The sequence below is a fragment of the Triticum urartu genome, chromosome 3A (genome assembly GCF_056163025.1).
Source record: "Triticum urartu cultivar PI428250 chromosome 3A, HENAU_Tu73, whole genome shotgun sequence".
NCBI lineage: Eukaryota > Viridiplantae > Streptophyta > Magnoliopsida > Poales > Poaceae > Triticum > Triticum urartu.
The window spans coordinates 635283558-635355646 of NC_141875.1; the positions used below are offsets into that span (position 1 = coordinate 635283558).

At 45.8% G+C, this 72089-nt stretch overlaps 2 protein-coding genes, 2 long non-coding RNA genes and 3 pseudogenes across 4 annotated transcripts; 2 read left to right on the top strand and 5 right to left on the bottom strand.

The window, feature by feature from the left end:
- Positions 1 to 682: 682 nt before the first annotated feature.
- Positions 683 to 9259, bottom strand: LOC147980963 (uncharacterized; annotated as a pseudogene).
- A 1143-nt stretch (positions 9260 to 10402) lies between these two features.
- Positions 10403 to 11053, bottom strand: LOC125547090 (putative E3 ubiquitin-protein ligase ATL45). Its single transcript, XM_048711107.2, has one exon. The coding sequence runs from the start codon at positions 11051 to 11053 to the stop codon at positions 10403 to 10405; it is 651 nt and encodes a 216-aa protein (XP_048567064.2).
- Positions 11054 to 15900: 4847 nt separating this feature from the next.
- LOC147980964 (uncharacterized) lies at positions 15901 to 20225 on the bottom strand. The gene is made up of 3 exons (XR_015599852.1): positions 19873 to 20225; positions 17970 to 19389; positions 15901 to 16603 (listed from the first exon to the last, which is right to left on the bottom strand). It is a non-coding gene; the product is annotated as an uncharacterized LOC147980964 (long non-coding RNA).
- Positions 20226 to 32996: 12771 nt separating this feature from the next.
- LOC147980965 (uncharacterized) lies at positions 32997 to 35132 on the top strand (annotated as a pseudogene).
- Positions 35133 to 36514: 1382 nt separating this feature from the next.
- LOC147980966 (uncharacterized) lies at positions 36515 to 37242 on the bottom strand (annotated as a pseudogene).
- A 4308-nt stretch (positions 37243 to 41550) lies between these two features.
- On the bottom strand, positions 41551 to 46371 carry LOC147980967 (uncharacterized). The gene is made up of 3 exons (XR_015599854.1): positions 45992 to 46371; positions 44089 to 45508; positions 41551 to 42740 (listed from the first exon to the last, which is right to left on the bottom strand). It is a non-coding gene; the product is annotated as an uncharacterized LOC147980967 (long non-coding RNA).
- Positions 46372 to 47554: 1183 nt separating this feature from the next.
- Positions 47555 to 48721, top strand: LOC147980968 (uncharacterized). The gene has a single exon (XM_087515816.1). The coding sequence runs from the start codon at positions 47555 to 47557 to the stop codon at positions 48719 to 48721; it is 1167 nt and encodes a 388-aa protein (XP_087371942.1).
- Positions 48722 to 72089: the final 23368 nt, after the last annotated feature.

Sequence of the window (72089 nt, forward strand, 5' to 3'; positions counted from 1 at the left end):
TTCTCTTATGCCAGCCGGTTGTGCCTTCTTTTGGCTAGTTTTGTTATTGGCCTTTTTGCTCCTTGTGAGCTTTTCTTTATTTTCGTTGGAGACTTGAAGACCTTGTTGAACCTTTTTGCTTATGTTGGCCAAGGGGTCCTTTTGGACAAAAAATCGAAGGTGGAAGGCGGCGAGAAGGGCGGCGAGGAGAACGAGATTGACGTCGAGGAGTGGTGGATCGTCTTCCCCGACGACGGCACCCGCCCGGACCCAGCTCTTACCGAGGGTGGCCTGACGAGGAAGGATTGGCTCGACCTCCACTTCAGTCGTTGAATTTGTGTAGTTTTTAGTGTAGATTAGTTTAGGTTTACATTTATGTTGAATGTTCGGTTGTCAAGACTATTTATGTTGAACTTATGTTTAAATGCATGCAAATTTCATTGAAATTAGATTAAATTTATGCAAATTTATTGTGTTACTCCGGTAGGTTTAAGGGATTGGCTAGAATCGACCAAAATTTAGTGGAGTTTAAATACTCCACTAAAGTTTACTCGGCTGGATACTCCGCTATCTTTTAGAGATTGATCGGAAATGCCTTTACATGCTTGTGACCAGAGAAGCCTCACTCGCATGCAGTAGTACATTCACGTCTTTGAGTTCTCTTCGCTCAGTTTAGATCTCATCACCAGCGTCACTCATACGTTCATACCATTTGCATTTCGGCCGGTAACGGTGCGAAGACGACGCACCGGCACACCGGCCACCGGGCACGTCGAGTGCTCATGCAGCCACTGGTCGATGCACTGCTGGTTTTTTTTCGAAAAGGGGGTCTCTTCGGCCTCTGCATCAAAACGATGCATACGGCCATCTTATTAATAAAAAAAGGCAAAAGTGCCAACAAGGTTCCACAATCTCCAGGTAAACAAAAGGATAAAAAGAAATGCAGCTCACACAGAGCTACAGACGGCTAGATATACAAACTAGCCCAAAAAAAGAAGTCACAACTGGCTGGCTAACAATAGATAGGGAAACTAATTGCCTATTCTATTACATGACCGCCATCCAAACCGGTTGAAGATATCCCGAGCGACCATCTCCCAACGGATAGATCCAGTAACCAAATGCTCCCTGGCCTCCATCGGAGTGAGTAGCGACCACGAACGGATCAGTGTCGTAGCTCGGAAAATAACCTGCATTAAATGAATCCGTGATGTTCTGTTAAAAACCAAATCATTTCTGCAATTCCAGATAGTCCATAACAAAGCGCAAACTCCAACCCGAATATGTCTCGCGAGAACAGGCCCAACCCCATTAAGACATGTCCCAAATAAAGCATTGACAGAAGTCGGTGGAGTAAGATTAAAAGCAATATGGATCGTCCGCCAAAGAACTCTAGCCAACGGGCAATCAAAGAATAAATGCTTAATCGTCTCATCCCGATCACAGAAACTACACCTAGTAGGTCCTGTCCAATTGCGTTTAATCAAGTTATCCTTTGTTAAAATAACTTGTTTATGGACAAACCACATAAACACTTTTATTTTTAAAGGCACCTTGACAGCCCAAACAAACTTGGAAGTTGGAATAGCAGTTGAATTAATAACATCAATATACATTGATTTAACTGTAAATACTTCAGAACTAGTCAACTTCCAACGCAATATATCGGGTCGGTGAGAAAGTTGAACCTCCATCAGTCTCCTAACTAGATGAATCCATTCTTCCCAACGATTGCCCGCTAGCGACCGTCGAAACTGAATATTAAGGGGGATAGATTGGAATACCGTTGCCACGAACACCTCACGTCGTTGAGCAATCCGATATAGAGACGGATATTGAATGGCTAAAGGTGATTCACCAAGCCAAGTATCCTCCCAGAAACGAGTACTTGTACCGTTTCCAATAACAAATCTCGTCCTACTGAACATAGATTGTTTGACTTTCATTAGTCCTTTCCAGAAAGGCGAGTCAGTCGGCCTGACTGCGACCTGGGACAATGTTTTTGTTTGGAGGTACTTGTTGCGGAGAATCTGCGCCCACATGGCCTCAGTCCCAGAAGACAGTTTCCACAACCACTTACTAAGAAGACATCTGTTCTTGACTTCAAGATTTTCAATACCAAGACCCCCTTGGTCTTTCGGTCTACAGATGATGTCCCATTTAGCAAGCCGATATTTTCTTTTAAGTTCATCACCCTGCCAAAAGAAGCGCGATTGATAGAAGTCCATTCGTTTCCTAACACCAACTGGGACCTCAAAGAACGATAAGAGAAACATAGGCATACTCGTGAGAACCGAATTAATCAATATCAGCCGGCCTCCGTATGACATGAGCTTACCCTTCCAACAACTCAGTTTTTTCTCAAATCGATCCTCTATGCACTTCCATTCTCTGTTTGTTAGCCTACGATGGTGAATCGGGATACCAAGGTAAGAGAAGGGTAAACTCCCCAACTCGCACCCAAACAACTGCCTATAAGACTCCTGGTCGTCTTTGGCTCTACCAAAGCAGAACAATTCGCTCTTATGGAAGTTGATCTTTAACCCTGTCAGTTGTTCAAACAGACATAACACAAGCTTCATATTTCTCGCCTTGGCCAAATCATGCTCCATAAAGATGATTGTATCATCGGCGTACTGAAGGATGGAAACACCTCCCTCCACAAGATGAGGAACCAACCCACCCACTTGACCATTTTCCTTAGCCCGGCTTATCAAAATTGCTAACATATCCACCACAATGTTAAACAGGATAGGGGACATCGGATCTCCTTGTCTTAGACCTTTATGTGTCTGGAAATAATGACCTATGTCGTCATTCACTTTAATTCCCACACTCCCTTTTTGCGTGAATGATTCGACCTGTCGACGCCAGGCTTCATCAAAGCCTTTCATACGCAATGCCTGTTGGAGGAATGGCCACTTAACCTTATCGTACGCTTTTTCGAAATCCACCTTAAAAATTACTCCATCTAATTTTTTGGAATGGATTTCATGGAGCGTTTCATGAAGGACAACCACCCCTTCAAGGATGTTCCTGTCCGGCATGAAAGCAGTTTGGGATTGCTGCACCACAGATTGCGCAATCTGTGTGAGCCTATTAGTTCCGATCTTGGTGAAGATTTTGAAACTAACATTGAGGAGGCAGATCGGCCTGAACTGCTCGATCCTCGCAGCATCCGTTTTCTTCGGAAGCAATGTGATAGTTCCAAAATTCAAGTGAAATAATTGAAGCTGTCCAGAGAATAGATCATGAAACATAGGTAGTAAATCCCCCTTAATAATGTGCCATCACTTTTTATAGAAATCAGCCAGGAACCCATCCGGACCGGGAGCCTTATTGTTTTTCATTTGTGCAATAGCATCGAACACCTCCTTTTCTGAGAACGGGGCAATCAGAATATTATTATCAGCAACAGTCAATTGAGGCACGTCCTCAACCCTGGACTCATCGAGGGACACACAATTGGCCTCCGGCGGTCCAAATAACTGTCTATAGAATTCGGTGATATAGGTTTTGATATTATCCTGCCCTAAAATAGTACCCTCATCCTGCTCTAGCTGAAAGATCCGTTTCTTTCTGTGTTTACCATTAGCAATGAGGTGGAAAAATGGAGTATTCGCGTCCCCTTGGACTACTTGGCGGGTCTTGGCACGCAAAGCCCACTTCAATTCTTCTTCGCGGAGAAGTTCTTTCAGCCTCTTCTCCGCCTCATTTTTAACTTGGAGCTCGGTGGGCAACAACAACGCGGATTCAGCTTTTACGTCCAAAGCCTGTACAAGAGAGAGGAGCCTATCCTTCTCAATCTTATACACCCCACTTAGATGCTTGGCCCAACCCCGTAAGAAACTTCTCAAATGCCTAATTTTATTCTGCCAGCGCTCGACCGCCGTCCTTCCTCTAACACCCTTAGCCCACTCCCTGGCTATGATGTCTAAGAATCCCTCGCGTTCGAACCAGGCCATCTCAAAAGAGAAGGTGTTTTTGTTTCCTATATGGTTCGGCTCCCCTGAGTCCACGAACAAAGGTGTGTGATCGGAGATGCCCCACGTGAGAGCTTGCACCGTAACAAGAGGGAACTTCCGTTCCCACTCCACGCTGGCGAGAACCCGATCCAGCTTCTCATATGTCGGGTTTGGCATAGCATTAGCCCAGGTAAACTGCCTACCAGTGAGCTCTATCTCCCTTAGATCTAAGCTTTCAATGATAGTATTGAACATAAACGACCACCTGCCATCGAAGTTATCATTGTTTTTCTCCTCTCTCCTTCGAATGATGTTGAAATCACCCCCGACCAAAATCGGAAGCTGTTCGGACCCACATATCCGAACCAGATCCGCCAGAAACTCCGGTTTAAGCTCGGGTTGGGCAGCACCATAGACCGCTACCAAAGCCCAGTTGAACCCATCAACTTTAGACCTAACTCGAAATTTTACCGCGAAGTCACCCATTACTACACTCCGGACTTCCATGGAATCACACCTCACACCTAGTAAGATGCCCCCCGATCTACCTCGTGGCGGGAGGCAATGCCAATCGAACTCAAGACCACCCACAAGAGAGGAAAGAAACTGAGGCGTAAAATTGTCTCGACCGGTTTCCGATAGAGCAATGAAATCTAACCGATGTTCCAGAGAAGCCTCAGCAAGAAACCTTCTTTTAGCCAAGTCCTTCAGACCTCTGCTATTCCAAAAGATTCCTTTCATAGTTCATCATGGAATTTTTTAGCAGTCTGAATCCTAGCACTCCTACGAACTGCAGAATCGGGATAAATCTTTCGCTTCCACTTACACTTTGGCTTAGTGGGCTCCGTCACCTGGTCCTCATAACCAGATTGAGCGGAGCCGACATCTGCATCATCTAAGGGCGCATCATCGCCCTCAGACTCCTGATTAGAAGGTGCTAGATCCGCACAAAGATTATTTAGCACTGTAACCCCTAACGCATCAATTTCATCATCATTCATGGGTTTGACCGCAGCAAGATTACGAATAGTCTCTAAGGCCCGCTCCGCCTCTAGATCTAACATATCATTCACTGATTCGGAGATTTCAATATCAGTATCGCCTAGTGAAACTCCTAATTGGTTTGCATTATGAATAATGTCCTCCGGAGCAAAATGCAACAAAGAATTAGATATATTAACGGACATACCAGTAGTGATCGCAGCATCGTGAAGCTTGGCTGCCCTCATAGCGCACCGCTGCTGCATATCGTCCACCTCCGGAAGATCCAGAACGCGAGCACTCATCCGTCTCCCCGTCGAGACCGGGTCTGGGATACCGCCGAAGGTAACAACCTCCTCTCGAGAAGGAGGAAGCTACGGGCTCCCAATGCCCTCGGACAAGTGCCCGGCGGGTAGGACAAGGGGCGGGACAACTGGGGCCACCTGCCCAGTCCCTCCTCCTGCCCCGCCCACCGGCACAGAGCGTATCGTCGAAGGCGCCGAGAAAGCGGTCCTCCTGACCGCAGACGAGGAAGGGATATCTAGGGCCGCCTGCCCCAGCCCCACCTTCCCCAGCGTCACGGGATCTGCGGGTGCCTCAGCCAGGACGTGAGGAGGAGGAGCCGAAGCCACCTGCCTCGGGCTCCCACTCCTAGCGCTGGCGGGCCCCGACGTAGCCGGCGTCATCGGCGTCGGTATAGGTAGAGACGAGAGCAAGGCCACCTACCCTGACCCCAGTCCCCCAAGGCTCACCTCGGTCGAAGATGACAATGCCGGAGACACATCCATCGGTGAGGCTCGGGAAATAAGATCGACCTCCGGCTGTACAGCCCGAACTGTAGTCCCCTCAAAGTCCAAAGAGGGAAGCGTGTGCTCATACACATCATCAGAGTCTACCCTATCGCTCCACATCTTGGGAGGCGCAGAGGCAGGTGCAAAGGACCCAAAACGCAGTGTCGTCGTAGGCACCGAAGGAGACGGTGTCGGCTCAACTCCGGTCCCCTCCCCCGGCAACTGAGCATCTGGGCGAGACCCTGTCGACCCCTCTCGAGCAGACTCGTCTGGCGCCCCCCTGGCTCCTGCACCACCCTCACTCTCGTGCATATCAACATCATCCCCAGCAACCTCATCAGCAAACATCTCAACGTCCTCAAACTATATATCGAGCGGGAATACCTCTCCCCTATATGTCCAGTGGACCACATCAGGCACAAAATCAACATTGAGGACACTCACCAACATCCGAGCCACTCCATGAGCCCGAGTGAAATCCATATCCACTCTCTCCGTCTTTCCAACCATGATACCCATACTGGCTACAACTCGAACGTCCTGCAGAGGCTTAGATGGGGCTCCAGAAAAGCGCAACCAGATCTGCATAAGCGGCTTTCCTTTAGGCTCCACCTTCGTCCACTCGTGAAACTCCAAAATACACTTAGTACCAGGAACTCTACACAAGCCGAAACTCAGTAGTCTCTGTAGATCCTCCACAGAGGGGAAATCCACCTTAAATACATTAGCTTCGAGGCGGATCAGCTCCCACTGAAAATCCCCCGGTGCCAACTCCTGAAGCCTCCGGATAATCTGAACCTCAGTCACGTCTCCCTGAGTCGCTTTTACAATCCCGGTGGTCAAGCACTGTGTGTCCGCGGGAATCTCCCTCGCAGCCGGGGACTCGAAGAACAATAACTCTGCACAGTATAGCCCATACATATTCAGAGCTGGAGCCTGGTCACGCACTAACGGGCACTCTCTCGAATCATGTGCGAGCTTGCCACACGAGTCACACAGCTCTGCAACGCACTCTGCAATAAAGTGGCCCTTCTCACCACACCGGTAACACAGCATCCTTTCCTTCTTGCGCGCCCACTTGGCCGCCCTCTCGGAATCAGACCTGTCTGACACTTCACTTACAGCCCCAGGCACCGAAGCATCAACATTTGCCAGGGCCGTTACCACCTCCATCGCCTGAGGAGGAAGATCTGTAGACTGACTAGAATCTGTCTCAACCGTAGTAGCCACCTGGTCAACAGCAGGCGGAGGCGGAGGCTGTCGACGAAACCTCCCACGGCCACCACCCCGACCACCCCGATGTCCACGGTATCCGCCTCTCTGGCGGTGGTCCGGACCGGATGCCCCCTCAACAAAGCCACCAGGAGGTCCAAGGAATGGTCTCTCTGCAGACCCGTCACTCTACCATGTATAGCCTCGGCCTCCACCGGTCGACGAGGAACCACGGTGCTGTCCGTCTCCATATGCATCCACACCATCATCACCCCACTGACCACGGGGCGAATCAAAGGACTCTCGAACTGTCGATTCTTTCGCATGCTACGGAGGCCCCGACCGATACTGAGCCGGCCTCGCGGCATAGTGCGGCGGCGGAGCAGCCCGGGGCGGAGCACCACCCGGGACCGGCACCACCGATCGAGGGCCAGACCTGCCGCCACGACCCATGGTAGAAGCCCCCGGCTGCTGTGGCCCCGGAGGCCGCGGCAATGTGAAGCCCCCTCTGCCCGCGTGAGAGCCCGGCGGCCTGGCAGGCGTTGGTCCCGCGGGTAGAAGACCGGCCGGTCCTCCACTTCCAGTAGGTACCACCGGCGGCCCGGCCGTCACAGGCACAGGCGGCCGCATCCCGTGGTTAGCGCCAGTCCGTCCTGTAGGGGTGGGAACGCCACGCCCGGCGCCTGGAACAACAGTCCCAGCACCGGCTGCGCCACGCCCTGCACCAGGGGCCCCTCGGCCGACACTCCTAAGCGGCGGCTGCGGCCCGACTGCCCCAGCCCTGCCCTCAACCGCATGGGGCTTCGCTGCCGGCGGTACACCCGAGCCTCGACCAGTCATCACGCGCAGCGGGGGAATCCGGCGAGCGCGGCCAGAACCGCACGGTAGTAGGAAAGGCGTCCCGCGCCGACGAACCCTAGGCGCAGACGTAGAACCACACGCGTACGACGAGTCGATCACGTCCGTGCATGCAGCGCTAGCATCAATGCCCATGGCTCCCTGTATGGACTGGGCCTCATACCCAGCCATATCTGGCCCACCTAGCAAGGCGTCAGCGTTTGGTGAAACAGGCCCAAATCGGCCCAGTAGTTCGTTCAAGCGCTCGCTGCGAGCCTCCCGGATCCCGCTCGGCGTCCATGACTTTCCCGCAGCCACCGTCGCCGGCAGTGATCCAGCTCTCGACCGGCGAGATGCCCTACTCTTCTCGACCACCGTCCACGAATTCGGATGAATTAAATCGAAAAACATGAGGTTTGGAAGGCGTACCTTAGGGATGGGGCCCTTCCATGGCCGGACCGCCGTTGCCGCCGTTCTCCGGTGAACTACACGGCGTACCATCTCGTTCCTCTCGTCCGGCTGTAGCCCGATCCGTGCCGGATCCTCCACCGGCAGAACCGAGTCTACAGTTGTGGCTACATCATCCTCGGAGTAACCTGCGTGAAATAAATCGAAAATCAAATCCGATGGAGTAGGCGACGCCGGTGAACCTCCTGGATCTTCGCCGTCCCCGTCGGCATCCTCGTCGTCTGAGTCCAATAAAGCCCAGAAGCGGCCGCCTACGCCTGCCCGTTCCGCCGCCGCGGGGCGGCGCGTCTTGGTGGTCGCCCCCATCCCGCTCGGCGGTCTGCTGTGGACGAGCTCCGGCAAGCAATCTCCGGCTAGCAATCTCCGGCAAGCAATGTCCGGCAAGCAATCGGTCGGCGGGATCTCCCCCGATTCCGGCGGCCCGGCCGCGGATCTGCAGCCCTTGCGTCTTGCTCCAGCGTTCTTGTTCCACCAATTGTCAGATGCACTGCTGGTGAAACATGTGCAGGCACGCCGGCATCCGCTTCACCGCTTCCGCCTTCTCCACCTTTCCGAGGCAGATCACACACTCCAACCCATCGCTGCCTTCCGGCTGCACGTATGCCGGGATGCGGGATGCCATACGCCGTCACCACCCGCGCGCCACCATGCACCGGTGGCTCCCAAGCAAGCGCGGGCATGTGACTCGGTGTCTGGTCCAGAAACTGTGGCAGAGCGCTGCCGCGGCTGCCGACGCTTCAGCGGGCGCGCGCGCACCGGCATGGCAAGCCGGCCCGCGCCACGGAGTGCCCCGGTGGCGGAGGCCAAGCACCAACGCAGCGCCGACCACTGGAAGAGGCTGCCACAGGCGGCCGTGTACAAGCAGGCCGTGAGGCTGACCGACAAGACGAGGTAGACGGAGGCCTCGACGATGGAGCCCTTGCTGTGGGGCTCCCGCGCCAGCTGAACGAACGCGTAGACCATCATGGCCGTGGCGCCGATGCAGACGGTGTTGGTGATGGCCAGCAAGAGGCAATCCAACGCCATGGCATCTGGTCTCTTGATTGACCGTAGAACTAGCTAGCTATACCTACGTAGCTATCCTACGTAAACTAACGTAACAGCTTAGGTGTTTTTTTTCCGTTGGAGGAAATTAGGGGAGAGACCCCACCCAGTTGAAATTAAGGGCGGAGGGATTAGTACTTAGTTACGTAACAGTATGTAGGTTCTTTCATAAGTGTAGCATTTTTGATAGGCCACTGCCTCCCTCTATACTGGCTCAGTTTCTCAGGAATTTCGAAGTGTTTTGCGGGCTTAATCGCCTCGTCAAGTCTTCATAGCGCAAGAGTTCCAATGCGACAGGCGAGGAAGCAAGCAACGAGCCATTGAGCCAACCATAGGAGGAACCGCGAGACAACTAACCATTGTATAGTACGGTTAAATGTGTATAGATATGTAATACTCCATATATTTGTAAATACATACTTCGTCCGTCCTTGTAAAAGTGTACTTCCAGCTTGTTGAAGGATCAAATTATTTTAAAGTTTGACCGAGTTTGTGCAAAAATATGTGAATGTTTGTGAAATCAAATAGGTATATGATGAAAATATGTTTTATCATGAATCTAATACTACTAATTTGATGGCATAAATGTTGGTCTATTATTATATAAATACAGTCAAACATAAAATAATTTGACTTTCCAAACAAAGTTGGAAGTACATTTTTTAAAGATCGAAGGGAGTATCTTAATATGGTCGGCAGATTTCTACGGCGACCGTATATATTTACAACGCTGCAAAGGCTGTTTTGCATGCAATGCTGGGGCCTTAAGTTACCTCCTTTATTTTTATATCCATACAAACAATTCACGTACGGTTGGTCAGCCAGTCTGTAGAGGGAGTGAAGATAATCTTAAGTCAAGTGCTTCCGGTCAATCCTAGGTTCCCAGTATATGCCGGTGAGATGCCATCCCCACTTGCACATCCATGAAACAAATAGATTGCAGGTTTTCCCCATGTTACATTGCCCTTTGAGTTTGGATTGTTGCGGTTTCCAAAAGACAATGTGCAGTTACATGCTTCTGACCAGAGAAGCCTCACTCAATAATTACTAACACTGATGCAGTACTTTCACGTCTTTGAGTTCTCTGCCCTCAGTTATCTCTAATCACCAGCGTCACCCATGCGGTCATACCATTTGGGCCGGCAACGGCACGAAGAGGTTGCACCGGCAGACCGGGCACGTCCAGTGCTCATGCAGCCACCGGTCGATGCACTGCTGGTGGAACATGTGTAGGCACACCGGCAGCCGCTTCACCGTGTCCCCTTTCTCCACCTCCCCGAGGCAGACCGCGCACTCCGATCCGCCACCACCCTCCGGTTGCGCGTATGCCGGGATGTCATACGCTGTCGCCACCCACGCGCCGCCATGCACCGGTGGCTCCCGGGCGAGCACGGGCATATGACTCGATGTCTGGTCCAGAAACTGCGGCAGAGCGCTGCCGCTGCCGCCGCCGCCGCTTCCGCGCCGTAGCCTGGCGCCCGCACACCGGCACGAAAGGCAGAGAAGCCGGCCCGCGCCACGGAGAGCCCCGGAGGCGGAGGCCAGGCATGGACGCACCGCCGACTGCGAGAAGGTGAAGCAGCACAAGACCGTGCACGTAACAGCGAAGAAGATGACCCAGAAGATGAGTAAGAACGAGGACTTGACGATGGAGCCCATGCTGTGGAGCCTCCGCACCTGGTCGATGAAAATGCTGACCATCACGGCCGTGCTGCCGATGCACACGATGTAGAACATGGCCAGCAAGAACGCGTCGACGAAGCAACCTATGGACATGGCCTCTCGTGTATTGAACTCTTGATTTGACCGTAGAACTGGCTAGCTAATTAAGCCATTCTCAGGAATTTCGAAGTCCTTGCGGGCTTAATAATCGCCTCGTGAAGTCTTCATCGCGCAAGAGTTCCAATGCGTACAGACGAAGCAAGCAACGAGCCAACGAGTCAACATATGAGGAACCGAGGAAGAGATAACTAATATTTTTTTAACACATTATTACAGACGCAAACGCTCATATATATATATATATATATATATATATATATATATGTATATATATATATATATATATATATATAGTCTCACACACACTTATTTTTATGAATGCACACACAAACACCATGTCTTTATGAACACCTTAGAGAGACTGAGCCGGCATATCATCTTGAGATTTTACGAAGTCATCGTAGACGACTCGCAGTCGACGGGAACATCTTCTCCCATTGAAAATGCATCGCCGAAAATTCTAAAATAAATTCAAGATAAATGCGAGCACCGGGACTTGAAACCTGGCAGGGATACCACTTTTTATTTAACCATCCAATCATAGGTTGATTTGCAGAAAAAGATAACGAAGCGGTTGTTATTATATCGTCTAATTAAATTATTTTAATACGTATGTATATAAAAATATTCCATATATACATACTCCCTTCTAAAGAACTATAAAAGCGTGATCTAAACTCTCTTATATTTCATATATACATGTGCTAGATTTCTTATAATACGGCCGTATACATTTAGAATGTAATGGAGAGGCTGTTTTGCTTACAACGCGGGAGCCTGGGACCTTAGCTTACCCTTCGTTTTCATTCCAATATATAATCTCATTGAAATCATCAACAACTATCCATGGAGGGATCCAAGAGTCAAGTGCTTTCGGCCACCTCTAGGTTTTTCGTATATGCCGGTGCCATCCCCTCTAGGTTCTAGTTTTTCTTTTTTTGGAAAAGGAGGTCAAAATGCCCGGTCTCTCCATCAATTGATATATGCATTCATCTTTATTAATTACTAAATAATTATCCGTGCATCGCAATGGAGACATTGCCAATACATTTTAGAAGCATTGCCAACTTTTTCTTCTACACTACTATCTACACTACTATTAATCTACACTTCTACAAAGGTTAAATTTTTGTGCTGGAATGTCAGAGGGCTAAATGACCCGGACAGACATGCGACTGTGCACGAGACGATCGCCTCCACCTCATGCCACATCGTCTGCCTTCAGGAGTCCAAGATGGAAAACGTCGACCAGTACGTCGCCTCCTACCTTGGTGGTAATAGACTCTGTAGCTTTGCTCAGCGTCCGGCCACTGGATCCAGAGGGGGCCTCCTCATGCTCTGGGATGATAGTGTCGTTCGCATATCCGATGTCCACATCACTGAGTTCTGCGTTTCCGCAACGGTCAACGTCATTCATTCCGATACCCCTTTCAAGATCACTAGTGTCTATGGTCCAACGGCCTCCAACATAAAGGATTATTTCTTCAGTGAGTTGATCGCTCAAAAACCCATCAATGGCACTAAATGGATTGTCATGGGCGACTTCAACCAGATTTACCGAGCGCGAGATAAAAATAACAGGAACATCAATCGCAGCCGCCTCAACCGCTTCCGTGCTACACTAGACACTTGTGAACTAAAAGAGATCCACCTCCAGAACAGACGCTTCACTTGGAGTAACGAGCGTCAAAACCCTACTCTGTGCAAGCTGAACTCGGTTTTCTGCAACGCCGACTGGGACATGCATTTTGATTCTCATGTGCTTCACGCCATTTCTTCTTCGCTATCAGACCATTGCCCCCTTCTCCTTGTTGATGACAGGGGACCGAAGCGACCAAGATGCTTCAGATTTGAGAATTTCTGGTCCTGTATCCCAGGATTTTTTGACACCGTGTCCAAGGCTTGGAGGAGCCGTGTGCCCACACGGAGCCATACCAACGGCTTTTCCATAAGCTCAAGCAAACGGGGCGTCATTTGTCTAAATGGAGTAACAGACTCTTCTCCAAGGCAAAGTTGCATCTTCATGCGGCCCTCCTCGTCATCCTTCGTCTTGACGTTGCCCAAGAGACGCGCGTCCCTTCGGTGGGAGAAAGGGAACTTCGGGCTCGACTCAAGCGTCGTGTCGTCAGCCTGGCAGCGGTTGAGAGGGCGCGCAAAAAGCAATGTGCTCGCATTGCTAGCATCAAGGAGGGAGACGCCAATACCAATTTTTTCCACCTCAGGGTCAACTCAAGGCGAAGAAAGAATCACATCCACAGGCTCAAGAAGAATTCCGGATGGATCACGGACCATGAGGGAAAAAAGGAAATTATCCATGACCACTTTGCGAGCAGTCTGGGAGGGGGACAACCCAGATCGATGGATCTAAACTGGGAGAACCTGAACCTTAGGGTGGTTGACCTCACTGGCATTGACGACAACATCACTGAAGACGAGGTCAAAGCGGCCATTGATCTTATGCCGGGCGACAAGGCCCCGGGACCGGATGGATTCACGGGAAGCTTCTTCAAGAAATGTTGGCACATTATCAAAGTTGATGTAATGAGAGTCATTCACCAGTTCAGTAGCCTCCAAACGACAAATCTTCACTGGCTCAACTCGGCCAACATTGTGCTCATACCAAAGAAGGATGGGGCGGAGGAGATCGGGGATTTCCGCCCCATTAGCCTCATCCATGCTATTGCTAAAAATCATCGCCAAGGTGTTGGCGTCCCACCTTTGCCCTTTCATGAACAACCTTGTCTCCACTGCGCAGACTTCTTTCATCAAGAAACGAAGCATCCATGACAACTTTATGTACGTGAGAAACCTCGCGCGACACCTACACAGAAACAAAACTCCATCCTTGCTCTTCAAGTTGGATATCCAGAAGGCCTTTGACTCGGTACGATGGGAGTACATCCTTGACCTACTCCGTCGGTTGGGATTTCCGGACCGCTTTTGGGATTGGGTGGCAGCCCTCTTATGCACGTCCTCTTCGTGCGTCCTCCTCAATGGTATTGCCGGGGCCGCCATCTGCCATGGTCGAGGGCTCAGATAAGGGGACCCCCTTTCACCCCTACTCTTTGTCCTCGCGATCGACCCCTTGCAGCAGCTCCTCGACATTGCCACAAGTCACAACCTGCTGCAGAAAATCCGAGGGCGTGGATCTACTGTTCGTACCTCCCTGTATGCCGACGATGCAGCGATCTTCATCTCCCCCTCACGGGAAGACGTGGCCAACCTTGTGGCCATCCTTAGTGCCTTTGGAGGGGTCACCGGTCTGTCCACCAACTTTCAGAAGAGCTCTGTTGTCGCAATTCGCTGTGGCAACCTAAACCTTGACGACATACTCCACAGTCTGCCCGCCTCGCGAACTTCTTTCCCATTGAAGTACCTGGGACTCCCATTATCCATCTGGCAGCTGAAAAGGGTGGACTTCCAACACCTTGAGGACAAGGTGGCTGCGAGGCTTCCTCCATGACAAGGGAGAAACATCACCACAATAGGCCGGGCGGCCTTGGTCAAATCGGTCCTCACTTCACAAGTCGTCTACCACATCACCTCCCTGAACATTCCCGCCGGCATGCTACACAATGTCAATAGAATTGAGCGTGCTTTCCTGCGGTCAGCTCAGAGTCAAACTTCAGGTGCAAAATGCAAGGTCAAGTGGGAGACTGTTTGCCGCCCTACGCATCTCGGCGGGCTTGGAGTGCTGCAATTGGGGAAATTTGCAAGAGCTCTAAGGTTGAGATGGCCGTGGGTGGAGTGGAAGGACCCGACTAGACTATGGGTGGGATTAGGAAACCCGTGCTCTGAGGTGGATATGAACCTCTTCTACGCCTCCACCGTCATTACCATGGGAAATGGAGGGAAGACGCCCTTCTGGGAGGCACCATGGTTGTGAGGGAAAAAACCTAAGGATATCGCCCCCCTCATCTTCACAGCCTCCAAGCGAAGGAAGTGGGTGGTGAGGGATGCTCTGCGAGACAATGCTTGGGTGCACAAGATCGATCCTTCCATCAACCTAATGATCAACCACATTGTGGAGTTTGTGGACCTTTGGGTCCACTTGGAGCAATTCCAGCTTTCACCGGACATTGATGACGACATATCCTGGAAATTTGAGGCCAACGGTGAGTATTCGGCGGCCTCTGCTTATAGGATCCAGTTCTTGGGCTCCACGACGACAACCATGAACAAGACTATTTGGAAGGTTTGGGCACCTCCCAAGGTCAAGTTCTTCTCTTGGCTAGCAATTCAAAACAGGATATGGACGGCGGATAGATTGGAGAAGCGAGGTTGGGAGAATTGCGGCCTATGCACCCTCTGCAGAAGGGCAAACGAGACATCCGCGCACCTCTTCTTTCGGCGCAGATTCACCTTGCGCGTATGGAGATTGGTAAAGGAGTGGCTTGGCCTAGGGGCTCTCGAGATCCATCAATGGCGGGCGGAGCGCAGCATCAAACATTGGTGGACAAACATGTCGAAGCCCAATACGGCGAACCGGAAGGCCATGGCTTCCCTTACTATGCTTGTGGGTTGGGTCATCTGGAATGAGAGGAACGCTAGAGTTTTTAGGAAGAAATCAACGCCCCCCTTCTACATTCTAAAACTAATCCAAGATGAAGCCAAACTTTGGGTCACGGCAGGAGCTAGGCACCTAAGCATTATCATGCCGCGAGAGTAGTTGTTATTTTCCCTTTTATTGACGGACGGGCTATGTTGTGGAGCCACTAATTTGTACTCTAAAACTCTCCTCCTTTATTAATGAATGAGGCAAGTCTTTTGCCTTTGTTTCAAAAAAAACACTTCTACACTTCTACACTACAATTAAAAGAGCAAACATGAATTCCCCTACAACCACACCATAAAATGTACACAGGATAACCTGCACCCCACGATCAATTACATCTAATAAAATCTAACAGCACAGATTAATTCAGCGGTCTGCCATCCGATTGGATGGCTCAGATTCAATGTTCTGCCACCCACGTCTGCCCCGCACACGTTCAGCCCTTGACCCACGTCTGCCCCGCACACGCTCTGCCCTTCAGATCGATCGGCATCATGATTTTTTTTCTCGCACAACGCCGCCGCACCTCCATACGTCGCCCAGCCCTAGCTCCGGTGGCTGCGCCGCCCATGACGCCGACGAATTCTACTGGGATGTCGCGACGAGCGAGGTTGAGTTCCAGGCCATCGAGGCCACCTACGCTGTCGAGCACCCCAAGCCGCCTGCCCACGACACCGGCGGCGGCAACGCCCAACAGACGCCCAACACCTGGTCCCAACAGTCGGCGGTGCTACCTCGCCGTCATGGATCCTAGCCAAGGTAGAGCTCCCCTCTTCTTGTTTCCCATATCCCCTTTCTTTCAAAATTCTGAACTCAAGCATACAGATCCACCGACGTTGCGCTCGTTCATGGATATTGCATCCTTGCACCAGCATTAACAAGACGTCTATAATCCATCTACCTACATGCTTAGGCTAGCCCTTGTGTGCATCCATGTTGCGGTATGCTTCCAATCGGTTAAGAGGAAATCCATATTGTACAATGCATACCTGTTGGGAAGCATAAAGCACTCTGGTGAATCACTTTGGGAATTAATGGTTGTGCCAAAAATTGGTACCAGATCATAGGTTGTTCTTCCATTATTTTCAAAAAAGCAAGTACAAGATCATGGTGTTACTGAAGTGAGAAGATAATTGATCTATAATCCAGTTGTGTCAAGCCTGCATCAATGGTGTTTGCAATGATCAAATATCCCCCTCTTTTGTAGTATTGACAAAAACCGTGCCCATGTTGCTACAGTTTCATCACCAAAAATGAGAACCCGATTTTGGTAAATTAATTTGTGCAATAATATGTTCATTACTGATCCTGAACGAGGAGTAAACAGATTAGTTTCTACAGCTTCTCTGTTGGGATGCGTAGGCCAGAAGGACAGCTAGAGTCGCCGCCGTCCCTTATGGAGCTCCACACCATTGCCCAGTTGTACAATAACATGCGCAATCTTCTCCATTCAAGACTAAATGCAACTGGTGAACTCTTCGCCAAACAAGATATGAGGATCAGGCATATAGGCCCCATAAGGTAGCTATATAGTAATTCATGTGTAGTAGTGTGGATTATGGTCACATTTTGTCTAGGACTGCAGATATCTATGTCAATAAAAATGGATATTCTGCATATTCTTCTGAATTTTTTTTTGAGAACTATTCTTCTGAATTTTTAGTAAGGGTTTCATGTATAAGGTATGCAGTACTTCTGACTTAAAGAATTGATCAATTCTTCACATGCAGGAACGTGGAGAGATGGATCTGGTGGATTGTAGCCACAAGGTGAGTGGCTTGATCCTTAATTAATCTAGTTAAATTTCATAGATTATTGATTAGTTTCTTAGCAAGAAGGGGAGCCTTGGCGCAGTGGTAAAGCTGCTGCCTTGTGACCATGAGGTCACGGGTTCAAGTCCTGAAAACAGCCTCTTACAGAAATGTAGGGAAAGGCTGCATACAATAGACCCAAAGTGGTCGGACCCTTCCCCAGACCTTGCGTAAGCGGGAGCTACATGCACTGGGGCTGCCCTTTATTGATTAGTTTCTTAGCGAAAGGGTATGTCTGCACCTGATGGTGATCTAAACGCTACATGGGAAGACTCCTCAATGGCAATAATATACCATGATAATGATAATGATATACTCCCTCCGTAAAGAAATATAAGAGCGTTTAGAACACTTAATATAAGAGCGTTTAGAACACTACTTAAGTGTTCTAAACGCTCTTATATTTCTTTACAAAGGGAGTACAACCTATGCTGAACAGGAGCAAGACAGAAAAGAATAAGAGATTCTCTCCAAATTAATTACGGATTGTTTCCAGTGATTTTCAATTCCAAGTAATAAAGGATATAAGGTTACAATTCGTCACCTGAAAAAACAGATCTTTGTAGTCATAGCTATGTCTTCTCCAAGTGACCATACCCTTAAGCATTTGATGAAAGTGGATATATCATCAAGAGCCCTGCAAGCAAATTTATCTACAGCAGGAAACACACAATGATGACATATCAGATATTCACCTTCACTATCTGAAATGTTTAATCTTTACTTCCCCTTCTAACGTTAGCTTATCTAGCAAATTTCTGTTATTCTGAAGATCTAATTGATAAGTTTCAAATAGTACATGAGTGAGATATCCAGCTATAATTAGAGTAGGGATCGACGCTAATTAAACCTCTTGACACACTCATTTGAAAGTCAAGTATATTTATGCAGCGACGCCTTATTACTCCTAAGAATATATCATTATTGCTGCTCATAGGAAGATATATTACACCATCAGTTGAGACATGCACTAGGGCTGCCCTTTATTGATTAGTTTCTTAGCAAGCAAATTTCTATACATCAGATTGGAGGGATACTGCTGTAGTATGTGGGACAAAGGGTATGTCTGCACCTGATGGTGATCTAAACGCTACATGGGAAGACTCCTCAATGGCAATAATATACCATGATAATGATAATGATATACTCCCTCCGTAAAGAAATATAAGAGCGTTCTATACAGAGGGAGTACAACCTATGCTGAACAGGAGCAAGACAGAAAAGAATAAGAGATTCTCTCCAAATTAATTACGGATTGTTTCCAGTGATTTTCAATTCCAAGTAATAAAGGATATAAGGTTACAATTCGTCACCTGAAAAAACAGATCTTTGTAGTCATAGCTATGTCTTCTCCAAGTGACCATACCCTTAAGCATTTGATGAAAGTGGATATATCATCAAGAGCCCTGCAAGCAAATTTATCTACAGCAGGAAACACACAATGATGACATATCAGATATTCACCTTCACTATCTGAAATGTTTAATGTTTACTTCCCCTTCTAACGTTAGCTTATCTAGCAAATTTCTGTTATTCCGAAGATCTAATTGATAAGTTTCAAATAGTACAGGAGTGAGATATCCAGCTATAATTAGAGTAGGGATCGACGCTAATTAAACCTCTTGACACACTCATTTGAAAGTCAAGTATATTTATGCAGCGACGCCTTATTACTCCTAAGAATATATCATTATTGCTGCTCATAGGAAGATATATTACACCATCAGTTGAGTTTAGCTAAATCTGCAGTTTTCATTACAATGCATGAACCTTATTTATCTTGCTTGACAAAAAAAGAGAGGATGAAGTACCCATCTTCCAGTCATCTGGCAAGCAACAGTCCAGTTCATATTGCAGACCTTCTTAGCAAGCATTATCGAGTGCCATTGTATCTTTAATAACACAATTTAAGAAGGGGGAAATATGTAGAGGGATTTTGAATAGCACATCACACAGAGGCACACCTGATTGAAATTACATTTGTACATTAGTACATGGTAAACGTACAGTATGAATTAAAATTTAATTGCAAAGATAGGATAATCCAGACACGAAGTAATGTCTAAGGACTAAGATCAAGTCAGAATTAATCCTGATGGTTAATACAGAGATGAGAATTCATTTCATAACATTAATATATTATTGACTTGTGCAAATTGCAAAATAATCAATCAGTACACTAACGAAAGCTGGAGCTGAGCCGTGAGAATCAATTAGAGAGATAAAATGTGAGAACATGCAATGGCCATATATTACTGGCTCCTACACATCTTCGCGGAGGCTGGTGAGCTGGCTGGGAGGTGGCCGTATCTCACTGGCTCCTGCACATCTCCACGGCTCAGCTGTACCTTTCCTTTGTGTGCTCAAGCTCAGAGCATTTTGAAGCGATCTATTAGCTCATTCCACAAGCAACAGAGAGAAGGAAGCAACAATTGATTTGCTCATACCAGTGGAGGCATCGAACTGTGCCCAGATATTCTTGTGCACCCACGCCCGCTCCTTGTTAGCTTGTTGCGGGCCTCCGCGCCCGCCTCGCGCTGGGTCGCCCGTGAATACGCCGAGCTCGAGCGCCTCCTTGGGCACTTCGGCAAACGGATTCGAAGAATGGCTTGGAAGAGCAGGGGCGTGGAAGTCTCACGCATCCGACGGAGCCTAACGCTGGGATGCTCGCGAGCATGCCGAGCTGGGGGACCTCCTCGCCCACTTGGGCGACCGGATTCGACGAAAAGGGGATGAGAACTTCTTGCTAGCGGTGGGGACGAAGGGGAGGGGTGGGGTGGAGAGAGGGAGCTGGCGACCAAGGAAGAATGGGGAACGACGGGGAGAAATGCGAGGGGCGGTGGGAAGGTAGGTGACGGTGTGAGGGGGCGGCTCCTCTGTCGTATCTCTTTTTTTTATCTATGTTTTCTACTTTCTTCGTTCTAAATTACTTGTCTTGGATTTGTCTAGGTGTATCTAGACTTATTTTAGTGCTAGATACATCCATATCTAGACAAATCTAAAACAAGTAATTCCAAACAGAGGGAGTAAAATTTAATACATGAATATATTTGTCATTTTTTCAATCGAGACTCAATTCATTCTTTTTATTTCTCTAAAAACAATCCAATATTTTCTATCTCTCTAAAAAATCAGTTCTTCTAATAAATATCTCCTTTGTACGTTAATACTTGACATTTTTGTAGTTTAGTTTACAAAGGGCGTAGTACATAATGTTTTTTTAAATATGTAAAAAAAATATAATCTATTTATGTGATTGTGATTTTTTTTGTGAAAACATGTCAGTGGACCATATATTACACTATGTAATCATGAATTTTTTTGTGAAAACATGTCTGTGGACTGTATATTACATGTGCGCTCTCATTGTTGGGCATGCGACATATTTCAATGGCTTGGTAAGAAAACCCACTAAAAGGTTAAGATTTAAAATAGGTTTTTTTTTAAAATTATGATATACTTACTAGTACTGATAAATCACTATTCTTCTTCTTCTTCATATCCACAGATTGAATTAGGGAAAACATTGTCATTAGAGCACTCTGAATTGACAACACTTTTTTTAATTCTTATATAGTTTCCATTCCATTGTAAGTTACAAGAGTAGGGTGTATTATTTTACATGACAGAGCCAATTTATCGCAGATGCAGCAATACTCATAGCTGATGTAGCTAAGAGTATCTCCAACCGCACTCCCAACAAGCCCCCGAAAATTCGACCCAGCCGCGCTCCCAGAAATCCATTTTTCGCCGTCTCGGACCGATTTTGGCGTCGGCGGAACCAGACCGAACCCGACGCGTGAGAGCGCCGGGGAAACAACTTTTTGATGCGAACGGGAATGGGCCCGCCGAGTCAGCGACTCGCCGCCTTCGTTGTCCTCATTGCCTCGGTTCCCGCGAGCATCAATGCCAAGGCTGCCACGCAGGTCAGCCTTCCATTGATGCCTTACGGGCGGCGCAGTGAAGGCGGCCGCAATGCGCATCCGCCCGCTCCCGCCACGTGGCACCCAGCGGGCAGCTTCTCACCGCCCATCTTCGGCTATAAAAGCCGACCTCCCCGTCGGTTAACGCCACAGTCGCCATTCTCGCCACATCTCCCACTCTTCCCCCCGCCGACGAGCAATGGCTGAGCGTTACCCAGGCGATGCCGCATCGGCGAACGGCTTCGGCTAACACCATCTGCGCGAGGACGAGATGCGCCTCCTCTACGAGGCCGACTACACGGCGCCCTCGGACATGCGGGTGCCGGGCTCGTGGAGGCTGAACGCCGGCGGCGTCCCGGTGCCCACCGACGCGAAACGGCGCGCCGAGATAGCGCGCATCCGGTCGTCGCTGACGGAGGAGCAGCGGAATGAGCCGAGGTACGCCGCCGACAGCCACACGCTGTGGACGATGTACTTCGACCGCTTGTCACGACCGGTTTTCCGGGTTTTAAATTCCAGAAAATGGCCGCTGTACTCACCAGCCCCAGGATAACTGTTAGCTGATGAGGCACCAACTTGATACAGAAATTCCAAGCAAAATACAACATATGTGGTACAAGACCATTCTGGCCTGTGAGTACAACAATTGGGTTTCTAGTGGTCGATGGCGGAAGCGGTTTGTGAGACATCAGTGTCTATGGGACTCCATTTCCCACAGGAACAGCTGACCAGGTTAACTCCTATCTTCGCGAGGCTGCTATCACCGTTGCTTAGTTTCCGGGGCTGTCACCGCAACGCTCCTCTCCATGCAGAAATCTGGCCAAGAGAATAGCCAGGGACAAGCCAGTGAGTACTTTGAATGTACTCGCAAACATTAAGAACACATGTATAATATAATTAATAATCATGCACTGAAAAATTCCATGATCGCATCGTCAGTCATAAATAAAACATCTTTTATGCATGCAAGCAGGTTATTTTCATGCAACATAAATAAGCAGTAATAGGGTGGGAATAAAATGCCGCAGTCGGGCGTTTGAGCGACACCACATAAAGGGCTTTAAAAGAAATGCCACAGTCGGGCGTCTGAGCGACACCACATAAAGGGCTTATAAGAGAAATGCCACAGTCGGGCGTCTGAGCACACCACATAAAGGGCTTTAAAAGAAATACCACAGTCGGGCGTCTGAGCGACACCACATAAAGGGCTTATAAGAGAAATGCCACAGTCGGGCGTCTGAGCGACACCACATAAAGGGCTTTAAAAGAAATGCCACAGTCGGGCGTCTGAGCGACATTACAAAAAGGGCTTTAAAAGAAATGCCACAGTCGGGCGTCTGGGCGACACCACATAAAGGGCTTATAAAATAAATAATCACAATGAATATCCAGGAGGTAGAACCGTCCCAGGGATACTCGATAATACAGATAATGCAACGGGTTAGTCCATCACAAAATAATAATCATGGTCCTCACAAGTCACCAGTCGGTATCCAAGTTTGGTTTAACAATTTCACCTCCGAAGACCGACACTAAGACCAACACTTGACCCATCCCAGACTGTAATCCTTAACCATGAACACGGCTATTCGAATAGGTTTAATCTCTGCAGAGGGTGTACTCTTTACCCACGAGTAACGGATTCCTTTAGTCCATCGGGACTAATTCCGTCTACGGCCTTTTAGTTGAAAACACGCCTAACTTGCACACACCAGCTTAACTCATCGGTGTCTGGAATCACCCACGACACTTGTTAAGCAAAACTCTAAGTGGGGAGGCTACAACCTCGCGTAGCATGGGATCAAATTTATATCGCGCGCTCTAAGGGGTGGTCTCCCCTCTCGGTCCCAACCGGAAACACCCATGCCCCCGGACCAGGTGGCCTGCCTACCAGCTACAACCGGTATCTTCCACCATGGCCTCTCTGTACGGTGTGTGCTTGAAAGGGGTTGACGACTTACTGAACCATACCCTACCTGCGGCAGGGACAAGTGGTAGTACATAGCAAGTATGGGGGTTACTGGAACAAGACTCGATCTATGGTCGACTCAGGAGGTTTATAAATTCCCTGCATGACATGTATAACAAATATATTTCAACCAACAAAATCATCACCCATTGTACCTTACTATGCCATACCGGACATAACCGTCTCGACGGAGACCGGCGACAAGCTCACGCCTACCCAAGGCAGAGGCTTTCCCGGATTTCCTTTCCGGCATGCATGCAAGGCACATGAGAATGACTTCCATCACAAGTGTATTCATTTCCAACAGCAAGGAAATCAATAATATGCATTTATGCAACTGATCGTATCACCACATAAAATAACGAGTTCTCCGAAATAGGGTGGTGTTATAATTGTGTCAAAAAATGCATGCAAAAAATTATGCCAGGGTTCAGAATGCTTGCCTTTAAGTTGTGGAGGGGTGAGGTGCTCTCCAAAACTTTTGAAAGTTTCTTCTCTCTCTCCCAAATCCTATTTTAAAATATATTTGAATTAACACACATTTCAAAAACAGTACAAAAAAGTTGTTTGGAAAATTTTCAAATAAATCTTAAAATAAACTAGACAAATCTTGAGGAAGGTAGGAAAAAGAATCAACTCATTTGGAGTTGTATTTAAAAAGTTATAGCCAGTCAAAGATTTGGTCAAAATCTGTTTTGAATAAAATCAGAAAAAGAAAACGGTTTACACGAGATTACGCTTTCGGGCAGAGAAAACATACTACGGGTTTTACGCCTCCACTTATCCAGCATGGACCGCGCGGGGAGTCACTGACAGTGGGTCCAGGGGGCCCACTAGTCAGGTTTGACTAGTCGACGCGCACGTCATCTCCCCCTGACCGAACAGAGGCGGAGCTCCGGCGAGGCTCGTCGGCGAATGGCGGCGTCCCTCGGTGATCTGAGTGCATGGGCGTGCTCAGGAGGTCGAGACGAACTCGGGGGTACCCACCATGGTCGCCGACGTGGACGGAGTTGCCGGCGACGAGCTTCGCGGCGGAGATGGCTTCGGGGGCGAAGTGAGTTTGGGGCTGCGGTGGTTCCCGATCAAAATCGAGCAGGGGAACGAGTTCACGGGAGGAAGAGAAAGTTCCTGGTGAAGAGAACGGAGAGGGGGAGGCCCTGGTTGCGGTGAATGGAGCTGGGACGTGGCGGCGGCCGAACCGGCCGGAGTTGGGGAAGACGGCTTTCCCCCGACGATTGCTGGCTGTGGGGGTGCCATGGGGGTGGCCTGAGGTTGTCTGCGTGCTTGAATGAGTTCGGGGGCCTCCTTATATAGCGCGACGAGGTCGGTTTGCGGCGGCCGGATAAGAACGACGGCGGACCGCCTTCCTGTAGTGGCAGGGCGTCGTGGCGGCGACGAGCGCTAGGGGACACGCTTGCGGATGAGTACGCACTGCTCCGGGAGGCAGGTGGCGAGCGGGGAAGGCTCGGCGGCGCCGACATGAGCAGGGGCTGTCGGGCGGCCGTGGCGGCTAGCTCCTGGCTTGCCGGAGCCGTGGCGAGGGGCTCTTGGCGTGTTGCTGTGAGAAGGGAGCGAGTGGCGTGGCTCTGCAGTGGTGGCAAGGACAGGGGCGCGACGCGTCGGCTCGGGCGCGGCACGTGCAAAACGCGTGCTCTGCTCGCGCCCAGAGCACGCACGGAACGTGCTCGACGGAATGCCATTGCATGCTAGAGGTCTCGGGTGAGGTTGGGGTTTAACAGACCTAGGTTAAAGTCATCTAGAGGCTTAGTGGACAGGTTAATTTGATCAGAGGTGCAAGTTTACAGTGCAATGACAAAATTCATGTCAAAGCTGTTCATGCACTCTAGGTGTTTGACAAAATGCCACAGGCACCTAGGCATTTCTTGGAGTGGCCAAAACTTCCAGAGTGGGGTCTCTTTAGATGAATAAGAGGGTGATGGGGTTAGTTTGTGAAAAGCACAAACTTGTTAGTGCAAGTTTTGCAAAACTACAATTCTGGACAGGAGATAAATGGCATTATTTCATGAACCAAAAATATGCCAATGGGTGCATGCTCCTGGACTTAGGGGTTTGGTAGGGCTGTCTACAAGTAGGAGAAGGCACAAGGTTATTGGAGCAAAAATAAATAGGGTTGCAGTAGAAATCACAAGGCTGGACCAGAATGGAAAAGAGGTTGATTCACTCAAAATTTTCAAAGAACAGCACTAGGTTTTTGCATAATGTTGAATCATATGCTAATACCGACATCCCATAATTTTGGTGGAGGCCAGAAAGAAATATTTAAAAGGGTTGTAGTGCAAATTTGCACTCTAGACCAGAGAAGAAAAATTGATGCAGAGCTCAACATATTACATGAATAAAAGATATTTTTGTATCAAAGTGATTTAAAAACATCACATGACATCTCCAAATTTTGGTTGGAATTTTAGGTGAATTTATCAAATGGTTGTAGTTCAAATATGGCCATATAACCTTGAAAAACCATTTTTCAAGAAAATAAAGATCAAGCAAATTAATTATGTAATTAGTTATACTGATAAAAGAAAAGTTTTTCTTGAGAGGTTAAACAAGTCCAATAACATATTTGAAAGGTTTTCACTTTAGGGAACAACTCAATGATAATAAGAAAGGAAATGTTTCAAAAAAATCAAAAGGGAGTCCAAAAAAAATCAAAGTTTTAATTCCTGGCAAAGATTTTAATTTAATAAAACAAGGCCAAAATTTTGGGGTGTCACACCGCCGCCACAAAGACCAGGTCGCCTCCGCAAACGGCGCCCTGCCCCGCGGCCGCCTCAATGCCGACGGGCGGCGCGAATGGTGGGGCGTTCCCGGCCGCACCCACGAGGCCGTCCTCAAGCACATCGAGGCCGACAACACGCCGCGCCTGGAGTACCCGCCACTCCTGTCCTTCTCTCGCCGCCGCGGTAGTTCCTGGACGCCGCGTCGAATGGAGACGGCGACCTCCTCCTCGTCGGGTTCGGGCTATCTTTCCTCCGGTTCGCCAGCGCTCTGCCCAGTCAAGCCGGAGCCGCAGGAGACACCGCTTGGGCGCCGCACCCGAAGTGGCGCCCTTGTCATCAACGAGGGCGGCCGCCCCTCCCCTCGTTCCTACCGCCTCGTCCGGCTGAAGACCGAGCCGGGGTTGCTCCCCATGAAGAAGGAGCACGAGGCCATGGCCGCCAACGACGAGATCGCCCTCAAGTGGACGAAGGAGGACTACTTCGCGAGCAGGTGGAGCGCCGGCGCCGGGCCTATGCGGAGATCAAAGCTCGACGCCGCGGCCGCTATGAGGGCGGCGTCGTCGTCCTCAGCAACAACGACGAGGTCGAGCCCGGGCCGACCAACCCCCCGCGCGTCGGCGACCCTGGGCAGGGGTGCAGCAGTGACGGCGGTACGCAGGGCGGGGGCGGCGGCGACTACACTCGGTTTTACAGGCTCCTCGGCATGTAGAAGGCGGACGGCAGTGGCGACGTAGTAGGGCTAGGCGTAGTGGCCGTTTTTATGTAGTTTTAAATCATGTTTTTGTTTTTGTACAAATTTGAATGAAAATCGCCGAGTTTGGCCGAATTTTGTGTCGTTTTTGGACTTTTGAGGGCGACCTGGAGACGACAGCTGGGAACACGTTCGCTCCCACGCCGAAAGTTCACACCGGTTCGGCCCCAGGAAGCATTTTTTTCGACGTCCTGGGAGGCCGAACGGTTGGAGATGTTCTAATCTTGCATAACATCTCACATCCTCATAACTAAGATCATTACACCACATATTCTGCAAGTAACTAAGGCCAAGAATGCAGCCTGGTTACCTGCGGTGAGCTGCTAGTGCTCCTAGTAAGTTACAGATGTGATCGCCCTGACCTTTATCAAATAACGAACAGCTCAAGATCGTAACTCCAACCGCGGGAGCATTTATTATTTGAAAGTGTGCGAACGTAGCTGGTGGATCGGGGAAACAGGAAATCCTTCTATAGGTATGCAGTGATCATAAAAACAATCTGGGCAAGTCTAGCATTGATATTTATGCATGTATTTAGTCTAGCAATTTTGAAACAAAAATAGTCCAGCAAAATATCAAGGTCTATTTTAATTCTACTAGTAAGCTTGCACGTGCAACCCACCCATGTAATCAACATATTATTTTCATAGCCTAAATAAGCACCTCAGCGGCAATGTTTTCAAGCATTGAGGGACGTCTATTTTTTATAGACGCACCTGATATCATGGTGAAAAAATGTTGGTTTGTATTTTGCTGAAACACACAAAATCTTCATTATAGTGTTGTGGAAGGGTTCTAACACCAGAAAAAGCAAACCAACAAAAAGTAACATGAAAAAATCAGTCTTACAAGGATACAAACCCAAATTACACCAGATTGCAATGACAGCTGGGGCGAGTAGTAAGGGGGCACACTCTTAGGCTGAATTCAAAACCCAGCCACCCACGTTTGCTATAATTAGCCGCAATGGATGACACAAATATGAGCTTCCATTAATCATATGGGTTGTTCAAATTAGCAACTCCAAAGCCTTTAGAAATCCTCAGAATGCATGAGCTCCTCTAAAAAACCTCATGCAACATAAACGACATTTGACTATTTCTTTATCAAACAATGCCAGCTAACCAACAAAAAGTTGTGTCTTCAAGATAACAATGTTCACAACATGATGCTCCTTCCCTCCAAGAGCCGCCGCCAAGAAAGCAAAAGTAATTTATATCCAAAGCTTCTTAATGCCCAGTAAACGCATCTTTAACATCAAGGTGAGACATGCTAGACCTTCTGTCTTCAACAAGTCAAAAGCTTCTTCCTTGTCCATAATCACACCCAACATCAGTTTTCAATAATTATACCGTCCCTGTGAAAATATGAAAAAGCAAATGTCCTAATTTCTACATACTCTCAGAGATGAGAGGACTCACCTTTGATATTAGAGCCCTAGTGTTCGAGACAGAAGCACGTTGAATCTTCCAGAATACTCAGTGTCTCACCAAATGTGATATCCCAGTCCCTTTGTTCTTTTATCTCAGTAAATATCCAAGTCCCTTTGTTCTTTTATCTCAGTAAATATCCAAGGCTGTCAAGTATCAAATGTCACGCATTAGCACCAAAAAAATTTAATACAGTTCCACATAAGGGCATATACGTATATACATTTCCTGCCAACCATGTGTTCCATTATGTTTAACAAATCACTTCATAGGTTGTTTCAGTGGTGATCAGACACTGTTGGACTGATCAATCAAACATCGCATCTACTATAGAGACGTAGAGAGGTTATTAATTAAGCAAGTAAACGTATTACAAAAAATGTTAGGACCTATGAGCATAAGTAATGCTGACTTTGCATGTATCCTCATGAATTACAACGATTTCATGCTACAGTTTACCTTGTCTATCAGCTATCAGTTCAATGTAAACTATGCATTATACAGACCTTTCACTAACTACATAAACAATATGAATGCATAGTCATCAACCATTACGCATCTACAATCAGGAACCAAATATACTGTTTCTAAAGATAGGAGTAATTGTCATCTGAATTTTGAGATCAAAGAAGAGGGATCAGTCAGACATTCGTAGAAGAGCAGAAAATGTGAATATAACAGTTTATATGCTCCGGTTGAGCCACTGCAGAAGACAGAAAAAATAGCTATTAAAATTATGGAATGGTTGCAAGTATTGAAAAGGTATCATGCCAGATACAAAAAAGGTATATGCAGAGCGTTAAAAACTTCTAGAAATATCAATGTTTTGCAGCCATGAATAGCACTTCTTATGGTAGATGACCATTGAAAGTTGGGCCAAAAGTTAGAGATTTTGAAAAGTAAAAACTGGAGCATAATTCATTTTATCGGGAACTAAGGTGGAATCTGAAGACCCTAATTTAGTTAATGATTGGAAGTGCTCTCAAATATCCCAAGCTCCTGCAGAATTGAGCTAGTTGCAACACCTCATTTACGTGAAAGAAAGATAATAGATTTTTTGAGAAGTTTTACCTTGTTCCCCTTACCACTGTTGGGAATCTTCCTTTCCATAGGCTATGCAAAACAATGGGAGCATATAAATGTTTGATAATAGCTGATAATTTTCTATAACGCCTAGATTTCATATTTCCTGATTATTGCTGGCAGTTCTTCCTGCTTTGTGGTATAAATTTAGAGAAAAGTGAGGAATTGTAATTATTTGAAAATATTTTGATTACACAATTACAAGTTAAAATGTGTATCACAAGCAAACTTCGCTAAAATTGTAAATCATGTAAACTGATGTATATACTAATCATGTAAATCATGTAAACTGATGTAAATGAGAATATATCACCATTTCCAATGACATGCGGATCGTCAGGGGCCTTCTATGCACACTGGTTAGTATAGTCCCAATCGACAAATTTGTTGTAGCATTGTTGCCGTGATCGACCATGTATTGTTATGGCTGAAGCACCCTAGTCATAAATGTCTGAAACTAAAGAATCAACACAGTTCCTGCAAAGAAAGTTGTTCTTACCTAGAATCAAGAAGCAAAGACAAGGTGAGAACAACAATTCAGCTATTCTATTTGATATATGTGCCATTGAATTACCTCAACAGTTAAAGATATTTCAGAAGTGGTAGATGATACTTGAACAATTCTCTTAATTCTCATAGCTTTGTTAAGCAATGAGGATGTAGCACCCTTGCTGACAAGTACATCCATCAATGGCCCAAAGTTGCCCGCCAGCTCTTGAATTTCAGTGGTCTCTTTGTCCTACATCCATCAACAGCCGAAAGTTCCTCGCCTCCTCTTGAATCTGAATCATGTGCATGATAAAACAAAGAGACTTCACAAGGGAATAGTGCGAACAGAAATCTGAACGTGAGGTTCAGTTCACTACCATGCATTTAATAAGGCTACTGCAGTTATTATGACGATGGAGCACCATGACTGGCAGAGCATACCCAGAAAGACAGGGGACAGAGGAAGATTGAAGGGGGGCCTGGAGAGGAGCAGAGGCCCACACAAACCTGCCTGAAGAAGAATATATGAATACGATGCTTCAGATCCGCGGTGAGGCGAGGTTAACGGCTGGCGGGAGAGCAGGTTTGGCACGAGACCAGGTCGATGGCATACTTTCATGCGTGAGGTGAAGGAGTTTCAGGTCCCAAGATCGACGGCGCGTGGAGGAGGCCTAGATTAACGGCGGTGTGAGTTGAGTGAACCATACGGGCGGCGCACGCCTCCCTGGTCCATCCCTGGTCATGGGATAGGGTGAGGGAACACCTGCTGGCCGGATCTTGTGCGGGATGCCTCCTCCTCACAGGAGCGGCTGTGGGAGGCGGCTCTAGGCACGGCGGGGCGACTCCCGCGGCTAACGACGACGCGAGGCTGCGGGAGGAACGGCGGGGCAGCGAACGGCACGGGAGGTGGAGGAGGGAGCGAGAGAGGTCGTGCGGGGAGCAGGTGAGAGGTCGTGCGGTCGTGTGCTGGCAACGGGTTTATTTTTCTAAACGGCGGGGAAGATTAGCGATGGGTGGATTTGGCTTAATGCGTGATTTGTTGCGTTAAACATCGGAGGATTAAGAGCCATTAGATCTTGTTGATGAAGGGGTCTGATTGTTTGGTTCTCCGCCCTCTTTTTTTTTATAGAGGTAGTAGATACACACAGTTGAATCAAATCGGTGCAAATTAAAAGGACTGTGTGGAACAAGGCTATGTTCACATTATATTGGTTTAAAGGCAGATGGCATGCCACAAGCTCCTGCGAAGAAAAAAAAGATGACATGCCATAACAGCTTGGAGTTACGATTCCATTACGCTGCTAAATCCGGCACGCTCCTTGCTTTGGCCTTATACATCCAAGGCTCTACCAAAATCGTACTGAATATTTACTACGCATAGCTGCATTCTTTTTCTACAGGATCACATCAAAGGAAATAAAAATCATGAGAGCAGAGCTCCTGTGCGTGTAACAACAGGAATCAGTCAACAGCTCCATTCCTAATTTCAAATATATTTGGGTTGTCAAAGTTCTTTGAAAATTAAAGTGTTTATGTGGTTTGTACATAAACAAGTAATCTTGACCAAGGATAATTTGATAAAGCGTAACTGGACAGGACCTACTAGGTGTAGCTTCTACCATCGGGATGAAGCCATCAAACACCTTTTTCTTGAGTGCCAGTTGGCAAAAGTCTTATGGCGGACGGTCTATATTGCCTTTAATATTACTCCTCCGAGTTCTGTCAGCACGTTATTTGAAACGTGGCTTAACGGGATAGAGTCTGAAACAGCACGACACATTCACGTAGGAGCATGTGCTTTATTATGGGCAGTATGGAACTGCAGAAATGATTTGGTTTTCAACAGAGCAACAAATATTCATTTTGTACAGGTTATCTTCCGAGCCATTGCGTTGATCCGTATGTGGTCGCTACTCACTCCGACGGAGGCCAGTGAGCGTTTGGTTACTGGATCTATCCGATGGGAGATGGTAGCACGGGATATCTTCAACCGGTTTGGATGACGTCATGTAATAGGATAGGCAATTAGTTTACCTATTTCTCTTATGCCAGCCGGTTGTGCCTTCTTTTGGCTAGTTTTGTTATTGGCCTTTTTGCTTCTTGTGAGCTTTTCTTTATTTTCGTTGGAGACTTTAAGACCTTGTTGAACCTTTTTGCTTATTTATAAAGTTGGTCGTATGCATCGTTCTGAAGTCGATGGCATACTTGCACGCGTGAGGTGAAGGAGTTTCAGGTCCCAAGATCGACGGCGTGTGGAGGAGGCCTAGATTAACGGCGGTGTGAGTTGAGTGAACCATACGGGCGGCGCACGCCTCCCTGGTCCATCCCTGGTCATGGGATAGGGTGAGGGAACACCTGCTGGCCGGATCTTGTGCGGGATGCCTCCTCCTCACAGGAGCGGCTGTGGGAGGCGGCTCTAGGCGCGGCGGGGCGACTCCCGCGGCTAACGACAACGCGAGGCTGCGGGAGGAACGGCGAGGCAGCGAACGGCACGGGAGGTGGAGGAGGGAGCGAGAGAGGTCGTGCGGGGAGCAGGTGAGAGGTCGTACGGTCGTGTGCGGGCAACGGGTTTATTTTTCTAAACGGCGGGGAAGATTAGCGATGGGTGGATTTGGCTTAATGCGTGATTTGTTGCGTTAAACATCGGAGGATTAAGAGCCATTAGATCTTGTTGATGGAGGGGTCTGATTGTTTGGTTCTCCGCCCTCTTTTTTTTATAGAAGTAGTAGATACACACACAGTTGAATCAAATCGGTGCAAATTAAGAGGACTGTGTGAAACAAGGTTATATTCACATTATATTGGTTTAAAGACACATGGCATGCCACAAGCACCCGCGAAGAAAAAAAAGATGACATGCCACAACAGCTTGGAGTTACGATTCCATTACGCTGCTCAATCCGGCACGCTCCTTGCTTTGGCCTTATACATCCAAGGCTCTACCAAAATCGTACTGAATATTTACTACGCTTATTTGTTTGTTATTGCTATCAATGAATTATCTGTTGCTCTTAATGAAGCTCTAGCTGCTCATCATCTCCAGGGTATTTCACTTGGTCCAGATTGCCCTTCTATTCATTCTTTGTTGTTTGCAGATGATCTGTTGGTTTGTAGTCAAGCCACTATGCAGGAAGCAAATTCTATGGCTCAACTCATCCATCACTTTTGTTATATTCCAGGTCAAACACCAAATTGGGCCAAATCTGCTATTCTTTTTAGTACTCATGTTAGTCAAACCACTATTCAAGAGATTAAGCAAGTTTTTCCTGTTTCTATCATGGATAACAATTTCACCCATCTTGGTCATCCGCTTATTCTTCCTGCTAAAAATAGAACTGCTGCTTACAACTTTGTTATTGATAAATTTCTGAATAAATTGCCTGCTTACAAAGCTAATATGCTCTCTCATGCTGCTAGGCTTGAGCTCATTAGATCTGTGTTCTCTGCTATTCCTGTGTACTACATGTCTAATATTTTGTTTACCAAAAAGTTTATAGCCAAACTCACTGCTATTATAAGGAACTTTTGGTGGACAGGAATCAGAGAGAATAATTCTAACAAGAGCCTTTGTCTTAGGGCTTGGAAGGACATTTGCAATTCCAAACAGGAAGGTGGTCTTGGCATTAGGAACTTGCAAGCAATTAATGAGGGCTTACTTCTTGCAGCTGCTTGGAGGCTTGCTAAAGACCCTTCCTCCCACCTTCATCTTGTGCTCAAATCTAAATACTTCCATGATGCCTCTATTTGGACTGCTATTTCTACTACTTCAAAATCTGCTTTCTGGTCATCCATTTTAAAAATGTTGCCTAAACTGAAAGATCACTCTTTTTACCAACTCACGCAAGGGAATATCTCTCTTTGGAGTACCCCTTGGTGTTCCCTTTGGGCTTCTGTTCATGACAATCTTATTATTCAGCCTTCAGGATACATATATCCTTCTCTTGTTAAGGACCTTTGGATACCGGGTCAGAAAGTCTGGAACAATGACCTCATTAACTCTCTCTTTCAACAGCCTCTAGCCTCTGTTATCATTCAAACTGACATTATTCACCAAGATTGCCCGGATATATTATGTTGGGATCTAACTCCTAATGGCACTTGTTCTTCCAAGTCCACTTATAAATTGTGTTTGCAGGATATTCATGCCAATCCAAGAAATACTCCTTCCCAAGTTTCTTTGCAGATGAAAAATCTTCTCAAGTTGATTTGGAAGCAAAAGTTGATGATCCCCAGAGTTCAAACTTTCGCTTGGAGACTCCTTAGGAAAGCGCTTCCCACAGGTTTGAGGGTTGGGCGCTTTTCCGCACATATTTCTCAATATTGTTGCAGATGTGGTCAGCAAGAGGATGAGGTTCACATGTTTTTTCTTTGTGACTTTGCTAGAGCTGCTTGGTTTTCTCATCCTTGGTTCATCAGAACAGATGCTTTAGTTCAGACATATACCAATATCCATAGTATTATTCTTGCTTTACTTAATATGAACCATCCACATGCTTCTGTTGTCAACATTCTAAATTTTATGTGGTGTCTTTGGAAAGCGAGGAATGATTATCTTTTTAGTAGAAAGAAAGCTACCCCTCACCAAGTTAATATTGCTGCTACTTCTCTATCTAATGATTTCTGTGATCTGCTTAACAGTTCTTCACACCATCAGCCTCAAAACTCCAGCTGTATCTTAACCCATACTAATCAACTTCCCTTGTAGGGACAAACGCTTAAATCAGATCTTCTTATCACGGGACCGAAAGTATATACTGATGCATCTTTTAAGTGCAAAAAAATTCCAGGTTTATTGCAGGGAACAGCAGCCACTGGAGTTGGTATCTACATATATTTGCCGCACGATCAGAAGGAAGTCAGCGTGCAGATTCAAGCTTCCACATCAATTACAAGTACTCCTCTGCAGGCTGAAGCGTTAGCTCTTCTCTTGGCTGCAAAAGTAGCTAAATGTCTCAACATCAGCCAGCTGACCTTCCTCACAGACTGTCTCTCTTTGGCTTCATTTGCGGCTAGTAGAAAGATTACTGAAACTGCTACCTCTTGGACTATCAGGAAAGTTTTAGCTGATTTCTTCTGCTACTCTTCAGACCTTCAACTTAGAGTGTTCCATATTTCCAGGGAAATTAATGGAATTGCTCACAACGTCGCTCATCAGGTTCTTACATCAAATGTAGAACCTGACATATGTTGTTTTGCTTCGGCTCACAGGAACATGGCTTGCCCTGTAGTTTCTCTCCTCTCTAATTTCGAGTTTGAGGGCTTTGTAATTCATGCTGTACGTTGCTATTGAGCTGAGCTGAATGGAAAGTTTGGCGCTTCGTGCGCCTTTTGTTGTTCAAAAAAAATATTTACTACGCATAGCTGCATTTCTTTTTCTACAGGATCACATCAAAGGAAATAAAAATCACGAGAGCAGAGCTCCTGTGCGTGTAACAACAGGAATCAGTCAACAGCGCCATTCCTAATTTCAAATATGTTTGGGTTGTTAAAGTTCCTTTGAAAATTAAAGTGTTTATGTGGTTTGTACATAAACAAGTAATCTTGACCAAGGATAATTTGATAAAGCGTAACTGGACAGGACCTATTAGGTGTAGCTTCTACGATCGGGATGAAACCATCAAACACCTTTTTCTTGAGTGCCAGTTGGCAAAAGTCTTATGGCGGACGGTCTATATTGCCTTTAATATTACTCCTCCGAGTTCTGTCAGCACGTTATTTGAAACGTGGCTTAACGGAATAGAGTCCGAAACAGCACGACACATTCACGTAGGAGCATGTGCTTTATTATGGGCAGTATGGAACTGTAGAAATGATTTGGTTTTCAACAGAGCAACAAATATTCATTTTTTACAGGTTATCTTCCGAGCCACTGCGTTGATCCGTATGTGGTCGCTACTCACTCCGACGGAGGCCAGGGAGCGTTTGGTTACTGGATCTATCCGATGGGAGATGGTAGCACGGGATATCTTCAACCGGTTTGGATGACGGTCATGTAATAGGATAGGCAATTAGTTTACCTATTTCTCTTATGGCAGCCGGTTGTGCCTTCTTTTGGCTAGTTTTGTTATTGGCCTTTTTGCTCCTTGTGAGCTTTTCTTTATTTTCGTTGGAGACTTTAAGACCTTGTTGAACCTTTTTGCTTATGTTGGCCAGGGGGTCCTTTTGGACAAAAAATCGGAGGTGGAAGGCGGCGAGAAGGGCGGCAAGGAGAACGAGATTGACGTCGAGGAGTGGTGGATTGTCTTCCCCGACGACGGCACCGGCCCGGACCCAGCTCTTACCGAGGGTGGCCTGACGAGGAAGGATTGGCTTGACCTCCACTTCAGTCGTTGAATTTGAGTAGTTTTTAGTGTAGATTAGTTTAGGTTTACATTTATGGTGAATGTTCGGTTGTCAAAACTATTTATGTTGAACTTATGTTTAAATGCATGCAAATTTCATTGAAATTAGATTAAATTTATGCAAATTTATTGTGTTACTCCGCTAGGTTTAAGGGATTGGCTAGAATCAACCAAAATTAAGTGGAGTTTAAATACTCCACTAAAGTTTACTCGGCTGGATACTCCGCTATCTTTTAGAGATTGATCGGAAATGCCTTTACATGCTTGTGACCAGAGAAGCCTCACTCGCATGCAGTAGTACATTCACGTCTTTGAGTTCTCTTCGCTCCGTTTACATCTCATCACCAGCGTCACTCATACGTTCATACCATTTGCATTTCGGCCGGTAACGGTGCGAAGACGACGCACCGGCACACCGGCCACCGGGCACGTCGAGTGCTCATGCAGCCACTGGTCGATGCACCGCTGGTTTTTTTCGAAAAGGGGGTCTTTTCGGCCTCTGCATCAAAACGATGCATACGGCCATCTTATTAATAAAAAAAGGCAAAAGTGCCAACAAGGTTCCACAATCTTCAGGTAAACAAAAGGATAAAAAGAAATGCAGCTCACACAGAGCTACAGACGGCTAGATATACAAACTTGCCGGGATGTCATACGCTGTCGCCACCCACGCGCCGCCATGCACCGGTGGCTCCCGGGCGAGCACGGGCATATGACTCGATGTCTGGTCCATAAACTGCGGCAGAGCGCTGCCGCTGCCGCCGCCGCCGCTTCCGCGCCGTAGCCTGGCGCCCGCACACCGGCACGAAAGGCAGAGAAGCCGGCCCGCGCCACGGAGAGCCCCGGAGGCGGAGGCCAGGCATGGACGCACCGCCGACTGCGAGAAGGTGAAGCAGCACAAGACCGTGCACGTAACAGCGAAGAAGATGACCCAGAAGATGAGTAAGAACGAGGACTTGACGATGGAGCCCATGCTGTGGGGCCTCCGCACCTGGTCGATGAAAATGCTGACCATCACGGCCGTGCTGCCGATGCACACGATGTAGAACATGGCCAGCAAGAACGCGTCGACGAAGCAACCTATGGACATGGCCTCTCGTGTATTGAACTCTTGATTTGACCGTAGAACTGGCTAGCTAATTAAGCCATTCTCAGGAATTTCGAAGTCCTTGCGGGCTTAATAATCGCCTCGTGAAGTCTTCATCGCGCAAGAGTTCCAATGCGTACAGACGAAGCAAGCAACGAGCCAACGAGTCAACATATGAGGAACCGAGGAAACGCAAACGCTCATATATATATATATATATATATATATATGTATATATATATATATATAGTCTCACACACACTTATTTTTATGAATGCACACACAAACACCATGTCTTTATGAACACCTTAGAGAGACTGAGCCGGCATATCATCTTGAGATTTTACGAAGTCATCGTAGACGACTCGCAGTCGACGGGAACATCTTTTCCCACTGAAAATGCATCGCCGAAAATTCTAAAATAAATTCAAGATAAATGCGAGCACCGAGACTTGAAACCTGACGGGGATACCACTTTTTATTTAACCATCCAATCATAGGTTGATTTGCAGAAAAAGATAACGAAGCGGTTGTTATTGTATCGTCTAATTAAATTATTTTAATACGTATGTATATAAAAATATTCCATATATACGTACTCCCTTCTAAAGAACTATAAAAGCGTGATCTAAACTCTCTTATATTTCTTACAGAGGAAGTACATGTGTTAGATTTCTTATAATACGGCCGTATACATTTAGAATGTAGTGGAGAGGCTGTTTTGCTTACAACGCTGGGAGCCTGGGACCTTAGCTTACCCTTCGTTTTCATTCCAATATATAATCTCATTGAAATCATCAACAACTATCCATGGAGGGATCGAAGAGTCAAGTGCTTTCGGCCACCTCTAGGTTTTTCGTATATGCCGGTGCCATCCCCTCTAGGTTCTAGTGTTTTTTTTGGAAAAGGAGGTCAAAATGCCCGGTCTCTCCATCAATTGATATATGCATTCATCTTTATTAATTACTAGATAATTATCCGTGCATCACAATGAAGACATTGCCAATACATTTTAGAAGCATTGCCAACTTTTTCTTCTACACTACTATCTACACTACTATTAATCTACACTTCTACAAAGGTTAAATTTTTGTGCTGGAATTTCAGAGGGCTAAATGACCCGGACAGACGTGCGACTGTGCACGAGACGACCGCCTCCACCTCATGCCACATCGTCTGCCTTCAGGAGTCCAAGATGGAAAACATCGACCAGTACGTCGCCTCCTACCTTGGTGGTAATAGACTCCGTAGCTTTGCTCAGCGTCCGGCCACTGGATCCAGAGGGGGCCTCCTCATGCTCTAGGATGATAGTGTCGTTCGCATATCCGATGTCCACATCACTGAGTTCTGCCTTTCCGCAACGGTCAACGTCATTCATTCCGATACCCCTTTCAAGATCACTAGTGTCTATGGTCCAACGGCCTCCAACAGAAAGGATTATTTCTTCAGTGAGTTGATCGCTCAAAAACCCATCAATGGCACTAAATGGATTGTCATGGGCGACTTCAACCAGATTTACCAAGCGCGAGATAAAAATAACAGGAACATCAATCGCAGTCGCCTCAACCGCTTCCGTGCTACACTAGACACTTGTGAACTAAAAGAGATCCACCTCCAGAACAGACGCTTCACTTGGAGTAACGAGCGTCAAAACCCTACTCTGTGCAAGCTGGACTCGGTTTTCTGCAACGCCGACTGGGACATGCATTTTGATTCTCATGTGCTTCACGCCATTTCTTCTTCGCTATCAGACCATTGCCCCCTTCTCCTTGCTGATGACAGGGGACCGAAGCGACCAAGATGCTTCAGATTTGAGAATTTCTGGTCCTGTATCCCAGGATTTTTTGACACCGTGTCCAAGGCTTGGAGGAGCCGTGTGCCCACACGGAGCCATACCAACGGCTTTTCCATAAGCTCAAGCAAACGGGGCGTCATTTGTCTAAATGGAGTAACAGACTCTTCTCCAAGGCAAAGTTGCATCTTCATGCGGCCCTCCTCGTCATCCTTCGTCTTGACGTTGCCCAAGAGACGCGCGTCCTTTCGGTGGGAGAAAGGGAACTTCGGGCTCGACTCAAGCGTCGTGTCGTCAGCCTGGCAGCGGTTGAGAGGGCGCGCAAAAAGCAATGTGCTCGCATTGCTAGCATCAAGGAGGGAGACGCCAATACCAAATTTTTCCACCTCAGGGTCAACTCAAGGCGAAGAAAGAATCACATCCACAGGCTCAAGAAGAATTCTGGATGGATCACGGACCATGAGGGAAAAAAGGAAATTATCCATGACCACTTTGCGAGCAGTCTGGGAGGGGGACAACCCAGATCGATGGATCTAAACTGGGAGAACCTGAACCTTAGGGTGGTTGACCTCACTGGCATTGACGACAACATCACTGAAGACGAGGTCAAAGCGGCCATTGATCTTATGCCGGGCGACAAGGCCCCGGGACCGGATGGATTCACGGGAAGCTTCTTCAAGAAATGTTGGCACATTATCAAAGTTGATGTAATGAGAGTCATTCACCAGTTCAGTAGCCTCCAAACGACAAATCTTCACTGGCTCAACTCGGCCAACATTGTGCTCATACCAAAGAAGGATGGGGCGGAGGAGATCGGGGATTTCCGCCCCATTAGCCTCATCCATGCTATTGCTAAAAATCATCGCCAAGGTGTTGGCGTCCCACCTTTGCCCTTTCATGAACAACCGTGTCTCCACTGCGCAGACTGCTTTCATCAAGAAACGAAGCATCCATGACAACTTCATGTACGTGAGAAACCTCGCGCGACGCCTACACAGAAACAAAACTCCATCCTTGCTCTTCAAGTTGGATATCCGGAAGGCCTTTGACTCGGTACGATGGGAGTACATCCTTGACCTACTCCGTCGGTTGGGATTTCCGGACCGCTTTTGGGATTGGGTGGCAGCCCTCTTATGCACGTCCTCTCCGCGCGTCCTCCTCAATGGTATTGCCGGGGCCGCCATCTGCCATGGTCGAGGGCTCAGATAAGGGGACCCCCTTTCACCCCTACTCTTTGTCCTCGCGATCGACCCCTTGCAGCAGCTCCTCGACATTGCCACAAGTCACAACCTGATTTAGAAAATCCGAGGGCGTGGATCTACTGTTCGTACCTCCCTGTATGCCGACCATGCAGCGATCTTCATCTCCCCCTCACGGGAAGACGTGGCCAACCTTGCGGCCATCCTTAGTGCCTTTGGAGGGGTCACCGGTCTGTCCACCAACTTTCAGAAGAGCTCTGTTGTCGCAATTCGCTGTGGCAACCTAAACCTTGACGACATACTCCACAGTCTGCCCGCCTCGCGAACTTCTTTCCCATTGAAGTACCTGGGACTCCCATTATCCATCTGGCAGCTGAAAAGGGTGGACTTCCAACACCTTGAGGACAAGGTGGCTGCGAGGCTTCCTCCATGACAAGGGAGAAACATCACCACAATAGGCCGGGCGGCCTTGGTCAAATCGGTCCTCACTTCACAAGTCGTCTACCACATCACATCCCTGAACATTCCCGCCGGCGTGCTACACAATGTCAATAGAATTGAGCGTGCTTTCCTGTGGTCAGCTCAGAGTCAAACTTCAGGTGCAAAATGCAAGGTCAACTGGGAGACTGTTTGCCACCCTACGCATCTCGGCGGGCTTGGAGTGCTGCAATTGGGGAAATTTGCAAGAGCTCTAAGGTTGAGATGGCCGTGGGTGGAGTGGAAGGACCCGACTAGACTATGGGTGGGATTAGGAAACCCGTGCTCTGAGGTGGATATGGACCTCTTCTACGCCTCCACCGTCATTACCGTGGAAAATGGAGGGAAGACGCCCTTCTGGGAGGCACCATGGATGAGAGGGAAAAAACCTAAGGATATCGCCCCCCTCATCTTCACAGCCTCCAAGCGAAGGAAGTGGGTGGTGAGGGATGCTCTGCGAGACAATGCTTGGGTGCACAAGATCGATCCTTCCATCAACCTAACGATCAACCACATTGTGGAGTTTGTGGACCTTTGGGTCCACTTGGAGCAATTCCAGCTTTCACCGGACATTGATGACGACATATCCTAGAAATTTGAGGCCAACGGTGAGTATTCGGCGGCCTCTACTTATAGGATCCAGTTCTTGGGCTCCACGACGACAACCATGAACAAGACTATTTGGAAGGTTTGGGCACCTCCCAAGGTCAAGTTCTTCTCTTGGCTAGCAATTCAAAACAGGATATGGACGGCGGATAGATTGGAGAAGCGAGGTTGGGAGAATTGCGGCCTATGCACCCTCTGTAGAAGGGCAAACGAGACGTCGGCGCACCTCTTCTTTCGGTGCAGATTCACCTTGCGCGTATGGAGATTGGTAAAGGAGTGGCTTGGCCTAGGGGCTCTCGAGATCCATCAATGGCAGGCGGAGCGCAGCATCAAACATTGGTGGACAAACATGTTGAAGCCCAATACGGCGAACCGGAAGGCCATGGCTTCCCTTACTATACTTGTCGGTTGGGTCATCTGGAATGAGAGGAACGCTAGAGTTTTTAGGAAGAAATCAACGCCCCCCTTCTACATTCTAAAACTAATCCAAGATGAAGCCAAACTTTGGGTCACGGCAGGAGCTAGGCACCTGAGCATTATCATGCCGCGAGAGTAGTTGTTATTTTCCCTTTTATTGACGGATGGGCTATGTTATGGAGCCACTAATTTGTACTCTAAAACTCTCCTCCTTTATTAATGAATGAGGCAAGTCTTTTGCCTCTGTTTCAAAAAAAAAACACTTCTACACTATTATTAAAAGAGCAAACATGAATTCCCCTACAACCACACCATAAAATGTACACAGGATAACCTGCACCCCACGATCAATTACATCTAATAAAATCTAACAGCACAGATTAATTCAGCGGTCTGCCATCCGATTGGATGGCTCAGATTCAATGTTCTGCCACCCACGTCTGCCTCGCACACGTTCAGCCCTTGACCCACGTCTGCCCCGCACACGCTCTGCCCTTCAGATCGATCGGCATCATGATTTTTTTTTCTCGCTCAACACCGCCGCACCTCCATACGTCGCCCAGCCCTAGCTCCGGTGGCTGCGCCGCCCATGACGCCGACGAATTCTACTAGGATGTCGCGGACGAGCGAGGTTGAGTTCCAGGCCATCGAGGCCACCTACGCTGTCGAGCACCCCAAGCCGCCTGCCCACGACACCGGCGGCGGCAACGCCCAACAGACGCCCAACACCTGGTCCCAACAGTCGGCGGTGCTACCTCGCCGTCATGGATCCTAGCCAAGGTAGAGCTCCCCTCTTCTTGTTTCCCATATCCCCTTTCTTTCAAAATTCTGAACTCAAACATACAGATCCACCGACGTTGCGCTCGTTCATGGATATTGCATCCTTGCACCAGCATTAACAAGACGTCTATAATCCATCTACCTGCATGCTTAGGCTAGCCCTTGTGTGCATCCATGTTGCGGTATGCTTCCAATCGGTTAAGAGGAAATCCATATTGTACAATGCATACCTGTTGGGAAGCATAAAGCACTCTGGTGAATCACTTTGGAAATTAATGGTTGTGCCAAAAATTGGTACCAGATCATAGGTTGTTCTTCCATTATTTTCAAAAAAGCAAGTACAAGATCATGGTGTTACTGAAGTGAGAAGATAATTGATCTATAATCCAGTTGTGTCAAGCCTGCATCAATGGTGTTTGCAATGATCAAATATCCCCCTCTTTTGTAGTATTGACAAAAACCATGCCAATGTTGCTACAGTTTCATCACCAAAAATGAGAACCCGGTTTTGGTAAATTAATTTGTGCAATAATATGTTCATTACTGATCCTGAACGAGGAGTAAACAGATTAGTTTCTAAAGCTTCTCTGTTGGGATGCGTAGGCCAGAAGGACAGCTAGAGTCGCTGCCGTCGCTTATGGAGCTCCACACCATTGCCCAGTTGTACAATAACATGCGCAATCTTCTCCATTCAAGACTAAATGCAACTGGTGAACTCTTCGCCAAACAAGATATGAGGATCAGGCATATAGGCCCCATAAGGTAGCTATATAGTAATTCATGTGTAGTAGTGTGGATTATGGTCACATTTTGTCTAGGACTGCAGATATCTATGTCAATAAAAATGGATATTCTGCATATTCTTCTGAATTTTTTTTTTGAGAACTATTCTTCTGAATTTTTAGTAAGGGCTTCATGTATAAGGTATGCAGTACTTCTGACTTAAAGAATTGATCAATTCTTCACATGCAGGAACGTGGAGAGATGGATCTGGTGGATTGTAGCCACAAGGTGAGTGGCTTGATCCTTAATTAATCCAGTTAAATTTCATAGATTATTGATTAGTTTCTTAGCAAGAAGGGGAGCCTTGGCGCAGTGGTAAAGCTGCTGCCTTGTGACCATGAGGTCACGGGTTCAAGTCCTGGAATTACAGAAATGTAGGGAAAGGCTGCGTACAATAGACCCAAAGTGGTCGGACCCTTCCCCAGACCCTGCGCAAGCGGGAGCTACATGCACTAGGGCTGCCCTTTATTGATTAGTTTCTTAGCAAGCAAATTTCTATACATCAGATTGGAGGGATACTGCTGTAGTATGTGGGAGAAAGGGTATGTCTGCACCTGATGGTGATCTAAACGCTACATGGGAAGACTCCTCAATGGCAATAATATACCATGATAATGATAATGATATACTCCCTCCGTAAAGAAATATAAGAGCGTTCTATACAGAGGGAGTACAACCTATGCTGAACAGGAGCAAGACAGAAAAGAATAAGAGATTCTCTCCAAATTAATTACGGATTGTTTCCAGTGATTTTCAATTCCAAGTAATAAAGGATATAAGGTTACAATTCGTCACCTGAAAAAACAGATCTTTGTAGTCATAGCTATGTCTTCTCCAAGTGACCATACCCTTAAGCATTTGATGAAAGTGGATATATCATCAAGAGCCCTGCAAGCAAATTTATCTACAGCAGGAAACACACAATGATGACATATCAGATATTCACCTTCACTATCTGAAATGTTTAATGTTTACTTCCCCTTCTAACGTTAGCTTATCTAGCAAATTTCTGTTATTCCGAAGATCTAATTGATAAGTTTCAAATAGTACAGGAGTGAGATATCCAGCTATAATTAGAGTAGGGATCGACGCTAATTAAACCTCTTGACACACTCATTTGAAAGTCAAGTATATTTATGCAGCGACGCCTTATTACTCCTAAGAATATATCATTATTGCTGCTCATAGGAAGATATATTACACCATCAGTTGAGACATGCACTAGGGCTGCCCTTTATTGATTAGTTTCTTCGCAAGCAAATTTCTATACATCAGATTGGAGGGATACTGCTGTAGTATGTGGGAGAAAGGGTATGTCTGCACCTGATGGTGATCTAAACACTACATGGGAAGACTCCTCAATGGCAATAATATACCATGATAATGATAATGATATACTCCCTCCGTAAAGAAATATAAGAGCGTTCTATACAGAGGGAGTACAACCTATGCTGAACAGGAGCAAGACAGAAAAGAATAAGAGATTCTCTCCAAATTAATTACGGATTGTTTCCAGTGATTTTCAATTCCAAGTAATAAAGGATATAAGGTTACAATTCGTCGCCTGAAAAAACAGATCTTTGTAGTCATAGCTATGTCTTCTCCAAGTGACCATACCCTTAAGCATTTGATGAAAGTGGATATATCATCAAGAGCCCTGCAAGCAAATTTATCTACAGCAGGAAACACACAATGATGACATATCAGATATTCACCTTCACTATCTGAAATGTTTAATGTTTACTTCCCCTTCTAACGTTAGCTTATCTAGCAAATTTCTGTTATTCCGAAGATCTAATTGATAAGTTTCAAATAGTACAGGAGTGAGATATCCAGCTATAATTAGAGTAGGGATCGACGCTAATTAAACCTCTTGACACACGCATTTGAAAGTCAAGTATATTTATGCAGCGACGCCTTATTACTCCTAAGAATATATCATTATTGCTGCTCATAGGAAGATATATTACACCATCAGTTGAGTTTAGCTAAATCTGCAGTTTTCATTACAATGCATGAACCTTATTTATCTTGCTTGACAAAAAAAGAGAGGATGAAGTACCCATCTTCCAGTCATCTGGCAAGCAACAGTCCAGTTCATGTTGCAGACCTTCTTAGCAAGCATTATCGAGTGCCATTGTATCTTGAATAACACAATTTAAGAAGGGGGAAATATGTAGAGGGATTTTGAATAGCACATCACACAGAGGCACACCTGATTGAAATTACATTTGTACATTAGTACATGGTAAACGTACAGTATGAATTAAAATTTAATTGCAAAGATAGGATAATCCAGACACGAAGTAATGTCTAAGGACTAAGATCAAGTCAGAATTAATCCTGATGGTTAATACAGAGATGAGAATTCATTCCATAACATTAATATATTATTGACTTGTGCAAATTGCAAAATAATCAATCAGTACACTAAGGAAAGCTGGAGCTGAGCCGTGAGAATCAATTAGAGAGATAAAATGTGAGAACATGCAATGGCCATATATTACTGGCTCCTACACATCTTCGCGGAGGCTGGTGAGCTGGCTGGGAGGTGGCCGTATCTCACTGGCTCCTGCACATCTCCACGGCTCAGCTGTACCTTTCCTTTGTGTGCTCAAGCTCAGAGCATTTTGAAGCGATCTATTAGCTCATTCCACAAGCAACAGAGAGAAGGAAGCAACAATTGATTTGCTCATACCAGTGGAGGCATCGAACTGTGCCCAGATATTCTTGTGCACCCACGCCCGCTCCTTGTTAGCTTGTTGCGGGCCTCCGCGCCCGCCTCGCGCTGGGTCGCCCGTGAATACGCCGAGCTCGAGCGCCTCCTTGGGCACTTCGGCAAACGGATTCGAAGAATGGCTTGGAAGAGCAGGGGCGTGGAAGTCTCACGCATCCGACGGAGCCTAACGCTGGGATGCTCGCGAGCATGCCGAGCTGGGGGACCTCCTCGCCCACTTGGGCGACCGGATTCGACGAAAAGGGGATGCGAACTTCTTGCTAGCGGTGGGGACGAAGGGGAGGGGTGGGGTGGAGAGAGGGAGCTGGCGACCAAGGAAGAATGGGGAACGACGGGGAGAAATGTGAGGGGCGGTGGGAAGGTAGGTGACGGTGTGAGGGGGCGGCTCCTCTGTCGTATCTCTTTTTTTATCTATGTTTTCTATTTTCTCCGTTCTAAATTACTTGTCTTGGATTTGTCTAGATACGGGTGTATCTAGACTCATTCTAGTGCTAGATACATCCATATCTAGACAAATCTAAAACAAGTAATTCCAAACAGAGGGAGTAAAATTTAATACATGAATATATTTGTCATTTTTTCAATCGAGACTCAATTCATTCTTTTTATTTCTCTAAAAACAATCCAATATTTTCTATCTCTCTAAAAAATCAATTCTTCTAATAAATATCTCCTTTGTACGTTAATACTTGACATTTTTGTAGTTTAGTTTACAAAGGGCGTAGTACATAATGTTTTTTTAAATATGTAAAAAAATATAATCTATTTATGTGATTGTGATTTTTTTGTGAAAACATGTCAGTGGACCATATATTACACTATGTAATCGTGAATTTTTCGTGAAAACATGTCTATGGACTGTATATTACATGTGCGCTCTCATTGTTGGGCATGCGACATATTTCAATGGCATGGTAAGAAAACCCACTAAAAGGTTAAGATTTAAAATAGGTTTTTAAAAAAATTATGATACGTACGTTGCACATGCATACTTACTAGTACTGATAAATCACTATTCTTCTTCTTCTTCATATCCACAGATTGAATTAGGGAAAACATTGTCATTAGAGCACTCTGAATTGACAACACTTTTTTTAATTCTTATGTAGTTTCCATTCCATTGTAAGTTACAAGAGTAGGGTGTATTATTTTACATGACAGAGCCAATTTATCGCAGATGCAGCAATACTCATAGCTGATGTAGCTAAGAGTATCTCCAACCGCACTCCCAACAAGCCCCTTTTTTGTCGTCGGTGCCGAAAATTCGACCCAGCCGCGCTCCCAGAAATCCATTTTTCGCTGTCTCGGACCGATTTTGGCGTCGGCGGAACCAGACCGAACCCGACGCGTGAGGGCGCCGGGGAAACAACTTTTTGATGCGAACGGGAATGGGCCCGCCGAGTCAGCGACTTGCCGCCTTCGTTGTCCTCATTGCCTCGGTTCCCGCGAGCATCAATGCCAAGGCTGCCACGCAGGTCAGCCTTCCATTGATGCCTTACGGGCGGCGCAGTGAAGGCGGCCGCGATGCGCATCCGCCCGCTCCCGCCACGCGGCACCCAGCGGGCAGCTTCTCACCGCCCATCTTCGGCTATAAAAGCCGACCTCCCCGTCGGTGAAGGCCACAGTCGCCATTCTCGCCACATCTCCCACTCTTCCCCCCGCCGACGAGCAATGGCTGAGCGTTACCCAGGCGACGCCGCAGCGGCGAACGGCTTCGGCCAACACCATCTGCGCGAGGACGAGATGCGCCTCCTCTACGAGGCCGACTACACGGCGCCCCCGGACATGCGGGTGCCGGGCTCGTGGAGGCTGAACGCCGGCGGCGTCCCGGTGCCCACCGACGCGAAACGGCGCGCCGAGATAGCGCGCATCCGGTCGTCGCTGATGGAGGAGCAGCGGAATGAGCCGAGGTACGCCGCTGACAACCACACGCTGTGGACAATGTACTTCGACTGCCGCCACAAAGACCAGGTCGCCTCCGCAAATGGCACCCTGCCCCGCGGCCGCCTCAACGCCGACGGGCGGCGCGAATGGTGGGGCGTTCCCGGCCGCACCCACGAGGCCGTCCTCAAGCACATCGAGGCCGACAACACGCCGCGCTTGGAGTACCCGCCACTCCCGTCCTTCTCTCGCCGCCGCGGTAGTTCCTGGACGCCGCGTCGAATGGAGACGGCGACCTCCTCCTCGTCGGGCTCGGGCTATCTTTCCTCCGGTTCACCAGCGCTCTACCCAGTCAAGCCGGAGCCGCAGGAGACACCGCTTGGGCGCCGCACCCGAAGTGGCGCCCTTGTCATCAACGAGGGCGGCCGCCCCTCCCCTTGTTCCTACCGCCTCGTCCGGCTGAAGACCGAGCCGGGGTTGCTCCCCATGAAGAAGGAGCACGAGGCCATGGCCGCCAACGACGAGATCGCCCTCAAGTGGGCGAAGGAGGACTACTTCGCGAGCAGGTGGAGTGCCGGCGCCGGGCCTATGCGGAGATCAAAGCTCGGCGCCGCGACCGCTATGAGGGCGGCGTCGTCGTCCTCAGCAACAACGACGAGGTCGCGCCCGGGCCGACCAACCCCCCGCGCGTCGGCGACCCTGGGCAGGGGTGCAGCAGTGACGGCGGTACGCAGGGCGGGGGCGGCGGCGACTACACCCGGTTCTACAGGCTCCTCGGCATGTAGAAGGCGGACGGCAGTGGCGACGTAGTAGGGCCAGGCGTAGTGGCCGTTTTTATGTAGTTTTAAATCATGTTTTTGTTTTTGTACAAATTTGAATGAAAATCGCCGAGTTTGGCCGAATTTTGTATCGTTTTTGGACTTTTGAGGGCGGCCTGGAGACGACGGCTGGGAACACGTTCGCTCCCACGCCGAAAGTTCACGCCGGTTCGGCTCCAGGAAGCGTTTTTTCGACGTCCTGGGAGGCCGAACGGTTGGAGATGCTCTAATCTTGCATAACATCTCCCATCCTCATAACTAAGATCATTACACCACATATTTTGCAAGTAACTAAGGCCAAGAATGCAGCCTGGTTACCTGCGGTGAGCTGCTAGTGCTCCTAGTAAGTTACAGATGCGATCGCCCTGACCTTTATCAAATAACGAACAGCTCAAGATCGTAATCTATAGGTATGCAGTGATCATAAAAACAATCTGGGCAAGTCTAGCATTGATATTTATGCATGTATTTAGTCTAGCAATTTTGAAACAAAAATAGTCCAGCAAAACAGCAAGGTCTATTTTAATTCTACTAGTAAGCTTGCACGTGCAACCCACCCACGTAATCAACATATTATTTTCATAGCCTAAATAAGCACCTCAGCGGCAATGTTTTCAAGCATTGAGGGACGTCTATTTTTTATAGACGCACCTGATATCATGGAGAAAAAATGTTGGTTTGTATTTTGCTGAAACACACAAAATCTTCATTATAGTGTTGTGTAAGGGTTCTAACACCAGAAAAATCAAACCAACAAAAAGTAACATGAAAAAATCAGTCTTACAAGGATACAAACCCAAACTACACCAGATTGCAATGACAGCTGGGGGCGAGTAGTAAGGGGGCACACTCTTAGGCTGAATTCAAAACCCAGCCACCCACGTTTGCTATAATTAGCCGCAATGGATGACACAAATATGAGCTTCCATTAATCATATGGATTGTTCAAATTAGCAACTCCAAAGCCTTTAGAAATCCTCAGAATGCATGAGCTCCTCTAAAAAACCTCATGCAACATAAACGACATTTGACTATTTCTTTATCAAACAATGCCAGCTAACCAACAAAAAGTTGTGTCTTCAAGATAACAATGTTCACAACATGATGCTCCTTCCCTCCAAGAGCCGCCGCCAAGAAAGCAAAAGTAATTTATATCCAAAGCTTCTTAATGCCCAGTAAACGCATCTTTAACATCAAGGTGAGACATGCTAGACCTTCTGTCTTCAACAAGTCAAAAGCTTCTTCCTTGTACATAATCACACCCAACATCAGTTTTCAATAATTATACCGTCCCTGTGAAAATATGAAAAAGCAAATGTCCTAATTTCTACATACTCTCAGATATGAGAGGACTCACCTTTGATATTAGAGCCCTAGTGTTCGAGACAAAAGCACGTTGAATCTTCCAGAATACTCAGTGTCTCACCAAATGTGATATCCCAGTCCCTTTGTTCTTTTATCTCAGTAAATATCCAAGTCCCTTTGTTCTTTTATCTCAGTAAATATCCAAGGCTGTCAAGTATCAAATGTCACGCATTAGCACCAAAGAAATTTAATACAGTTCCACATAAGGGCATATACGTATATACATTTCCTGCCAACCATGTGTTCCATTATGTTTAACAAATTACTTCATAGGTTGTTTCAGTGGTGATCAGACACTGTTGGACTGATCAATCAAACATCGCATCTACTATAGAGACATAGAGAGGTTATTAATTAAGCAAGTAAACGTATTACAAAAAATGTTAGGACCTATGAGCATAAGTAATGCTGACTTTGCATGTATCCTCATGAATTACAACGATTTCATACTACAGTTTACCTTGTCTATCAGCTATCAGTTCAATGTAAACTATGCATTATACAGACCTTTCACTAACTACATAAACAATATGAATGCATAGTCATCAACCATTACGCATCTACAATCAGGAACCAAATATACTGATTCTAAAGATAGGAGTAATTGTCATCTGAATTTTGAGATCAAAGAAGAGGGATCAGTCAGACATTCGTAGAAGAGCAGCAAATGTGAATATAACAGTTTATATGCTCCGGTTGAGCCACTGCAGAAGACAGAAAAAATAGCTATTAAAATTATGGAATGGTTGCAAGTATTGAAAAGGTATCATGCCAGATACAAAAAAGGTATATGCAGAGCGTTAAAAACTTCTAGAAATATCAATGTTTTGCAGCCATGAATAGCACTTCTTATGGTAGATGACCATTGAAAGTTGGGCCAAAAGTTAGAGATTTTGAAAAGTAAAAACTGGAGCATAATTCATTTTATCGGGAACTAAGGTGGAATCTGAAGACCCTAATTTAGTTAATGATTGGAAGTGCTCTCAAATATCCCAAGCTCCTGCAGAATTGAGCTAGTTGCAACACCTCATTTACGTGAAAGAAAGATAATAGATATTTTGAGAAGTTCTACCTTGTTCCCCTTACCACTGTTGGGAATCTTCCTTTCCATAGGCTATGCAAAACAATGGGAGCATATAAATGTTTGATAATAGCTGATAATTTTCTATAACGCCTAGATTTCATATTTCCTAATTATTGCTGGCAGTTCTTCCTGCTTTGTGGTATAAATTTAGAGAAAAGTGAGGGATTGTAATTATTTGAAAATATTTTGATTACACAATTACAAGTTAAAATGTGTATCACAAGCAAACTTCGCTAAAATTGTAAATCATGTAAACTGATGTATATACTAATCATGTAAATCATGTAAACTGATGTAAATGAGAATATATCACCGTTTCCAATGACATGCGGATCGTCAGGGGCCTTCTATGCACACTGGTTAGTATAGTCCCAATCGACAAATTTGTTGTAGAGTTGTTGCCGTGATCGACCATGTATTGTTATGGCTGAAGCACCCTAGTCATAAATGTCTGAAACTAAAGAATCAACACAGTTCCTTCAAAGAAAGTTGTTCTTACCTAGAATCCAGAAGCAAAGACAAGGTGAGAACAACAATTCAGCTATTCTATTTGATATATGTGCCATTGAATTACCTCAACAGTTAAAGATATTTCAGAAGTGCTAGATGATACTTGAACAATTCTCTTAATTCTCATAGCTTTGTTAAGCAATGAGGATGTAGCACCCTTGCTGACAAGTACATCCATCGATGGCCCAAAGTTGCCCGCCAGCTCTTGAATTTCAGTGGTCTCATTGTCGTACATCCATCAACAGCCGAAAGTTCCTCGCCTCCTCTTGAATCTGAATCATGTGCATGATAAAACAAAGAGACTTCACAGGGGAATAGTGCGAACAGAAATCTGAACGTGAGGTTCAGTTCACTACCATGCATTTAATAAGGCTACTGCAGTTATTATGACAATGGAGCACCATGACTGGCAGAGCATACCCAGGAAGACAGGGGACAGAGGAAGATTGAAGGGGGGGGGCCTGGAGAGGAGCAGAGGCCCACACAAACCTGCCTGAAGAAGAATATATGAATACGATGCTTCAGATCCGCGGTGAGGCGAGGTTAACGGCTGGCGGGAGAGCAGGTTTGGCACGAGACCAGGTCGATGGCATACTTGCATGCGTGAGGTGAAGGAGTTTCAGGTCCCAAGATCGACGGCGCGTGGAGGAGGCCTAGATTAATGGCGGTGTGAGTTGAGTGAACCATACGGGCGGCGCACGCCTCCCTGGTCCATCCCTGGTCATGGGATAGGGTGATGGTAGATGGTAGATGGGAGATGGTAGCACGGGATATCTTCAACCGGTTTGGATGACGGTCATGTAATAGGATAGGCAATTAGTTTACCTATTTCTCTTATGCCAGCCGGTTGTGCCTTCTTTTGGCTAGTTTTGTTATTGGCCTTTTTGCTCCTTGTGAGCTTTTCTTTATTTTCGTTGGAGACTTTAAGACCTTGTTGAACCTTTTTGCTTATTTATAAAGTTGGTCGTATGCATCGTTCTGAAGTAGAGGCCGGGGAGCCCCCCCCCCCCCCCTTAAAAAACAGCTTCTATGCGTGTAACAACACGAATCAATCAACAGCAAACATGTGATGGCAGAGGAGAGCTCTTGCGGCCGTGGTGGCAGAATAGATGGGGAGAAGGACCAGACTGGCTAGTGGGGCGATAGGAGTGATGTCGACCGATGGAGGGAAGACCGGAGGGGGAGTAGCGGCGCCGTCACATGTGAGAGGGGAGGAGCGTACACGCACATGTGGGACAGGACGGAGGGGCATACTTGTGTTCGGCCGTTGAAGTGGTGGCGGTGGGCGGCGGCGACGGCGAAATGCTCATACCCAGGGAGAAGCGAGTTGAAGGATCTAGCGAGGGCACAGGATATGGTTTGAGGGGAAGAAAAACAGGACGGGAGCGGGCGATTTTTAGATAGGACAAGGCAGGACGCGGCCATATCGCAGGAAAAGGAACTTGCGTGTTTTTTAGATAGTAGAGAAAAATCGGGTGGGTGGGACGACATAGGAACGGGGTGGAGGGGGAGTTCGACAAAGGTCAAGGCAGGACACGGTCGTATGGCAGGAAAAGGAACCTTACGTGTTTTTTAGATAGTGAAGATTCAACAAATGATTGACAAGAACATACAAAAAGTCACCCAAAGTCCCCGTGCTCTCACTCCCCATACCTAAAAACCCAGTGTCGTCGTTGATCCATCCACGTAACGTATTGGAACCTACAACTAGTGGAGCTAACCTAAAGCGTACACATAATATACATTCGGTAACAACTGGATTTAGTTTTCCTCCATTATATTTTGATTATAATAAAGTAGAGCAGAAAACATGGCCTTGTAATTTTTCAGATAGAACCAGCATGTTCGTTTTTTTGTCACAGCTCATTCTTTTTACCACAGTAGCAACACAATCGCCATCCAAATAAAGAAATTTAATCCAGTGTACAATTCTTAAGGGTCGAGATTTTTAAAAATCAAAAGGCTCTTCACCCTGTTCCATTTCAAACGAAATGAAAACAGTGTCACAACAGTTAAGACCACTACAGACCTTTTAAATAGGCCACATCTCAAAACCTCAACATCTAGTAGTAGTCATGAATTATTATTCTTACAGCCAGTATCACATCAGCAAAACTGAAAACGCGCCAGAATAGAAACTACAGCGACGGTCGCGGCTCCCTGATTTCTTGTGTCCCGGGGCCATTAAGGACGCCGTTATATAGTTTAAGCCAAGCTTGTGAGCCTTCCTTCGCCAACACTTTAAGCCAGAGTACCTGATAAACCAGTCCACGCAATGCAAGAGAAGACTACACTCCCTCTGTCCCAGACATCTTTCAGGTGGACCAAAAGGAAAGCAGACGTAATCATATTCACAGCAGCATTTTTCTTACTCCTATTACCGATCCAAATTCTAGCAGCAGATTCATAACTGACGAAATCAGGACCAGAGACAACGCCGGCCAAATCTTGCCAAACTAGCTTGGTAACATCACAATCAAAGAACATATGTTATCAGGTTTCATCTTCACTGCAAAGCAGGCAGCTCTTGTCTTTTTGCCAAGTTATTATCCCTAGCTAGCAGTCTACCCCTAATAATAAAGCAAATAGTGTTTTTTGGTCGTCCGTCTAAATACTACCTTGAAATTTGTGACAATTACCCACTATGCCACCCGTAAATGAAGAAAACAATTTGAGTTTTTTTTTAAAGTCACCGTGCGCTTTGATTCTTATAGAATGTTATCCGCATATAACACATGTAGAAACGTAACCTAGTGGCGAGGACCTTAGTGTTTCTTGCGCACACACGCCCCGCGCACGTGTATGGGCCGGCCCATGCATGATGCCCCCTATTTTTCTATTTTGTTTTTATTATTATTATTATTTCAGTTTCCAATTTTCCTTCTTCAAATTAATTCGAGATTTTCAAAAATTCCAAATTCGAAAAAGTTGTAACTTTTAATTTTTTTGAGAAATCTTAAAATGTTTGTGAATTTAGAGATGTGTATTTAAAACATATTTAGGAATTTGGAAATAATGTCCATGAAATTTTAGAAAATATTCATAAGAATTCAAACAGATCCGTATATAACAACCAAAACAAACCATCGCTTACATAGAGTTCTGAATAGATATTTAGGAATTTGGAAATAACGTCCATGAAATTTTAGAAAATGTCCATCAAAATTCAAACAGATCCGTAAATAACGAACAAAACAAACCATTGCTTACATAGAGTTCTTTTAGGGGATATATAGAGGTCGTTTTATAATTTTATTTAGTCTATCACGCGTCAGGTATAAAAAGGATTTTTGTGTTCTATGTAGCGCTGGGCCCCAAACAATTGACACAACTTTTTATGGGTTAGTTTTTGTAAGCTATATGAAAATGACTAAACGTCTAATTTGCCTCCATACATGGCTATGTTTATTCTGGTACTATAGTTTTACTGGTCATGGAAAACACTGCGATGCTAGGTCAAGGCGAGGCACACCATTCATCAGTATAGCTCAGGCAGGGTCCATCAATGCAGTTTGCCTAGGCAAAAAAAAATCGTTGTGGCACCTTAGGAAATCAAGACATGATGAGACCATCACATTTTCAGACTTTGAACCGACTTTTTAGAAGTCCCTTATCTCGTCATGACATGATTCAGACATAGTTTATGAAATGACATCTTCAAAGTCCTTATCTCATCCTGGCATAATCTACATAATCTGATTGTTTTTCTCCCGTTGCAACGCACGGGTATATTTGCTAGTTTATTAATTATGAAACAACAACCATAAAAACATTTACACCATAGGAGGCACATGAAACTGCCAAAGAGAAGTTTGACTTCTCAAAGATTTCTAGAAGCTAGCACATGATACAATGCAGAAGAATGCAAAAACTGGAGACAAAAACTGGGAAAAGTGATCCTGATGTAGCTGTAAAAAGATAAGAAATGGGATTGAACTATCAGATCAAGTGAAAAAACCCGAGCATGTGTATTTTACTGCAGGACTAACCAAGTGATACCACATAGCCATGCCGGACTCTGGTATTGAAGAAAGGCTCATATATTGATGCATACAGAATTTAGTACAAATAATAAACTTGCTATCTACCCATGAGGCAACAGGAACACGTTTTATGTAGAATGTTTAATCTTCTATACAAGAAATGGATATAATCCAACTTCGTATGGCAGATAAAGCGTTTCATCCAATGTAACAGGTTCTGCTCCAAGCACTACTAACAATCAGGTGAAACTAGCAAGTGACCAAATTGAAAGTTTAATCTGCCACATTTATCGTCAGGTAGATCAAAACACGCAAACAGGAAACACATGTGGATTGCTAAATAATGAGTATTCAGCATATTGAGAAGAGCACTAGATAATCTATCAGAATAAAAACGGGACATAGATAAAAGGCAAAGTCAAATTTTCAGTTCAAGATATAGACATATGAGACAGGCAGATTGCAAAACAATTCTCCAGTTCAAGAAAATAGAGACATGAGTAGCTAGCACATCTTTCAAACGCACAACAAAATGACTTGGTACTTTTGGTATCAAACAAGCATAAATTTCATACAACCACATGACAGCAAGAGCATCTTGATCACAACTTGATATACATCAACAGAGAAGCCTGCAGGTCAAACTTGATATTGCGGGTCACACTGACAGTTTAGGCCGTTCAGAAGCACCACATCACTCAAAGCTATTAGATCAGATGAAAGGCGAAGCGTTCACAACATAATGCTCTAGTGTCGTAAAGAAGGTATGCGAAACTAAAGTTTGTTTGAGCCAAAATCGAGTATAAGCAAGGTCTTTGCGATGAAAACTAGCGATCAACTTGCCATCCATATCAATCTGAAGCAGCCACTCGCTAAATTTGAGCAGCATGAGCAAATGACCATCCGAAGAAGCGACTCCCCCAAACTCATGTTTGTTAAACCTTCCAAAGTGCACGATGAGCTCTGCAAGCGGCAACTCAACATGGTTGATCTGTGTGCGTCTTCATGTTGTCTTGTGTTGTATGCTCACAGAGAATGGCTCGCAGATGATGCGATGAGAAGGGGAGCACCATCCACGAGATTTGCCTTGGAGGGCTAACTTGGCCTTTTGTTTCCCCAAATCTAAAAAAGTATTCAATCGAATCTTTCATGGGATTGTCAATCAACGTTGTTCCTCTTTAGTTTCCACGAGGAATCGAGACCCGTGTGAGTAGTACTTTTGTAAAGAGTTGTTGTTTTTGTTGGACGAAGCGCAATCAAACGTTCCATGCAGCTTTATGAACTTTTGCCTTTTGTCAAACAACATATTTTTGCTGTCAGAATCATGAGCCCGGATACACAGTTATTCTGACAAAATAGTGAGTTACAACAATCAACATGAAAAATCCAAATCATTCTAGCAAATAAAACAAGAACTCCAATCACATAAGTTTTTTTTTCTTTCAGAAAGACCCGAAACACACATATGAGTTTACTACTGTAGTATTGCCGTTGAGGCATCTCATCACCATGGTGACTACCGGACCTGCAACACTTTCAGCTGCCGTAACTTACTTTTTACGGGCACACTATGACACTGCATTTTCACCATAAGAGAGGTACTTGACATTTAAAACTTACATAGCCGATTAATATGTGTTTGGAAATGGCACATATCTTAGTTGACAGTGAGGCTATGTATTTAAGGAGTGGGTGATTATCCTTGTTGTCCTAATGTTGTATCCAGTGGAGGTAGGTTCAGCTGCAAGGATAAGAAGCACATGGAAAGAGAGGGGTGCCGAAAATCGAAATAAATATTGGGCCTGGCATGTGAAAGGGGAGCATCTGACAATGAAAAGAGGCATATTTTCTCTTTGCTGACTTGCAAGCTGCACCTGACTTCTGGCAGACCTTAATGTACTGCTAGTTATAAAGTAGTAAATTCAGTAATGTAGGAAGTTTTGGCAGTTCAATTTAAACTGCCAAAACGTCCTACATTAGTGAACAGAGGGTGTACATCAGTCAACTTCTCAATGGAGTGTTATGTTATAATTGAGTCTTTTCATCTGGTTAGGTGGTTTTGAATTACTGTGTGTACAGCCGTTGTTTCGATGCGGTGCGGCACAAGATTAAGTTCAAGACAACCAACGAGGGCTAGCTTTCAGTCGCCTGTTTCATATCGCAGACACGAATGTATCGGCAATCTAGAGGCTGAAATTGTAGGCTGCATCCAGATGATGTCAAATGTAACCAAGCACTCCATAAGTCCCCTGCAGTAGATTAGTGGCTGCTCATCAGTAGCCTAAATTTGAGAAGCTGAGCGATTGACTGCAACTTCAGTAACAACTGAGCAGTTATCTTGCAACAGCACATAACACATGACGTAACAACTGGATATAATTTGCCTCCGTTATAATTTTATAATAAAGTACAGCAGAAAACATGGCCTGCTAATATTATCATATGGAACCAGCAACTTAGTAGTATTATTTTTCTCACAGCTGGAGTCATTCTTTTAACCACTTCTCATTATCCAAATAAAGAAATTAAATCCAGCGTAGCTGAAAAAATCTTGAATGTATTCTTATAATCTGCTCCCTGTGTCCATAATATATTATGGGACGGAGGGAGTATAAGACACCCGAGAAGTCTTCCCAGCAAGAGTTAAAAAAAATCTTAGATCAAAAGGCTCTTCTCCTGTCCCATTTCAAACGAATGAAATCAATGTCACAGCAGTTAAGACCACTAGTCTACTAAAGACTTTGAAGGGCCGCATCTCAAAACCTCAAGATCTAGTAGTCATTAATTATTATTACAGCCAACAGCACATCGGCGAAACTGAAAATGCGTCAGAATAGAAACTAGAGTGACCCACGGCTCTGGTGTCCCCGGGGCCAGCAAGGACGCTGTTCTGTATTTTCTTCAGTTTAAGCTGAGCTGGGTAGTGCCGGGAGCTTTGCCTTCTATGAGCAGCAAACACCCGTCGAGGAGCACCACTGAACCAAGATTTTTTTTCCAGGCACAATGGTCGCCAATGTTTTAGCGAAGGTGGTTATATCATTTCTCATCTTCCAGGTCGACCAAAGGAAAGCAGATGTAATCATATTTACAGCAGCATTTTCTTATTACTAACCAAATTCTAGCAACAGATTCATACCTAGCGAAAATAAGGTCCAGAGACCATGCCAGCCAAATCTTGCCAAATTAGCTTCGTAGAATCACAATCAAATAGCATATGGTAGCAGCCTAGCAGGTAACTCCTACACTGGAAGAAGGCAAAAACTGGAAGCAAAACTGGGACAGAGTGATCCTGATGTAGCTATAAAAGACAAGTGGGATCGAACTATCAGATCAAATGAAAAACCTAAGCATGCGTAGGTTACTGCAGGATTAACCAAGTGGTACCACATAACTATGCCAGACTCTGGTACTGAAGAAAGGAACACATTTTATGTAGAATGTTTAATCTTCCATACAAGAAATGGATATAATTTGAATCAACCTCAGCATGGCTAACCCTCAGTATGGCAGATAAAGCGTTCCTCAAGAAGTGCTTCTTATTATGAGAAAGAACATCAGGCTTGAGCTTTTCATTTTCTTGCATAAGTAAGCATGCATACTATTACAATGACCTTGGTCATTCCTTGCAGTCAGTGATCAGGTCATTTGTGGTTAGCAAGCCCTCAAGTTTGCCAATTTGTAAGCCAAATCACCAAAAGGACAGTGTAATTACAACCGCTTTGGAACAGAAAACTGAACCATCCTTAAATTATATACTTTTAGGAAGATTATGTGATGCCATACAGACAGTAAGGTAAAGTTGGAATTTCCATGATAAATTTGTCAAACTATACACCGAGATCATAGCAGTCAGCCACTTCGAGCTACCTACTATTGGATTATGGATGGGCTTAGGCCCATATAAGACACTAATCCCTGGTTAATCTTGAGGTCCATGTATGAGATGGCAGGTGGTGGGAAGTTTAGTCCCACCTTACTAGTTGAGGAGAGTTGAGACCCCTTTATAAGGGCTGCTCTACCACTTGCCATTGGGAGCTTGAGAAGAGGAGTGGTATACACACGCTCCTCCTCCTCCGCTGCCCGCCTCGCCACGCATCGTCACGACGCGCGCGCCGCGGGTTGCGGGAATGAGCCGAAGCTTATTATTTTTGCCGCTCAGGAACGAATTAATTAATCAGGGATTAATTAACGAGTCGCTAACATGTGGGCCACTGTCCAAGACGTTGAACTGTGGGCTGACTTGTGTTGCGAGGATTCGTCGATCCCCTTGCCGGGGGTGCGACCCTTGACGGGACCCGATTTGTCGATTCCCTTGCTGAGAGTGGGCCGACTTGGTCGTGGGCCTCGGCAAGGCCCACGACTTTCTTCCTTATAGACTATATAAGAAGGCTCTGGCCAGTGAAGTAACCTAGTTCGGTTCACTCACTCCCTCTCGCGTGACCTAGCCGTCATCTACTATTCCTCACTCTGTGCTGCCTCCGGCGATCTCATCCGATGACCGCGTGCACGACTGGTCGGGAGAGCAGGTGCCTCCGGAACCCTGTCGTTTGAGATCCTGCCCGGGAGAACGACAATAAGGTTTTTGGGGAGCGTCTCGACGCGACTGCTCCCAATCCGTCCCCAACTCTGTTCGCCTCTGCTTTCACTACTTCCTCTGCATCGACACCATGGCCGATGACGCCGCCGCTAAGAAGAAGGCCACGGACGACAGCGAGGCTGCTGCCGCCGCCGCCGCGTTGGCCTGGCCAACCGGAGGGTATGATCTGTTCATCCCTCGCTTACTCATACTTAAGCTAGTTGTATGTGTGCTGCTCATAGAAGGTTCGATTCTATGTTCTGTACGTGCTAGTATGTTTAGGTATCGCTATGAGATGCATACCTTTTATGCCATGCTTACTGTTTACTCGTAGATAAGTCTAATCGGAAAAGTGCTAATATTTCCAACAATCCAAAAACCTTATTTTAGGCACTTTTCGATTCAAGGCTTTGCTGCTACTCTGAAACCGGAAAAGTTTACCGGGACGCATTTTAAGCGTTGGCAGACTAGGACCACCTTGTGGCTCACAGCGATGAACATGTTCTGGGTTAGTGGTGTGTCCCTCACAGAAACGATTGCTCCCGAACAGGAGAAGGCATTTAGGAAGGCAACCACAATCTTTCTGGGAGCAGTTCTGAGTGTGATTGGAGACAAGTTGGTTGACGCCTATATTCATATGGGCGTTGCCAAAAACTTGTGGGATGCGCTCGAAGTCAAATTTGGCGCAACTGATGCTGGCAGTGAGCTGTATGCCATGGAGCAGTTCCATGATTACAGGATGGTTGATAACCGTTCTGTATTGGACCAGGCTCATGAGATACAGTGCATTGCTAAGGAGCTGGAGCTCCTGAAGTGTGAGTTACCGAACAAGTTTGTCGCGGGTTGCATTATTGCAAAACTCCCTCCTAGTTGGAGGAACTTTGCTACTTCTCTCAAGCACTTGAGACGTGAATTCTCTGTTGAAAATGTCATTGGTCATCTTAGTGTTGAGAAGAACTCGAGAGCAAAGGACTCACACGTGAAAGGGGCAGAGGGTTCTTCTAGCGCCAATGTGGTGCAGAAGAACTTCCACAAGTTCAAGGGAAAGAACTCTGTCCAGCAGAATACTACCTTTAAGAAGAAGGGTAAGAAGAAAGACAAAAAGAGAGATGGCTATTTTATTTGTGGTTCAGATGAACATTGGGCAAACAAGTGCCCAAACAAGTACAAGAAGCCAGCACAGGACTCCAAGTCTGTGAATGTCACTCTAGCAACAATGATGCGGCATCTGGGTATGGTAATATGTTTACCATACTTTCAGTTTGTCAGTCCACTGATTGGTGGATTGACACTGGGGCCAATATTCATGTGTGTGCTGATGTGTCTTTGTTTTCTTACTACCAGGTCGCACGAGATTGTTCCGTCCCGATGGGGAATGGCTCGCATGCTTCTGTTCATGGTGTTGGCATGGTAGATCTGAAGTTTACTTCAGGAAAGATCATGCAACTGAAGAACATGCAACATGTCCCCGCCATAAAGAAGAATCTCGTTAGTGGCTCCCTTCTATGTAAAGAAGGGTTTAAGTTAGTATTTGAGTCTAACAAAGTAGTCGTATTTCGATATGGACTATTTGTTGGAAAAGGATATGATTGTGGTGGTTTGTTCCGCCTTTCCCTGGAGGATTTCTGTAATAAAGTCGTGAACCAAATTCATTCTAATGTGAACGAATCTGAGGTTTGGCACTCACGTCTTTGTCACATAAATTTCGGTTGTATGACGCGGCTAGCTAAGATGGATTTAATCTCGAGTTTCACTTTAGCCAAAGGCTTTAAGTGCCATGCGTGTGTGAAAGCTAAGCAACCTCGTAAGCCTCACAAGCCTGCGAATGAGAGACACCTGGCACTTCTAGAGCTCATACATTCAGATCTCTGTGAGATGAATGGTGTGTTGTCTAAAGGTGGAAAGAAATACTTAATGACTATGATTGATGATTCCACTAAATTCTGCTATGTGTATTTGTTAAATACTAAGGATGAGGCTCTACACTATTTTAAAGTCTATAAGGCTGAAGTTGAGAACCAACTTGAGAAGAAAATAAAATGAGTCCGGTCTGATCGTGGTGGAGAGTACTTTTCTAATGAGTTTGATTTATTCTGTGCGGAACATGGTATTATTCATGAGAGGACGCCTCCCTACTCACTCCAGTCAAACGGGGTTGCCGAACGGAAAAACCGTACTCTAACTGATTTGGTTAACGCCATGTTAGATACATCGGGTTTATCCAAGGCATGATGGGGGAGGCTATATTTGTTGGGGAACGTAGTAATTTCAAAAAAAAAATCCTACATACACGCAAGATCATGGTGATGCATAGCAACGAGAGGGGAGAGTGTTGTCCATGTACCCTCGTAGACCGAAAGCGGAAGCGTTAGCAATCCGTGGTTGATGTAGTCGTACGTCTTCACGATCCGACCGATCAAGTACCGAACGTACGGCACCTCCGAGTTCAGCATACGTTCAGCCCGATAACATCCCTCGAACTCCGATCTAGCCGAGTGTTGAGGGAGAATTTCGTCAGCACGACGGCGTGGTGACGATGTTGATGTTCTACCGACGCAGGGCTTCGCCTAAGCACCGCTACAGTATTATCGAGGTGGACTATGGTGGAGGGGAGCACCGCACGGCTAAGAGATCAATGATCAATTGTTGTGTCTCTAGGGTGCCCCCTGCCCCCGTATATAAAGGAGCAAGGGGGGTGTGTCCGGCCAAGGGAGAGGGCGCGCCAGGAGGAGTCCTGCTCCCACTGGGAGTAGGACTCCCCCCTTTCCTAGTTGGATTAGGACTTGAGGGGGAAGGAGTGGAGGAGAAGGAAGGAAGGGGGGCGCCGCCCCCCTCTCCTTGTCCTATTCGGACTAGGGGGGAGGGGCACGCGGCCAGCCCTTGCCTCCTCTCCTCTCTTCCACCTAGGCCCACTAAGGCCCATTTGATTCCCGGGGGGTTCCGGTAACCTCCCGGTACTCTCGTAAAATCCCGATTTTACCCGGAACACTTCCGATATCCAAACATAGGCTTCCAATATATCAATCTTCATGTCTCGACCATTTCGAGACTCCTCGTCATGTCCGTGATCACATCCGGGACTCTGAACAACCTTCGGTACATCAAAACATATAAACTCATAATATAACTATCATCGTAACGTTAAGCGTGCGGACCCTATGGGTTCGAGAACTATGTAGACATGACCGAGACACGTCTCCGGTCAATAACCAATAGCGGAACCTGGATGCTCATATTGGCTCCTACATATTCTACGAAGATCTTTATCGGTCAGACCGCATAACAACATACGTTGTTCCCTTTGTCATCGGTATGTTACTTGCCCGAGATTCGATCGTCAGTATCTCAATACCTAGTTCAATCTCGTTACCGGCAAGTCTCTTTACTCGTACCGTAATACATCATCCCGCAACTAACTCATTAGTTGCAATGCTTGCAAGGCTTAAGTGATGTGCATTACCGAGAGGGCCCAGAGATACCTCTCCGAAAATCGGAGTGACAAATCCTAATCTCGAAATACGCCAACCCAACAAGTACCTTCGGAGACACCTGTGGAGCACCTTTATAATCACCCAGTTATGTTGTGACGTTCGGTAGCACACAAAGTGTTCCTCCGGTAAACGAGAGTTGCATAATCTCATAGTCATAGGAACATGTACAAGTCATGAAGAAAGCAATAGCAACATACTAAACGATCGTGTGCTAAGCTAACGGAATGGGTCATGTCAATCACATCATTCTCCTAATGATGTGACCCCATTAATCAAATGACAACTCATGTCTATGGCTATGAAACTTAACCATCTTTGATTCAACGAGCTAGTCAAGTAGAGGCATACTAGTGACATACTGTTTGTCTATGTATTCACACATGTATTATGTTTCCGGTTAATACAATTCTAGCATGAATAATAAACATTTATCATGATATAAGGAAATAAATAATAACTTTATTATTGCCTCTAGGGCATATTTCCTTCAGTCTCCCACTTGCACTAAAGTCAATAATCTAGTTCACATCGCCATGTGATTTAACATCAATAGTTCACATTACCATGTGATTAACACCCATAGTTCACATCGTCATGTGACCAACACCCGAAGGGTTTACTAGAGTCAATAATCTAGTTCACATCGCTATGTGATTAATACCAAAAGAGTACTAAGGTGTGATCATGTTTTGCTTGTGAGGGAAGTTTAGTTAACGGGTCTGCCACATTCAGATCCGTATGTATTTTGCAAATTTCTATGTCAACAATGCTCTACACGGAGCTACTCTAGCTAATTGCTCCCACTTTCAATATGTATCCATTGAGACTTTGAGTCATCTGGATCAGTGTCAAAACTTGCATCGACGTAACCCTTTACGACGAACCTTTTGGCACCTCCATAATCGAGAAACATATCCTTATTCCACTAAGGATAATTTTGACCAATGTCCAGTGATCTACTCCTAGATCACTATTGTACTCCCTTGCCAAACATAGGGCAGGGTATACAATAGGTCTGGTACACAGCATGGCATACTTTATAGAACCTATGGCTGAGGCATAGGGAATGACTTTCATTCTCTCTCTATCTTCTGCCGTGGTCGGGTTTTGAGTCTTACTCAACTTCACACCTTGTAACAAAGGCAAGAACTCCTTCTTTGACTGTTCCATTTTGAACTACTTCAAAATCTTGTCAAGGTATGTACTCATTGAAAAACTTATCAAGCGTCTTGATCTATCTCTATAGATCTTGATGCTCAATATGTAAGCAGCTTCACCGAGGTCTTTCTTTGAAAAACTCCTTTCAAACATTCCGTTATGCTTTGTAGAATAATTCTACATTATCTCCGATCAACAATATGTCATTCACATATACTTATCAAAAATGTTGTAGTGCTCCCACTCACTTTCTTGTAAATACAGGCTTCACCGCAAGTCTGTATAAAACTATATGCTTTGATCAACTTATCAAAGTGTATATTCCAACTCCGAGATGCTTGCACCAGTCCATAGATGGATCGCTAGAGCTTGCATATTTTGTTAGTACCTTTAGGATTGACAAAACCTTCTGGTTGCATCATATACAACTCTTCTTTCATAAATCCATTAAGGAATGCAGTTTTGTTTATCCATTTGCCAGATTTCATAAAATGCGGCAATTGTTAACATGATTCGGACAGACTTAAGCATAGATACGAGTGAGAAACTCTCATCGTTGTCAACACCTTGAACTTGTCGAAAACCTTTTTATGATAATTCTAGCTTTGTAGATAGTAACACTACTATCAGCGTCCGTCTTCCTCTTGAAGATCCATTTAATCTCAATGGCTCACTGATCAATGGGCAAGTCAATCAAAGTCCATACTTTGTTCTCATACATGGATCTCATCTCATATTTCATGGCCTCAAGCCATTTTGCGGAATCTGGGCTCATCATCGCTTCCTCATAGTTCGTAGGCTCGTCATGGTCAAGTAACATGACCTCCAGAACACGATTACCATACCACTCTGGTGCGGATCTTACTCTGGTTTACCTACGAGGTTCGGTAGTAACTTGATCTGAAGTTACATGATCATCATCATTAGCTTACTCACTAATTGGTGTAGTAGTAACAGGAACAGATTTCTGTGATGAACTACTTTCCAATAAGGGAGCAGGTACAGTTACCTCATCAAGTTCTACTTTCCTCCCACTCACTTCTTTCGAGAGAAACTCCTTCTCTAGAAAGGATCCCTTCTCAGCAATGAATATCTTGCCTTCGGATCTATGATAGAAGGTGTACCCAACATTTTCTTTTGGGTATCCTATGAAGATGCACTTCTCTGATTTGGGTTTGAGCTTATCAGGTTGAAACTTTTTCACATAAGCATTGCAACCTCAAACTTTAAGAAACGACAACTTAGGTTTCTTGCCAAACCATAGTTCATACGGTGTCGTCTCAACGGATTTAGATGGTGCCCTATTTAATGTGAATGTAGCTGTCTCTAGTGCATAACCCCAAAATGATAGTGGTAAATCGGTAAGAGACATCATAGATCGCACCATATCTAATAAAGTACGGTTACGATGTTCGGACACACCATTACACTTTGGTGTTCCAGGTGGCGTGAGTAGTGAAACTATTTCACATTATTTTAACTGAAGGCCAAACTCGTTAACTCAAATATTTTACTTCTGCGATCATATCATAGAAACTTTTATTTTCTTGTTACGATGATTCTCCACTTCGTCTAAAATTCTTTGAACTTTTCAAATGTTTCAGACTTGTGTTTCATCAAGTAGATATACCCATATCTGCTCAAATCATCTGTGAAGGTCAGAAAATAACGATACCTGCCGCGAGCATCAACACTCATTGGACTGCATACATCAGTATGTATTATTTCCAACAAATCTGTTGCTCGCTCCATTGTTCCAGAGAACGGAGTCTTAGTCATCTTGCCCATGAGGCATGGTTCGCAAGCATCAACTGATTCATAATCAAGTGATTCCAAAAGCCCATTAGCATGGATTTTCTTCATGCGCTTTACACCAATATGACCTAACCGGCAGTGCCACAAATAAGTTGCACTATCATTATTAACTTTGATCATATCAATCTTGGAACCATTTCCAATACACATCATCACTTCACCCTTAACTAGTCTCTGTTCATTCTGCAACTCCTGTTTCGAGTTATTGTTCTTAGCAACTGAACTAGTATCAGATACTAAGGGGTTGCTATAAACATTAGTAAAGTACACATCAATAACATGTATATCCAATATACCTTTGTTCACTTTGCCATCCTTCTTATCCGCCAAATACTTGGGGCAGTTCCGCTTCCAGTGACCAGTCCCTTTGCAGTAGAAGCACTTAGTTCCAGGCTTAGGACCAGACTTGGGCTTCTTCACTTGAGCAGCAACTTGCTTGCCGTTCTTCTTGAAGTTCCCCTTCTTCCCTTTGCCCTTTTTCTTGAAACTAGTGGTCTTGTCAACCATCAACACTTGATGTTTTTCTTCATTTCTACCTTCGTCGATTTCAGCATCACGAAGAGCTTGGGAATAGTTTCTGTTATCCCTTGCATATTATAGTTCATCACAAAGTTCTACTAACTTGGTGATGGTGACTAGAGAATTCAGTCAATCACTATTTTATCTGGAAGATCAACTCCCACTTGATTCAAGCGATTGTAGTACCCAGACAATCTGAGCACATGCTCACTGCTTGAGCTATTCTCTTCCATCTTTTAGCAATAGAACTTGTTGGAGACTTCATATCTCTCAACTCGGGTATTTGCTTGAAATATTAACTTCAAGTCCTGGAACATCTCATATGGTCCATGACGTTCAAAACATCTTTGAAGTCCCGATTCTAAGCCGTTAAGCATGGTGCACTAAACTATCAAGTAGTCATCATATTGAGCTAGCCAAACGTTCATAACGTCTGCATCTGCTCCTGCAATAGGTCTGTTACCTAGCGGTGCATCAAGGACATAATTCTTCTGTGCAGCAATGAGGATAGTCCTCAGATCACGGATCCAATCCGCATCATTGCTACTAACATCTTTCAACTCAGTTTTCTCTAGGAACATATCAAAAATAAAACAGGGGAGCTAAACGCGAGCTATTGATCTTCAACATAGATATGCTAATACTACCAGGACTAAGTTCATGATAAATTAAAGTTCAATTAATCATATTACTTAAGAACTCCCACTTAGATAGACATCCCTCTAATCTTCTAAGTGATCACATGATCTAAATCAATTAAACCATAACCGATCATCACGTGAAATGGAGTAGTTTTCAATGGTGAACATCACTATGTTGATCATATCTACTATATGATTCACGCTCGACCTTTTGGTCTCAGTGTTCCGAGGCCATATCTGCATATGCTAGGCTCGTCAAGTTTAACCTGAGTATTCTGCGTGTGCAAAACTGGCTTGTACCCGTTGTAGATGGACGTAGAGCTTATCACACCCGATCATCACGTGGTGTCTGGGCACGACGAACTTTGGCAACGGTGCATACTCAGGGAGAACACTTTTTATCTTGAAATTTAGTGAGAGATCATCTTATAATGCTACCATCAATCAAAGCAAGATAAGATGCATAAAAGATAAACATCACATGCAATCAAAATATGTGACATGATATGGCCATCATCATCTTGTGCCTTTGATCTCCATCTCCAAAGCATCTTCATGATTTCCATCATCACCGGCATGACACCATGATCTCCATCATCTTGATCTATATCAATGTGTCGTCACATGGTCGTCTCGCCAACTATTGCTCTTGCAACTATTGCTATCGCATAGCGATAAAGTAAAGCAATTATTTGGCGCTTGCATCTTATGCAATAAAGAGACAACCATAAGGCTTCTGCCAGTTGCCGATAACTTCAACAAAACATGATCATCTTATACAACAACTTATATCTCATCACGTATTGACCATATCACATCACAACATGCCCTGCAAAAACAAGTTAGACGTCCTCTACTTTGTTGTTGCAAGTTTTACGTGGTTGCTACGGGCTTAGCAAGAACCGTTCTTACCTACGCATCAAAACCACAACGATAGTTTGTCAAGTTGGTGCTGTTTTAACCTTCTCAAGGACCGGGCGTAGCCACACTCGGTTCAACTAAAGTTGGAGAAACTGACACCCACTAGTCACCTGTGTGCATAGCACGACGGTAAAACCAATCTCGCGTAAGCGTACGCGTAATGTCGGTCCGGGCCGGTTCATCCAATAATACTGCTGAACCAAAGTATGACATGCTGGTAAGTAGTATGACTTATGCGCATATGACATCTACGCATAAAACCAGGCTCGGATGCCATTGTTGAGGAACGTAGTAATCTCAAAAAAATTCCAACGCACACGCAAAATCATGGTGATGCATAGCAACGAGAGGGGAGAGTGTTGTCCACGTACCCTCGTAGACCGAAAGCGGAAGCGTTAGCACAACGCGGTTGATGTAGTCGTACGTCTTCATGATCCGACCGATCAAGTACCGAACGTACGGCACCTCCGAGTTCAGCACACGTTTAGCCCGATGACGTCCCTCGAACTCCGATCCAGCCGAGTGTTGAGGGAGAGTTTCATCAGCACGACGGCGTGGTGATGATGTTGATGTTCTACCGACGCAGGGCTTCGCCTAAGCACCGCTACAGTATTATCGAGGTGGACTGTGGTGGAGGGGGGCACCGCACACGGCTAAGAGATCAATGATCAATTGTTGTGTCTCTAGGGTGCCCCCTGCCCCCGTATATAAAGGAGCAAGGGGGGGGTGTCCGGCCAAGGGAGAGGGCGCGCCAGGAGGAGTCCTGCTCCCACTGGGAGTAGGACTCCCCCCTTTCCTAGTTGGATTAGGACTTGAGGGGGAAGGAGTGGAGGAGAAGGAAGGAAGGGGGGCGCCGCCCCCCTCTCCTTGTCCTATTCGGACTAGGGGGGAGGGGCGCGCGGCCAGCCCTTGCCTCCTCTCCTCTCTTCCACCTAGGCCCACTAAGGCCCATTTGATTCCCGGGGGGTTCCGGTAACCTCCCGGTACTCCCGTAAAATCCTGATTTTACCCGGAACACTTCCGATATCCAAACATAGGCTTCCAATATATCAATCTTCATGTCTCGACCATTTCGAGACTCCTCGTCATGTCCATGATCACATCCGGGACTCTGAACAACCTTCGGTACATCAAAACATATAAACTCATAATATAACTGTCATCGTAACGTTAAGCGTGCGGACCCTATGGGTTCGAGAACTATGTAGTCATGACCGAGACACGTCTCCGGTCAATAACCAATAGCGGAACCTGGATGCTCATATTGGCTCCTACATATTCTACGAAGATCTTTATCGGTCAGACCGCATAACAACATACGTTGGTCCCTTTGTCATCGGTATGTTACTTGCCCGAGATTCGATCGTCGGTATCTCAATACCTAGTTCAATCTCGTTACCGGCAAGTCTCTTTACTCGTTCCGTAATACATCATCCCGCAACTAACTCATTAGTTGCAATGCTTGCCAGGCTTAAGTGATGTGCATTACTGAGAGGGCCCAGAGATACCTCTTCGACAATCGGAGTGACAAATCCTAATCTCGAAATACGCCAACCCAACAAGTACCTTCGGAGACACCTGTGGAGCACCTTTATAATCACCCAATTACGTTGTGACGTTTGGTAGCACACAAAGTGTTCCTCCGGTAAATGGGAGTTGCATAATCTCATAGTCATAGGAACATGTATAAGTCATGAAGAAAGCAATAGCAATATACTAAACGATCGTGTGCTAAGCTAACGGAATGGGTCATGTCAATCACATCATTCTCCTAATGATGTGACCCCGTTAATCAAATGACAACTCATGTCTATGGCTAGGAAACTTAACCATCTTTGATTCAACGAGCTAGTCAAGTAGAGGCATACTAGTGACATATTGTTTGTCTATGTATTCACACATGTATTATGTTTCCGGTTAATACAATTCTAGCATGAATAATAAACATTTATCATGATATAAGGAAATAAATAATAACTTTATTATTGCCTCTAGGGCATATTTCCTTCAGTATTGACATCTTGTCATGTCCTGAATAAAGTTCCCACAAAAGATAATGACACTACTCCCAATGAGCAATGGGAAAAGAAAAGAACTACACTCTCTTACTTGCGCACTTGGGGCTGTTTGGCGAAAGTCAACGTGCCGATAATCAAAAAGCGCAAGTTGGGACCAAAGACAGTGGACTGTATTTTTCTTGGCTATGCCAAGCATAACGTTGGCTATAGATTTCTAGTGGTGAAATCCGAGGTACCTGACCAGAAGGTCGATACAATTATAGGGTCTAGGGATGCTACATTCTTTGAGGATATTTTCCCCATGAGAGATATGCAAAGCAATTCTAGACGGGAATCTGATGAGACTCTTGAACCTACTATTCCGATGGAATATTATGAACATAAAAGTGATAAGAGTTCCACGGAGGATGACGAGGAAACTCCTGTTAGGAGCAAGAGACAGAGGACTGCAAAGTCCTTTGGTGATGATTTCCTCGTGTACCTCGTGGATGATGATACTCCCAGCTCCATTTCAGAAGCTTATGCATCTCCGGATGCTGACTACTGGAAGGATGCGGTCCGTAGTGAGATGGATTCCATCTTGGCTAATGGGACATGGGAGATCACTGATCGTCCTTATGGTTGTCGACCATTAGGATGTAAGTGGGTGTTCAAAAGGAAGCTTAGGCCCGATGGTACTGTTGAGAAGTACAAGGCTAGGCTTGTGGCCAAGGGTTATACCCAGAAAGAAGAAGAGGATTTCTTTGACACTTATTCACCTGTGGCTAGACTGGCAACCATTCGTGTGTTACTCGTTTTGGCTGCCTCGCATGGTCTTCTCGTTCATTAGATGGACGTTAAGACAACTTTCCTTAACGGAGAGCTAGACGAGGAAATTTACATGCAACAACCGGATGGCTTTGTAGTAAATGGTTAGGAAAGAAAGGTGTGTAAGCTAGTGAAATCTTTATATGGCCTGAAACAAGCGCCTAAGCAATGGCATGAGAAGTTCAACACTACTCTGACATCTAATGGCTTTGTTGTGAACGAAGCTGACAAATGTGTATACTATCGCTATGGTGGGGGCGAAGGAGTTATACTGTGTCTGTATGTCGATGACATACTGATATTTGGGACCCACCTCAAGGTCATTGAGGAGGTCAAGTCTTTTTTATCTCACAACTTTGAGATGAAGGACCTGGGTGTGGCCGATGTTATCATGAACATCAAGCCACTATGTTGAGAAGATTTTGAGCCGTTTCAAGCCACTATGTTGAGAAGATTTTGAGCCGTTTTGGAT

Bases quoted from the DNA above. Each gene is read 5' to 3' on its own strand.
- LOC125547090 (XM_048711107.2), bottom strand. From the start codon at position 11,053: ATGTCCATAGGTTGCTTCGTCGACGCGTTCTTGCTGGCCATGTTCTAC.
- LOC147980968 (XM_087515816.1), top strand. From the start codon at position 47,555: ATGCGCATCCGCCCGCTCCCGCCACGCGGCACCCAGCGGGCAGCTTCT.